We start from the raw sequence: 72089 nt of genomic DNA, 5'->3' as shown, positions 1-72089 counted from the left end.
ATTGTCGCAGCCGCTGCTGTAGCAGCAGCCAGAAAAATTTCTGTTTGTTTCGCCAGGCAGAAAGTGCCCTAAAACATTGCGGCTTGAACCCGAGTTGGTGGCGGATAAGTCACGCAAGTCATCCGGCATTCAGAGTTCATATACAGCAGCGTGTGGACCATTTTTAGCCCAAGGCAGCTCATCTGATCAGGCCTTGTTCAGTCAAATGTATCGCCCAGTGTCAGTCCCTTCGGGATCCATCCCTCATTCATCTTAAGAAAAGTGAGGTAATCCAGACTTTTTTGAACAAGGCGACTCCTCTTCTCAGTGACAATACCTCCTGCTGCACTGAAGGTCCTTTCTGACAGGACACGAAGCGGAACAGGCCAGAAGTTTGAGCGCAAATTGGGATAGCTCAGGCCACAGGTCAAGCCGGCACACCCAGTAGTCAAGGGGTTCATCGCTCCTCAGAGTGTCGATATCTGCGGTTAAGGCCAGGTAGTCTGCTACCTGTCGGTCAAGTCGTTCTCTGATGGTGGACCCCGAAGGGCTGTGGCGATGCGTAGGACTTAAAAAGTTCTGCATGTCCTCCATCAACAGCATGTCTGTACAGCATCCTATCCTTGCCGGCGTGTTCATGGGAGGAGGAGGAGGATTACTTTCACCTCTTCCCCTGTTAGATCCCTGTTGTGCTGTGACATGACCCTTATACGCTGTGTACAGCATACTTCTTAATTTATTTTGGACCTGCTGAATCCTTTCCGCCTTGCTGTAATGCAGTAACACGTCAGGCACTTTATGTTTATACCGGGGGTCTAGTAGCGTGGACACCCAGTACAGGTCGTTCTCCTTCATCCTTTTTATACAAGGGTCCCTCAACAGGCAGGACAGCATGAAAGACCCCATTTGCACAAGGACGGATGCCGAGCTACTCATGTCCCATTCCTCGTCCTCAGTGATGTCAGGGAAGGTATCATCTTCTTCCCCCCAGCCATGTACAACACCACGGGAACCAGATAGGTGACAAGGAGCACCCTGGGATGCCTGCTGTGGTTGGTCTTCCTCCTCCTCTTCAAAGTCACATTCCTCCTCTGACTCCTCTTCCTCACAATCCTCTTCCAGCATTGCCGCAGGTCCAGCAAGCGATGCTGATGAGGCTGTTTCTGGTGGTGATGGTGTCCACAACTCTTCCTCTTCATGCTCATCTACTGCCTGATCCAGCACTCTTCGCAGGGCACGCTCCAGGAAGAAAACAAACGGTATGATGTCACTGATGGTGCCTTCGGTGCGACTGACCAGGTTTGTCACCTCCTCAAAAGGATGCATGAGCCTACAGGCATTAAGCATGAGCCTCCAGTAACGTGGCAAAAAAAATTCTCAGCTCCGCAGATGATGTCCTAGCACCCCGGTCATACAAATATTCGTTGACGGCTTTTTCTTTTTGGAGCAGGCGGTCGAACATTAGAAGTGTTGAATTCCAACGTGTCGGGTTGTCGCAAATCAAGCACCTCACTGGCATGTTGTTTCGCCGCTGGATATCTGACAAGTGTGCCATGGCCGTGTAGGAATGCCTGAAATGACCACACACCTTCCTGGACTGCTTCAGGACATCCTGTAAACCTGGGTACTTGAGCACAAAGCGTTGTACAATCAGATTACACACGTGTCATGCACGACACATGTGTCAACTTGCCCAACCTCAATGCCGCCAACAAATTTGTTCCGTTGTCACAAACCACCTTGCCGATCTCCAGTTGGTGCGGAGTCAGCCACTGATCCACCTGTGCGTTCAGAGCCGACAGGAGCACTGGTGCGGTGTGACTCTCCGCTTTGAGGCAAGTCAACCCCAAGATGGCGTGACACTGCCGTATCCAGGATGTAAATGCAGAGGCGAAAGCTTCAGGGGTGCAGGAATACAGGCGCTGACCAAGAAGGGGACCAGTGAAACCAGGTAGATATCAAACAGCTTTAATCCAATGCGACGCGTTTCACCGCGCTTGCACGGTTTCATCAGGCATCTATGCCTGATCTATGCCTGATGAAACCGCGCAAGCGCGGTGAAATGCATCGCATTGGATTAAAGCTGTTTGATATCTACCTGGCTTCACTGGTCCCCTTCTTGGTCAGCGCCTGTATTCCTGCACCCCTGAAGCTTTCGCCTCTGCATTTCTGTCGATTCCAGGAAGGCTGCAGACCCAGTTCACTATACTACAAACGCAGATCCTTGTTGTGTGGGAATTTGCACAACCTGGCAGGGTGAGCATTCATTTTTACCCTCCCTTCTCACGCACCTGTGATCCCGTTGATTCTCCACAAGGGAGCGCCTGTTCTTCTTTTGTTTTACGTATCCAGGATGTGGAATAGCACCTGGGGAGCTTGGGAGGGGGGGGGGGGGGGGGGGTTGCCGGTGATGTGGAGCAAGACGCAGCAGTGGACTCGGCCGAGGATGTTATGGAAGAGGATGGAGTAGGAGGAGTCGTGGCGGTGTCACCAACTCCTCTGCAGAGCCACGCATTCCATGCTTGGCAGCCGTCACCAGGTTTACCCAGTGCGCAGTGTAGGTGATATACCTGCCCTGACCATGCTTTGCAGACCAGGTATCAGTGGTTAGATGGACCCTTGCCCCTACACTGTGTGCCAGACATGCCATAATTTCCTTGGGGATTGCCTTTGGTGCAAAAAAATTTCGTCCGGGTACCTTCCACTGCGGTGTCCCAATGGCTACAAATTTTTTAAAGGCCTCAGACTTCACCAGCTTGTATGGTAAAAGCTGGCGGGCTAGCAGTTCCGACAAGCCAGCTGTCAGACGCCGGGCTAGCGGGTGACTTTGAGACATTGTCTTCTTGCGCTCACACATCTCCTTGACAGACACCTGGCTGTGTGCAGATGAGCAGGAACTGCTTAAGGTGAGAGACGGAGAGGCGGTTGGTTGAGAGGGGGCAAGGAGGGCAGCAGTGCTTGACCTGGCTGAAGATGCTGGACCAGGAGGAGGATGGCGGCTTTGACTTTGTGCGCTGCTTGTACTGACGTGTTGATCCCATAGGCGTTTATGATGTGATATCATGTGCCTTCGCAAAGCAGTTGTGCCTAGGTGGGTGTTGGACTTCCCACGACTCAGTTTCTTCTGGCACAGGTTGCAAATGGCCTCGCTGTTGTCAGAGGCAGACACACAAAAAAAATGCCACACTGCTGAGCTCTGCGATGACTGCATTCTGGTGGTGGCAGCAGCATGCGTTGATTGGCGTCCCGTCTGGCTGACCCCAGGTGCCGATGCATGCTGTCTTACTGTGCCACTAGCTCCTTGCGATGACCTAACCCTGCTTCAAACTCATCTCCTCCTCCTCTCTGTCTCCCCATCTGAACTTTCCCCCTCTTCTTCTCTTCTAGCGGGCACCCACGTGGCATCCACGGACACATCGTCATCATCAACACCTTCACCGCTATCTGACACCTCAAGAAAGGAAGCAGCAGCGGGTACAACATCATCATCACACCGTAAGTCCATGTGTGTAATGCTGCCTGACTGAGACATATCCCTGTTAACTACATCCTCTGGCAATAATGGTTGCGCATCACTCATGTCTTCAAACTGATGTGTAAATATCTCCTCGTATCAAGTAAAGCTGCTGTGGTGCTAGTGTTGGTGGTGGCAGCAGGCGGGTAAGTGGTAGCATGAGAGGTGCCCGAAGCTAAGCTAGAGGAGGAGAAGGATGGTACGTCAAGGTTCCGAGCGGAAGCTGTAGTAGATTGGGTATCTTGTGATAGCCAGTCAACTAAGTCCTCAGAACTTTGGGGGTTCAGGGTACATGGCCTCTGAACCCTGGCCATTCTAGGGCCAAAGGGAATCCCAGCACCACGACGGCCCCTGCGGGGTAGCCTTCCTCTGCCTGTAATTTTTTGGGTTAAATTTGCACAAATGTCACAACACACGTGAACTGACAGTGACGACTGGTTTTATTTAACAGCCAAAATTTTTTTTTTTTATTTGCACAACTGTCACACCTAATGTGATTTGCACTAGGGTGACACAATTTGCCCTGCTGGCAAAAAAAACTGGCAACTGTGACGTGAACTGACAGTGACGACTGGTTTTATTTAACAGCCAAAAAAGGTATTTTTTTTTAATTTGCACAACTGGGATTTGCACTAGTGTGACAATGAGCAAAAAAGTTTGCCAGCGGAGTTCCCCTTTTAAGCAGTGGTCCCCAACCAGGGTGACTCCAGCTGTTGCAAAACACACGGACTGATATATTTCAGCCCTTTGAATACTGTAGTAGTTAGTTGCTTTAAAGAAAAAAAGCTTGCCAGCGGAGTTCCCCTTTTATGCAGTGGTCCCCAACCAGGGTGCCTCCAGCTGATGCAAAACACACGGACTGATATATTTTAGCCCTTTGAATACTGTAGTAGTTAGTTGCTTTAAAGAAAAAAAGCTTGCCAGCGGAGTTCCCCTTTTATGCAGTGGTCCCCAACCAGGGTGCCTCCAGCTGATGCAAAACACACGGACTGATATATTTTAGCCCTTTGAATACTGTAGTAGTTAGTTGCTTTAAAGAAAAAAAGCTTGCCAGTGGAGTTCCCCTTTTAAGCAGTGGTCCCCAACCAGGGTGCCTCCAGCTGTTGCAAAACACACGGACTGATATATTTCAGCCCTTTGAATACTGTAGTAGTTAGTTGCTTTAAAGAAAAAAAGCTTGCCAGCGGAGTTCCCCTTTTATGCAGTGGTCCCCAACCAGGGTGCCTCCAGCTGATGCAAAACACACGGACTGATATATTTCAGCCCTTTGAATACTGTAGTAGTTAGTTGCTTTAAAGAAAAAAAGCTTGCCAGCGGAGTTCCCCTTTTATGCAGTGGTCCCCAACCAGGGTGCCTCCAGCTGATGCAAAACACACGGACTGATATATTTCAGCCCTTTGAATACTGTAGTAGTTAGTTGCGTTAAAGAAAAAAAGCTTGCCAGCGGAGTTCCCCTTTTATGCAGTGGTCCCCAACCAGGGTGCCTCCAGCTGATGCAAAACACACGGACTGATATATTTCAGCCCTTTGAATACTGTAGTAGTTAGTTGCTTTAAAGAAAAAAAGCTTGCCAGCGGAGTTCCCCTTTTATGCAGTGGTCCCCAACCAGGGTGCCTCTAGCTGATGCAAAACACACGGACTGATATCTTTCAGCCCTTTGAATACTGTAGTAGTTAGTTGCTTGAAGGAACTTAAGTTTGATTCTGGAGTACCCCTTTTAACCAGCGGTTCCCTCCCAACCAGGGTGCCTCCAGCTGTTGCAAGACACATGGACTGATATATTTCAGCCCTTTGAATACTGTAGTAGTTAGTTGCTTTAAAGAAAAAAAGCTTGCCAGCGGAGTTCCCCTTTTATGCAGTGGTCCCCAACCAGGGTGCCTCCAGCTGATGCAAAACACACGGACTGATATATTTCAGCCCTTTGAATACTGTAGTAGTTAGTTGCTTTAAAGAAAAAAAGCTTGCCAGTGGAGTTCCCCTTTTAAGCAGTGGTCCCCAACCAGGGTGCCTCCAGCTGTTGCAAAACACACGGACTGATATCTTTCAGCCCTTTGAATACTGTAGTAGTTAGTTGCTTGAAGGAACTTAAGTTTGATTCTGGAGTACCCCTTTTAACCAGCGGTTCCCTCCCAACCAGGGTGCCTCCAGCTGTTGCAAGACACATGGACTGATATCTTTCAGCCCTAAAAAAGGGCTTTTTTTGGGTGCTGTCCTTAAAGCAGATGTTACATTAGTGCTTTAGAAGTAAACTGGACCCTGAATACACCACCTTGCAGCAACCTAGTTATCGCTTTCCCTATACAGCAGGAGCAGCTTCTCTGACCCTCCACTTCCTAAGCCTGCAGCATGCTGAATGAGGGTAAAATGGCGTCCGTGCAAGAGGAAGGAGGGTCTGGAAGGGAGGGACTGCTGCTGATTGGCTGTAATGTGTCTGCTGACTCTGACTCACAGGGTCAAAGTTTACTGCAATGTTAAAGTATAGGGGGCAGATCAATGCGAACGCGAACATACTAAATTCGCCGGTAACTGTTCGCCGGCGAACAATTCGCGACATCTCTAGTGAGGAGCTGAGAAGTTTGTCTGTGTGATCCTGAAGGAGGCCCAAGGCCTAGTCCAGCAGCCATGCATCTACTACCAGTTAACCCCTGCAGGTGAAAGTCAAAGCCTGGCAGTAAGCACAAATCCAGGGGCCAAGTCCAGTCAAGATAGTCAAGTCAGTCAAGTCTTTCAAGTTACCAAATAAAGCGTGGATTGCTTCAGTCAGTCCAAGTCCACTACAAGTCCCAGCAAGCCATTAAGCTTCTCTAAGTTCACTCTGCATCTCCTTGGGCCTAAACTGAGCTGTATAGACTTTAACACCTTGTCTGCCTCAGTAAAAAGCCATTAATCCATAACCTTGCTTCGGAGTGATTATTTGCCCCGTGCCTGGCCCAGGAATAATCGGCTACAACTCGGGTGTTGAATGGTTAACCATGCCCTGGCATCACGATCACTAAAGGGTTACTTACATCTGCCCTTATACACCCTCAACACACTACAACTCCCAGCATGCACTGTCAGACCGTGCATGCTGGGAGTTGTAGTTTGGCAACAGCAGAAGTCACACTGTTGGGGAAACACTGAATTAGTCTGTTACCTAACTTAGTGTTTCCCCAACAGTGTGCCTACAGCTGGGGCAATATTACAACTCCCAGCATGCAAGACCTGTCAGTGCATTCTGGGAGTTGCAGTTTTGCAACAGCTGGAGGTCTTCCCCCCCAAAGGTGAATGTATATGTTATGTACGTCTGTACAGGATATGTGAATGCATGGAGCCTACAACTGAAGGCATCCTGTTTGGGAAACACTGCCTTAGGGTGCGTTCACACGCGCAGATTTTTTAGCAGGTTTTCCGCTGTGTATTTGAAAGTGGGCGGGCTGTTCTCGGCTGTCCGCAGCAGATTTTCCGTGGCGGAATTTACGCTGCGGAAAATCCGCCGCAGTCCCTACTGACTTCAATGGGGCTTGCGGCGGATTTTCCGCAGTGTACATTCCGCCGCGGAAAATCTGCTGCGGACATCCGAGAAGAGCCCGCCCCCTTTCAAATACGCAGCGGAGAACCCGCTAAAAAATCTGCGCGTGTGAACGTACCCATAGGGTGTTTTTTGGTGGAGGCGGCAAGTGCAATGCTTGTATCCGAGTCCGCCCTTGTGCAAATCCCTAATTTAGGTCTCAAATGCACATGACCCTCTTTCATTTTGGAGCCCTGTCGTATTTCAAGGCAACAGTTTAGTTCCACACATGGGGTATTTCCTTACTCGGGAGAAATTGTGTTACAAATTGAGGGAGGGGGGCTTCTTCTCCTTTTTACACCTTATGAAAAGGGAAAGATGGGGTCTACACCAGTATGTTACTGTAGAAAAATTCTACAGTATTGTTTACACCAACATTGTAGTGTTTCCCCAACTTTTCATTTGTACAAGTGGTAAAAGGAGAAAAAGACCCCCAAATTTCTCCTGAGTACACAAATTCCCCCAAATGTGGATGTAAAGTGTTATGCAGGAACAAAACAGGGCTCAGGAGGAAAGGAGGAACTTTGGGATTTTGGAGAGAGGATTGAAGTCAGGGGCCATGTGGCTTTTACAAAGCCCCCCATGGTGCCAGAACAGTGGAAAGCCCCCACATGTGACACAATTTTAGAAACTACACCCCTCAAGGAACATAACATGGGATACAGTGAGTATTAACACCCCTAGGTGTTTGCCAATTTTTGTTACAGTGAGTCGTAAAAATGAAAATTGAGAATTTTTAAACTAAAATGCTGGTGTAACCCCATATGTGGCCCTAAGCTGTTGCTTTTAAATACCACAGGGCTCCTGAGTGAGAGAGCTCCATATGCATTTGAGGACTAAATGAGGGATTTGCATTATAGCAGACTTGGATGTAAAGTAAGGGTAAGAGAGGGACATGCCCCCTGCCTGTGAGAAGATTAAAATTCAGTGTGATCTGATATAAGCTGATTTGAAAAGAAATACAGAATCTAGACACATACAAGTTATATGTACATGATCAGGATGAGGTACTGAGTAACATAACTTTTTTTTTCTGTGATATGATAGGTACACTTTAACCAAGGTTCATTATTTTTCTTCTGTTCTTTCTTTTTTATGTGTCTTCTTTTCTTTTTCTTCCTCCCTGCCTTCTAAAATAACTTTTTAATTTTCCACCAACAGAGTCATGTAATGTTTTTTTTTGTTATATATATATATATATATATATATATATATATATATATATATATCTATATCACAACATTCTTTAATATTTTGCCTGGTAAAATGTTAGATATCACAATGAAAACCAGACAAGCCCCACTAAACACTATAAAATCATGCAGCGGCCTTACTGGCTTTCTTTGTTAATCCTCCTTTATGACATCACACATGTGACATCATCAAGTGTTTGGAGCTATCTCTACCAGCCACTAGTACAGTATCAGAGGGAGAGCACACAAAGAGCAGAAGATGAGGAAGGGGCCAAGATTACACAGGAGAGGTACAAAAATCCTAAATGTTGATCAGAATACATCCAGATGACTTGCAAATGATGACTAGATCTATTACATGATATGTCAAAATAATAATGTAAATTGTATTAAATCAAATGATTTAACCATACACTTTGCTGGTGTTCACAAATGACCAAGCATATACTGTATTTTCAATTCTATTACACAAAGAGGGAAATTTATCAAAACCAGTAGAGAGGAAATGTTGCCCAGTAGCCCATAGCAACCAATCAAATTGCTTCTTTCATTTTTAACAAGGCAACTGAAAAAATCTGATTGGTCGCAATGGCAACTGGTCAACTTTTCCTTCCTTTGCACACGTTTTGATAAATTTTGACAACCCCCCCCCTCAACTTAGTCAGGGTGGGTGGGGGATATAAGTACTGTATGGGTATATTAAAGGGGTACTCCCCTGGAAAACATAAATTTGTTTAAATCAACTGGTGCCAGAAAGTTAAACAGATTTGTAAATTACTTCTATTTAAAATCTTAACCCTTCCAGTACTTATCAGCTGCTGTCCATTTTAGGAACTGTCCAGAGTAGGAGCAAATCCCCATAGGAAACCTATCCTGCTCTGGACAGTTCCTAAAATGGACAGAGGTGTCAGCAGAAAGCACTGTGGTCAGACAGAAAGGAAATTCAAAAAGAAAAGAACTTCCTCTGGAAAATACAGCAGCTGATAAGTAAGGGAAGGGTTACGATTATTTTTAAATACCGTATATACTCGAGTATAAGCCGAGTTTTTCAGCACGATTTTTCATGCTGAAAACACCCCCCTCGGCTTATACTCGAGTGAACTCCCCCACCCGCAGTGGTCTTCAACCTGCGGACCTCCAGAGGTTTCAAAACTACAACTCCCAGCACCTCTGCGTCGTTGTCGTTGTAGTTTTGAAACCTCCGGAGGTCCGCAGGTTGAAGACCACTGCGGCCTTCAACATCATCCAGCCCCCTCTCACCCCCTTTAGTTCTGAGTACTCACCTCCGCTCGGCGCTGGTCCGGTCCTGCAGGACTGTCCGGTGAGGAGGTGGTCCGGTGGGATACTGGTTCCGGGCTGCTATCTTCACCGGGGAGGCCTCTTCTAAGCGCTTCGGGCCCGGCCTCAGAATAGTCACGTTGCCGTGACAACGACGCAGAGGTGCGTTCATTGCCAACGTACTCCTGCGTCATTGTCAAGGCAACGCCTCTATTCCGGGCCGGAAGCGCGGAGAAGAGGCGCCCCCGGTGAAGATAGCAGCCCGGACCACCTCCTCACCGGACCACCTCCTTACCGGACAGCCCTGCAGGACCGGACCAGCGCCGAGCGGAGGTGAGTACTCAGAACTAAAGGGGGTGAGAGGGGGGCTGGATGATGTTGAAGGCCGCAGTGGTCTTCAACCTGCGGACCTCCGGAGGTTTCAAAACTACAACTCCCAGCAAGCCCGGACAGCCGATGGCTGCCCGGGCTTGCTGGGAGTTGTAGTTTTGAAACCTCTGGAGGTCCGCAGGTTGAAGACCACTGAGGGCGAATGATGAGAAGAGGATGATGAAGGGGGGGTGTGGGGATGATGAAGGGGGGTGGGGATGATGAAGGGGGGGTGTGGGATGATAAGGGGATGATGAAGGGGGGATGTGCGGGATGATAAGGGGATGATGAAGGGGGGATGTGTGGGATGATAAGGGGATGATGAAGGGGGGATGTGTGGGATGATAAGGGGATGATGAAGGGGGGATGATAAGGGGATGATGAAGGGGGGATGTGTGGGATGATGACAAGGGGATGATGAAGGGGGGGATGTGTGGGATGATGACAAGGGGATGATGAAGGGGGGATGTGTGGGATGATAAGGGGATGATGAAGGGGGGATGTGTGGGATGATGACAAGGGGATGATTATGAGGATGTTAATGACGGGTCTGGATGATGACGGGGGGATGAGGTATTTCCCACCCTAGGCTTATACTCGAGTCAATAACTTTTCCTGGGATTTTGGGTTGAAATTAGGGGTCTCGGCTTATACTCGGGTCGGCTTATACTCGAGTATATACGGTAGAAGTAATTTACAAATCTGTTTGTCAAGTCTATAAGGGGAGATTTATCAACACCTATGCAGTGGAGAGTGGTGCAGTTGCCCATAGGGCAGATCGCTTTTTTAGTTTTTTAGATGCCATTTTTAAAATTAAAAAATAAATCTAGATGGTTGCTATAGGCAACTGGTCAAATTTTCCTCTCCACAGGTTTTGATAAATCTCCCCAATGTGTCAAAATATTAATCTAGATTGTATTAAAGATAATTATTTAACTATACACTTTGCTGATGTTCCCAAGTGACCAAGTATATACTTTCTATGCAATTCTATTACACAAAGAGTTAGAGGGGAGTTGTAAGGACTGTATGGGTATATTAAGTCTACGGGGGAGAATAATCAAAACCTGTTCAGAGGAAGAGTTGCTGAGTTGCCTTTTCAAAAATGAAAGAAGAGATCTGATTGGTTGCTATGGGCAACTCAGCAACTTCCCTCTGGACAGGATTTGATAAATCTTCTCCGCTAAGTCTACTGGGGAGAATAATCAAAACCTGTGTAGAGGAAGAGTGGAGCAGTTCATCATAAAAACCAATCAGATTGCTTCTTTCGGAGTTTGCAGAGGCCAATTTAAAAATGAAAGAGGCAATTTTATTGGTTACTATGGGCAACTGGTCAACTTTTCATCGGCACAGGTTTTAATTATTCTCCCCCTATATGTATAGTTTTCCATACATAGAAAAAAAACACCTATATGGTCAGTTGACAGGGAATTAATATAAGCGATCTCTAACTTTTAAAATGACCTTCTGTTATAACCTAAAACAAGAATTCAGGCTGAAATAAAGCATATTTAACTATAATAATGCTGGATTTCATGTATGACTATTAACCCCTTCCAGCAAATGGACGTTTATGAACGTTTATTTTTCCTTTAACTTAAAGGAGTAGTCCAGTGGTGACTCAGTGGTGAGCAACTTATCCCCTATCCTAAGGATAGGGGATAAGTTGCAGATCGCGGGGGGTCCGACCGCTGGGGCCCCCTGCGATCTCCTGTACGGAGCCCCGACAGCCCGCGGGAAGGGGGCGTGTCGACCTCCGCACGAGGCGGCGGCCGACACGCCCCCTCAATACAACTCTATGGCAGAGCCGAAGCGCTGCCTTCGGCAATCTCCGGCTCTGCCATAGAGATGTATTGAAGGGGCGTGTCGGCCACCGCTTCGTGCGGGGGTCGACACCCGCTATCTGGGCCGAGAGCCGGGGCCCCGTACAGAGAGATCGCAGGGGGCCCCAGCGGTCGGACCCCCCCCGATCTCAAACTTATCCCCTATCCTTAGGATAGGGGATAAGTTTCTCACCACTGGACTACCCCTTTAAGGCAAATGGATGTTCATAAACGTCCAATACATTTTCTATCACCATGTCCGTTGGCATGGTGATAGAAACGTCTTGTCAGCTGTTCTGAACAGCTGACCATTGACACTATGCAGCTGGGGACCAATCAGAATGGTCCCCTGCTGCTGATCGTTGTCATTAGATAGTCAGTTAGTGACTGACTAATGACAAGGACTTGCAGGGTTCCGGGCTGATCGGGTCTCTGGTGACCCGATAGCCCGGAAAATAAGGATGATCGGAGCTGTCAGAGACAGCTCTGATCATCCTGAGGGATAGGAGCAAGGTGGCAGCTGCCACCTCGCTCCTATCCCCTGCCATTGGTTGTCAGGACTAGCTGACCAATGGCAGGAGGGGGGTGGGAGGTTAAAGTTGAAATCCCCACTCTGCCTGCCCCTGGATGTCAGGGCAGAGCGGGGGGAAGATGGCGGCGGGTGCTGTGACCGACGATCTCGGCGGAACCGGCAGCGGGATCGGGACAGGCAGCGGCAAGATTGGCGGAGGCAGCAGTAAAGATCAGCTGTAAGTGATCTTTACTGCTGTCTTCCAGGAGTTGCCAAACTACAAATCCCAGCAAGCCCAGACAGCCAAAGCCTGTCTGGGCATGCTGGGAGTTGTAGTTTTGCAACATCTGGAGGGCCACAGTTTGGAGACCACTGTGCAGTGGCAAAACTACAACTCCCAGCATGTCCAGACAGTCCAGGCATGCGGGGAGTTGTAGTTCTGTAACATCTGGCCCTTCAGATGTTGCAGAACTACAACTCCCATCATGCCTGGACAGTCTGGGCATGCTTGGAGTTGAAGTTTTACCACATCTGGAGGGCTACAGTTCGGACACCACTGCACAATGGTCTCCAAACTGTGACCCTCCAGATGTTGCAAAACTACAACTCCCACCATGTCTTTCAGCTGTCTGGGCGTGCTGGGAGTTTAGTTTTGCAACAGCTGGAGGCACCCTTGTTGGGAAACACTGAGTTATGCACAGACAGCCAAAGGGCATGCTGGGAGTGTTAGTAGTATGCCTCCTGCTGTTGCATAACTACAAGTCCCAGCATGCCCTTCAGCTGTCACTGTTTGCTAAGAGTTGTAGTTTTTGCAATGGCTGAAGGCACACTGGTTGCGTTAGGTAGTTTGTTACCTAACTCAGTGTTTCGCAACCAGTGTGCCTCCAGCTGTGGCAAACTACAACTCCCAGCATGCACTGATAGACCGTACATGCAGGGAGTTGTAGTTTTGCAGCAGCTGGAGGCACACTGATTGCGAAACACTGAGATAAGTAACAAACTTTGTGTTTTGCAACCAGTGTGCCTCCAGCTGTTGTATAACTTCAACCCCCAGCATGCACGGACAGCCAAGGGGCAAAGGAGCATGCTGGTAATGGTAGTTTTGCAGCAGCTGGAGTTTTGCTTCCCCCCCCCCCCCAAAGTTAATGTACAGGGTACATTCACATGGGCGGGGTCTACAGCGAGTCTCTTGCTACAAGTTTGAGATGCAGCAAATTTTCCACCGCAGCTCAAACTCCCAGAGGGAAGCTCGCTGTAGACCCCCGCCCTGTCAGTTGTACCCTAAAAACACTACACTACACCTTTACAAAATAAAGGGTAAAACACTACATATACACATACCCCTACACAGACCCCCCCCCCCCCCAAATAAAAAATAAAAAATTCTCGTATGACACTGTTTCAATAACAGAGCCTCCAGCTGTTGCAAGACAAGTCCCAGTATTGCCGGACAGCGATTGACTTTCCAGGCATGCTGGAAGTTTTGCAACAGCTGGAGGCACCCTGTTTGGGAAACACTGTTATAGGGTATTTTTGGTATCGGAGGCAAGTGTAATTCTTGTATCCGGGTCCGTCCCATCCAAATCCCTTATTTAGTCCTCAAATGCACATGGCGCTCTCTCACTTCGGAGCCCTGTCGTATTTCAAGGCAACAGTTTAGGGCCACATATGGGGTATTTCCGTACTCAGGAGAAATTGTCTAACAAATTTTGGTGGGCTTTTTCTCCTTTTACCCCTTATGAAAAGGTAAAGTTGGGGTCTACTCCAGCATGTCATTGTAAAAGGAAAAAAAGACCCCCAAAAATGTGTAATGCAAATAGTACGGAAATAACCCGTATGGGGGCATAAAATGCTCTGCGGGCACCCAAAAAGGCTCAGGAGTGAGAGCGCACCATGTACATTTGAGGTGATTTGCACAGTGGTGGCTGATCGTTACAGCTGTTCTGACATAAACACACACAAAAAAAATGTGACCTCATTTTGGTAACTACACCCCTCACGGAATGTAACAAGGGGTATAGTGAGCCTTAATACCCCACAGATGTTTAACGAATTTTCGTTAAAGTTGGACGTGAAAATGAAAATTTTATATTTTTTCACTAAAATGCTGGTGTTATCACAAATTTTTCATTTTTACAAGGGGTAATAGAAAAAAAGACCCCCAAAATTTGTAACCCCATTTCTTCTGAGTATATAAATACCCCAAAAGCCAAAAGTGGCTCCTTCTCTTCTGAGCATTGTAGTGCGCCCGCAGTGCATTTGGCATCCACATATGAGGTATTTCCATACTCAGAAGAGATGGGGTTACAAATTTTGGGGGGCATTTTCTCCTATTGTAAAATTTGGGGGGAAACCAGCATTTTAGTGAAAAAAAAATTATTAACACATCCAACTTTAACGAAAAGTCGTCAAAAACCTGTGGGGTGTTAGGGCTCACTGTACCCCTTGTTACGTTCCTTGAGGGGTGTAGTTTCCAAAATAGTATTCCACATGTTTTTTTTTTTTTGCTGTTCTGGCACCACAGGGGCTTCCTAAATGTGACATGCCCCCCAAAAACCATTTCGTCAAAATTCACTCTCCAAAATCCCATTGTCGCTCCTTCCCTTCTGAGTCCTCTACTGCGCCCGCTGAACACTTTACTATCAAAAAACAGCTGCCACTGAAAACAAAGTGCACTGCACTGAGTTAACAACAATATCTTTATTAGTACAAAACAGCAGATCAAGTTACAAAAATATTTAAAACCATTTAAAAGGCTCCTAAAGAGCCACAACACAGCCTCAGAGAAGGGCCATGACCCCCTGCCCTGAGTAAATGACCCCGTCCTACTGAAAATATGATATTAATAAATGGTGTCGGCTCAATGTGGCTCCTCAAGATAATACAATGTAAGGGCACAGTGGGCACCCCAATATTATAGCATATAATATATAATCCTAGATAGGATACAATAATACAATAATATTAAACCTAGAATGCTGCCCTATTGCCAATATACAATACCACACGTGGGATGCACTCCACACAGGCCAACGACACAGATGTTGTAACAGAGGACGGGGTCATAGAACCCCACACGTTCCGTCGCGAAGCGACTTCCTCAGGGGTGTTGTAGTCACTGTGTGATAAGCCTCATTATATACTGTTGCGAAGGATGAAAAATCAATAAAATACCTGGCAGGTGCGCTCCATGTGTCCTGGTCTTGGCGTGGAGTTGGGCCACACACATTTTAGTGAAATTATTTTTTTTTTTTTTACATATTCAAAAGTCGTGAAACCCCTGTGGGGTTTTAAGGCTCGCTTTATTCCTTGTTACGTTCCTCAAGGGGTCTAGTTTCCAAAATGGTATGCCATGTGTTTTTTTTTTCTGTTCTGGCACCATAGGGGCTTCCTAAATGCGACATGCCCCCCGAGCAAAATTTGCTCTCAAAAAGCCAAATATGACTCCTTCTCTTCTGAGCATTGTAGTTCACCCGTAGTGCACTTCAGGTCAACTTATGGGATACCTCCATACTCTGAAGAGATGGGGGTTACAAATTTTGGGGGGTCTTTTTTTGCTATTAACCCTTGCAAAAATGTGAAATTTGGGGGGAAACACACATTTTAGTGAAAAAAAAATTTTTTTTTTTTACATATGCAAAAGTCGTGAAACACCTGTGGGGTATTAAGGCTCACTTAATTCCTTGTTACGTTCCTCAAGGGGTCTAGTTTCCAAAATGGTATGCCATGTGTTTTTTTTTGCTGTTCTGGCACCATAGGGGCTTCCTAAATGCAACATGCCCCCCAAAAACCATTTCAGAAAAACGTACTCTCCAAAATCCCCTTGTCGCTCCTTCGCTTCTGAGCCCTCTACTGCGCCCGCCGAACAATTTACATAGACATATGAGGTATGTGCTTACTCGAGAGAAATTGGGCTACAAATATAAGTATAAATTTTCTCCTTTTACCCCTTGTAAAAATTAAAAAATTGGGTCTACAAGAACATGCGAGTGTAAAAAATGAAGATTGTGAATTTTCTCCATCACTTTGCTGCTATTCTTGTGAAACACCTAAAGGGTTAAAACGCTGACTGAATGTCATTTTGAATACTTTGGGGGGTGCAGTTTTTATAATGGGGTCATTTGTGGGGTATTTCTAATATGAAGACCCTTCAAATCCACTTCAAACCTGAACTGGTCCCTGAAAAATAGTGAGTCTGAAAATTTTGTGAAAAATTTGAAAATTGCTGCTGAACTTTGAAGCCCTCTGGTGTCTTCCAAAAGTAAAAACTCATCAATTTTATAATGCAAACATAAAGTAGACATATTGTATATGTGAATCAAAAATGTTTTTATTTGTAATATCCATTTTCCTTACAAGCACAGAGCTTCAAAGTTAGAAAAATGCAAATTTTTCTAATTTTTCATAAAATTTTGGGATTTTTCACCAAGAAAAGATGCAAGTTACCATAAAATGTTACCACTATGTTAAAGTAGAATATGTCACAAAAAAACAATCTCGGAATCAGAATGATAACTAAAAGAATTCCAGAGTTATTAATGTTTAAAGTGATAGTGGTCAGATGTGCAAAAAACGCTCTGGTCCTGAGGTGTAAAATGGCCTGGTCCTTAAGGGGTTAATGTGACAGTGGTCAGATGTGCAAAAAACGCTCTGGTCTTTACAATACTTGCATCATTTCTGTTACGCCGAGCGCTCCGGGTCCCTGCTCCTCCCCGGAGCGCTCACAGCGTTCTCCTGTTCGCAGCGCCCCGGTCAGACCTGCTGACCGGATGCGCTGCGATAATGTCCCCAGCCGGGATGCGATTCGCGATGCGGGACGCGCCCGCTCGCGATGCGCATCCCGATCCGCTTACCAGACTCGCTCCCCGTCTGTGCTGTCCCGCGCGCCGGGTCTTTGCGATTTAAAGGACCGGTGCGCCACTGATTGGCGCATGGGTTTTAATCAGTATCTTCACCTGTGCACTTCCCTATAATACCTCACTTCCCCTGCACTTCCTTGCCGGATCTTGTTGCCATTGTGCCAGTGAAAGCGTTTCCTTGTGTGTTCCTAGCCTGTGTTCCAGACCTCTTGCCGTTGCCCCAGACTACGATCCTTGCTGCCTGCCCTGACCTTCTGCTACGTCCGACTCTGCTCTTGTTTACTCCTTTGTACCGCGCCTATCTCAGCAGTCAGAGAGGTTGAGCCGTTGCATACGACCTGGTTGCTACCACCGCTGCAAGTCCATCCCGCTTTGCGGCGGGCTCTGGAGAAAACCAGTAGCATCTTAGAACCGGTCCACCGACACGGTCCAAGCCAATCCCTCTCTGACACAGAGGATCCACCTCCAGCCTGCCGAATCCTGACAGTAGATCCGACCATGGATCCCGCTGAGGTCCCGCTGCCAGTTGTCGCTGACCTCACCACGGTGGTCGCCCAGCAGTCGCAACAGATAGCGCAACAAGGCCACCAGCTGTCTCAACTGACCGTGATGCTACAGCAGCTTCTACCTCAGCTTCAGCAACCATCTCCTCCGCCAGCTCCTGCACCTCCTCCGCAGCGAGTGGCCGCATCCAGCCTCCGTTTATCATTGCCGGACAAATTTGATGGGGACTCTAAATTTTGCCGTGGTTTTCTCTCACAATGTTCCCTGCATTTAAAGATGATGTCGGACCAATTTCCAACTGAAAGGTCAAAGGTGGCTTTTGTGGTCAGCCTTCTGTCTGGGAAAGCCCTGTCATGGGCCACACCGCTCTGGGACCGCAATGATCCTGTCACTGCCTCTGTACACTCTTTCTTCACGGAGATTCGAAGTGTCTTCGAGGAACCAGCCCGAGCCTCTTCTGCCGAGACTGCCCTGCTGAACCTGGTCCAGGGTAATTCTTCTGTTGGCGAGTACGCCATCCAATTCCGTACTCTCGCCTCCGAATTGTCCTGGAATAACGAGGCCCTCTGCGCGACCTTCAAAAAAGGCCTATCCAGTAACATCAAAGATTTGCTGGCCGCACGAGAAAACCCTGCTAACCTGCATGAACTTATTAATTTGGCCACCCGCATTGACATGCGTTTTTTCCGAAAGGCGTCAGGAGCTCCGCCAGGATATGGACTTTGTTCGCACGAGGCGGTTTCTCTCCCCGGCTCCTCTCTCCTCTGGTCCACTGCAATCCATTCCTGTGCCTTCCGCCGTGGAGGCTATGCAAGTAGACCGGTCTCACCTGACACCTCAGGAGAGGACACGCCACCGCATTGAGAACCTATGCCTGTACTGTGCCAGTACCGAACACTTCTTGAAGGATTGTCCTATCCGTCCTCCACGTCAGGAAAGACGCACTCCGACTCTGCACAAAGGTGAGACAGCTCTAGGTGTGAACTCTGCTTCTCCACGTCTTACTGTGCCTGTGCGGATTTCTTCTTCTACCTTCTCCTTCTCAGCTGTGGCCTTCTTGGATTCCGGATCTGCAGGAAATTTCATTTTGGCCTCTTTCGTTAACAGGTTCAACATCCCAGTGACCAGTCTCGCCAGACCCCTCTACATCGCCTCTGTTAATGATGAAAGATTGGATTGTACTGTGCGTTACCGCATGGAACCCCTCTTAATGTGCATTGGACCCCATCATGAAAAAATTGAATTTCTGGTCCTCTCTAACTGCACCTCTGAAATTCTTCTTGGACTACCTTGGCTTCAACGCCATTCCCCAACCCTCGATTGGACCACCGGGGAGATCAAGAACTGGGGTACTACTTGCCACAAAAACTGTCTTATGTCTGCTCCCAGTCCTGTCAGTCAAAACCCTATGGCTCCTCCGATACCAGGTCTCCCCAAGGCCTATCTGGACTATGCTGATGTGTTTTGCAAAAAACAAGCAGAGATTTTGCCTCCTCACAGGTCTTATGACTGTCCTATTGACCTCCTCCCTGGTACTACTCCACCCCGGGGCAGAATCTATCCTCTGTCCGCTCCGGAAACACAAGCCATGACGGAGTACATCCAAGAAAATTTAAAAAGGGGATTTATTCGCAAGTCTTCCTCCCCTGCCGGAGCTGGATTTTTCTTCGTCTCAAAAAAAGACGGCTCCTTACGACCTTGCATTGATTACCGCGGTCTTAACAAAATCACTATAAAAAAACGCTATCCCCTACCTCTTATCTCGGAACTCTTTGACCGCCTACGTGGCGCCAACATCTTTACCAAATTGGACTTAAGAGGTGCATATAATCTCATCCGCATCAGGGAAGGGGACGAGTGGAAGACTGCGTTTAACACCAGAGATGGACACTTTGAATATCTGGTTATGCCTTTTGGGCTTTGCAACGCCCCTGCCGTCTTCCAAGACTTTGTAAATGAAATTTTTCGGGATCTTTTATATACCTGTGTTGTGGTCTACTTGGACGATATTTTGATTTTTTCCTCTAACCTAGAAGAACACCGCCGGCATGTCCGCATGGTTCTTCAGAGACTTCGGGACAATCAGTTATATGCCAAAATGGAAAAATGTCTCTTTGAATTTCAATCTCTTCCCTTCCTAGGATACTTAGTCTCTGGCCAGGGACTCCAAATGGACCCGGATAAACTATCAGCCGTATTGGATTGGCCACGCCCCTCCGGACTCCGAGCTATCCAACGTTTCTTGGGGTTTGCCAATTATTACAGACAATTTATTCCACATTTTTCCACTATTGTGGCCCCAATTGTGGCTCTAACCAAGAAAAACGCCAACCCTAAGTCCTTGCCTCCTCAAGCGGAAGAGGCGTTCAACCATCTCAAAACTGCCTTTTCTTCTGCTCCCGTACTCTCCACACCTGATCCATCTAAACCCTTCTCATTGGAGGTAGATGCCTCCTCGGTGGGAGCTGGAGCGGTACTCCTACAGAAAAATTCTTCCGGACATGCTGTTACTTGTGGTTTCTTTTCTAGGACCTTCACTCCGGCTGAGAAAAACTACTCCATTGGTGATCGAGAACTACTGGCCATAAAACTGGCTCTCGAGGAATGGAGGCACCTGCTGGAGGGATCCAAATACCCAGTTATTATATATACTGATCACAAGAATCTCTATTATCTTGAGTCTGCTCAACGGCTGAACCCTCGCCAGGCTAGGTGGTCGTTGTTCTTTGCCCGTTTTAACTTTGAAATTCATTTTCGCACAGCTGACAAGAACATTAGGGCTGACGCTCTCTCTCGTTCATCGGATGCCTCTGAAATGGAAGCTTACCCGCAACACATTATTCCTCCGGACTGTCTGATCTCCGCTTCTCCAGCTTCCGTCAGACAAACTCCTCCAGGAAAGACCTTCGTCCCTCCACGCCAGCGCCTCAGGATTCTCAGGTGGGGACACTCCTCACACCTCGCAGGCCATGCTGGCATCAAAAAATCCGCCCAGCTCATCTCTCGTTTTTATTGGTGGCCTACCCTGGAAGCGGATGTTGCTGATTTTGTTTGGGCTTGTACAGTCTGTGCCCGAGACAAGACCCCTCGCCAGAAGCCTGCCGGTCTCCTCCATCCTCTGCCTGTTCCTGAGCGACCATGGTCTCAGATTGCTATGGACTTTATTACAGACTTACCTTTATCCCATGGCAACACAGTTATTTGGGTGATCGTTGATCGGTTCTCCAAGATGGCACATTTTATCCCTCTTCCAGGTCTTCCTTCTGCGCCTCAGTTGGCGAAACAATTTTTTGTGCACATTTTTCGCCTTCATGGGCTTCCTACGCATATCGTCTCGGATAGAGGCGTTCAATTTGTGTCAAAATTCTGGAGGGCCCTCTGTAATCAGCTTAAAATCAAATTAAACTTCTCGTCTTCTTATCATCCCCAATCCAATGGGCAAGTGGAAAGAGTTAATCAGGTTCTTGGTGACTATTTGCAACATTTTGTTTCCTTCCGCCAGGATGACTGGGCCGATCTCCTACCATGGGCCGAATTCTCGTATAATTTCAAAGTCTCTGAGTCTTCCGCTAAATCCCCATTTTTTGTGGTGTACGGCCGTCACCCTCTTCCCCCCCTCCCCACTCCCATGCCTTCTGGTTTGCCCGCTGTTGATGAGGTGACTCGGGACTTCTCCACCATCTGGAAAGAGACCCAAAAATCTCTCCTACAGGCCTCATCCCGGATGAAGAAACATGCCGACAAAAAAAGAAGAACTCCTCCTGTCTTTTCTCCTGTGGACAAAGTGTGGCTCTCTGCCAAGTATGTCCGCTTTCGTGTTCCCAGTTATAAACTGGGACCACGTTATCTTGGTCCTTTTAAAATCAAATGCCAAATCAACCCTGTCTCCTACAAACTCCATCTTCCTCCTTCTCTCCGTATTCCTAATGCTTTTCATGTCTCTCTCCTTAAACCACTCATCCTTAACCGCTTCTCTCCTAAGGTCGTTGCTCCTACTCCTACTGTTTCCAGGTCCTCTGACATCTTCTCGGTTAAAGAAATTCTGGCATCCAAGACGGTCAGAGGTGAAAAAAAAAATTCTTGTAGATTGGGAGAATTGCGGCCCAGAGGTGAGGTCATGGGAACCCGAGGACAACATCCTTGACAAGGACCTTATCCACAAATTCTCGGGTTCCAAAAGGACGGGGAGACCCAAGGGGGGGTACTGTTACGCCGAGCGCTTCGGGTCCCCGCTCCTCCCCGGAGCGCTCACAGCGTTCTCCTGTTCGCAGCGCCCCGGTCAGACCTGCTGACCGGGTGCACTGCGATAATGTCCCCAGCCGGGATGCGATTCGCGATGCGGGACGTGCCCGCTCGCGATGCGCATCCCGACCCGCTTACCAAACTCGCTCCCCGTCTGTGCTGTCCCGGCGCGCGCGCGCCGGGTCTTTGCGATTTAAAGGACCGGTGCGCCACTGATTGGCAAATGGGTTTTAATCAGTATTTTCACCTGTGCACTTCCCTATAATACCTCACTTCCCCTGCACTTCCTTGCCGGATCTTGTTGCCATTGTGCCAGTGAAAGCGTTTCCTTGTGTGTTCCTAGCCTGTGTTCCAGACCTCTTGCCGTTGCCCCTGACTACGATCCTTGCTGCCTGCCCTGACCTTCTGCTACGTCCGACTCTGCTCTTGTCTACTCCTTTGTACCGCGCCTATCTCAGCAGTAAGAGAGGTTTAGCCGTTGCCGGTGGATACGACCTGGTTGCTACAAGTCGCTGCAAGTCCATCCCGCTTTGCGGCGGGCTCTGGTGAAAACCAGTAGCATCTTAGAACCGGTCCACCGACAATCCCTCTCTGACACAGAGGATCCACCTCCAGCCTGCCGAATCCTGACAATTTCTTGGTGAAAAATTCTACATTTTCATAAAAAATTTGATAATTTTGCATTTTTCTAACTTTGAAGCACTCTGCTTGTAAGGAAAATAGACATACCAAATAAATTATATATTGATTCCCATATACAATTTGTCTACTTTATGCTTGCATCATAAAGTTGACATGTTTTTAGTTTTGGAAGACATCAGAGGGCTTCAAAGTTCAGCAGCAATTTTCCAATTTTCTCAAAATTTTCAAAATCAGAATTTTTCAGGGACCAGTTCTGTTTTGAAGGGGATTTCATATTAGAAATACCCCACACATGTCCATAAATGTCCCCATTATAAAAACTGCACCCCTCAAAGTATTCAAAATGACATTCAGAAAGTTTGTTAACCCTTTAGGTGTTTCACAGGGATAGCAGCAAAGTAAAGGAGGAAATTCAAAATCTCAATTTTTTACACTAACATGTTCTTGTAGACCCAGTTTTTGAATTTTTACAAGGGGTAAAAGCCAAAAAAGCCCCTCAAAATGTGTAACCCAATTTCTCTCGAGTAACGAAATACCTGATATGTGAACGTAAAGTGCTCTGTGGGTGCACTAGAGGGCTCAGAGGCAAAGGAGCGACAATGGGATTTTGGAATGTGAATTTTGCTGAAATGGTTTTTGGGGGGCATGTCACATTTAGGAAGCCCCTATGGTGCCACGACAGCAAAAAAAAAAAAAAAACACATGGCATACTATTTTGGAAACTACATCCCTCATGGCACGCAACAAGGGGTACAGTGAGCCTTTTTTTTTTTTTTTTTACTAAAAGACAGTTTGTTTACCAAATTACAAGAGGTAATAGGAGAAAATACCCCCCCCAAAAGTTGTAACCCCATTTCTGGACGTCAGGTGCACTGTGGGCACACTACAATGCTCAGAAAAGAAGAAGCCACATTTTATTTTTGGAAAGCAAATTTTGCTGAAATGGTTTTTGGGGGGCATGTCGCATTTAGGAAGCCGCTATGGTGCCAGAACAGACAAAAAAAAGCCCCACATGGTACACTATTTGGGAAACAACACCTCAAAGCATGCAACAAGGGGTACAGTGAGCCTTTACACCCCACAGGTGTTTGACAAATTTCTGCTAAAGTTGAACGTGAAAATCAAAACTTTGATTTTTTTCATTAAAATGCTGGCGTTACCCCAAATTTTTCATTTTGGCAGGGGGTAATAGGAGAAAAAGCCTCCCAAAATTTTAACCCCGTTTCTTCTGAGTATAGAATGTAAATGTGATGTGATTTGTCCAGGACGCAATTAATTTTATTACACCGACAGTTGCAGGCTAGGAACAGGCATGCGTGTCTGCTCAGGGAACTTCTGCTCCCAACAGCCTCGGCAGCTGCCCGATCTAATGGGACTTGGGGTCCGGTGTAAGCCACTGCTGTCTTAAACAGCGGTGGTAATATTTATAAAAAAAAATGTAAGAAAAAAAAATAAAAACTTCGGTCTGAGACCTTGGGCTATAGCCCTGTTAGCCCCCCCCCCCCCCCCTAGCAACACCCCTGTTGGTTGTACATAAAAAATTATAATCTAAAATATAAAAATGTAAAATAAAAAAAAAAGAATATATAACCATATAAAATGGTATCCTGACACCACAAATTAGTCAATATATATCCATACAGTAATCATAGAGTATTTTTGCGCTGGAACCTATTTGGGTACCACTATTTGGGTACCACTTACAAAGTATCGCATTGGCTCTCCGCAAGCACTTACACCCTCTCTGCTGCCTGATCTCCGCTCCCAACATTGGGCCGGACGCAGAACCATGCCATTCAGCTGGCATCTCAGTGCAACTAAGCCACGAGCGGAGAAACGTCCCTTATCGTCCTGAGGGCCCATCCAGAGGACTTCTTGTGACTGCAGGTAATATTCATCATTGTGGCCGGGTACATCCCGTGCCAACCTACACACAAGCATTGTCTGACATTCACACAGATGGGTTTTCACCATAAGGACACAGACAGACTTTAGGAGACCTTGTTGGTTTCTGTTTTCGGCCCTCACTAAATACTCTGATTTAAATGATTACTGTATGGACATATATTGACTAATTTATGGTGTCAGGATATCATTTCATATGGTGATTATATATGCATTTTTTTATTTTTATTTTATATTTTTATATAGCATACTTATTTTTATAGTTCACTCCCTGTATGTTAGTCTGTTCAGACTTTAGTGTAATATATCTTTTTAATAATTAGCATACAATAAAATTATTTATTTTATGTACAACCAATGATATCTCTAGTCTTCAATCAATTCTATACCTTGAGGTCTGTTTCTATATATATATATATATATATATATATATATATATATATATACATATCTATACATACAGTGGTCCCTCAATATATGATGGTAATTGGTTCCGGGAGGACCATTGTATGTTGAAACCATCATATGTTGAGTACATATGTCTATGGAAAACTGATAATTGTTCCGGATCCCCCAGACCATCATATGTTGAGTACATATCTCTATGGAAAACTGGTAATTGGTTCCTGAGTCAATAAAATTTCAACCCAAAGTAAGTAAAAATAACCACACCAAGTACCGATAAACCAGAAAAAAAGAGGGTTTTGTACAGGGTGAATCCAGTTGTTGCAAAACTACAGCTCTCAGCATGCCCAGATAGTCTCTATTTTTACAACACAAGGATGCACCCTGGTAGGTAAACAGTGAGGTATGCCAGGGACTTAGGTAGCCAGGGATGCACAGTTTTTGTGCCACCAATTCTACCTTGTAACGACATCAGTCATTTTACACAAAAATCAACGGGGAAACGGAAAAAAAAAATCATTGGGAGACAAAATTGAAGAAAAAAAAACACAATTTTGTCACTTTTGGGGGCTTCCGTTTCTACGCAGTGCATTTTTCAGTAAAAATGACACCTTATCTTTATTCTGTAGGTCCCTACGATTAAAATGATACCCTACTTATGTAGGTTTGATTTTGTCATACTTCTGGAAAAATTCATAACTACAAGCAGGAAAATTTATACGTTTAATATTGTCCTCTTCTGACCCCTATAACTTTTTTTTATTTCTCCATGTATGGGCCGGTATGAGGGATTTTTTTTGCGCCATGATCTGAAGTTTTTAGCGTTACCATTTTTGCTTTGATTGGACTTTTTATCGCTTTTTATACATTTTTTTATGATATAAAAAGTGATCAAAAATTTTTGGACTTTGGAATTTTTTTGCATGAATGCCATTGACCATGCAGTTAAATTAATGATATATTTTTATAGGTCGGACATTTACACACGCGGTGATACCATAAATGTTTATTTTTATTATGTTTATGTATAATTTTTATATGGAATTTGGTGAAAAGGGGGGTGATTTAAACCTTTAATAAGGAAGGGGTTAATGTGTGTGTTTTTAGACTTTTTATTTTTTTTTTAACACTTTTAGTCCTTTTTTTTTACACTTTTAGGAGGAATCATTAGATTCCACATACAGATCATTATGGTTGGATAGAACCATATTGATCAGTGTGATCTGTGCTCTATTGATAAAGCCTGGCCCTGTCAGGCTTTATCATTCAGAGTACAGCAGCCAGCATGGAAGCAAAGGTAAGCCCTCCGGCTACCTCCACAGTGGATCGCCCCCCCCCCCCACAATCGTGCTGCGGGGGGGGGGGGGGGGGGAGGGAGCAATCCACCCCACTGGACCACCAGGGAGTGTTAAAAGTTTCCTTTAGACGCCGCTTTGACAGCGGCGATCTAAATGGTTAGTAGCAGGCCATGGCGATCGCCGCATGTCGGCTGTTAACTCCGGCCCCCAGCTACATGAATCACCTGAGGGCCGGCTGTGTGTATACACGTCCATGTTCATTAACAGGTTAAGGGATTAATGTACATTGGGGTTAATGTGCCGTAGATAAGCTTTATGACTCACCACTCTGTTTTACTGTACTGTATAACACCTGGCCTGCAGCAGCCACTGAGTGAATCTCGCGGCAATGTTATGTGACGATTTAACGTCACAATGACTTCCCCGTGAGATTTGAAGCTCCGCTCCTCCGCGATTTCAGTGTTGAAACAGCCCGGCGCTGCAGCCCGGCGGCAGCTTTAGCAACCAGCGCCGCCGAAGAACCGTTTATTTTCACGATGGCCCGACAAAAATCGTATATCAATACTGCTTTCAAGATACAATGGCTTCTGAGAGGTCATCGTATGTTGAAAATAACGTATGTATCGTATCTCGAGGGGTTACTGTATAAATATCCTTTTTGGGGTATATATTTTATCTGTTTGGTTTTCCTTGGCACTACAGGAATAGTAAATCACAGTACCTCGGTATAGATAATTACCGTATTTATCGGCGTATAACACGCACTGGCGTATAACACGCACCCCCATTTTAACAGGGAAATTTAAGCAAATAAAAATAAAATGTAAAATAAATGACTTGGATTAAATGCCACATCATCCCCCCAACTTCGTTTTCTTCTGCACCACAGTTTGGTCCTGTCCCCTCCAGTGCCCCATCGTTCCTTCCTTTTTATCAGTCCCTGTGCCACATTTACCCCTCTCATCACCACCACCCATGTCTCATCATCCCCCCATGTCTCATCATTTCCCCCTGTCATAGATCACACCTAGCCATACAGACATTAAGCATTTAGTGCCTCCCCCCACCATCATTTCCCCATGTCTCATCATGTCCCCCATCATTCCCACTTCATCATTTTCCCGTCTCCGCACCCCCACCCTGTCTCATCATTTCCCCCCTCATTCCCCCCTCATCATCCCTCCACCCTGTCTCATCATCCCCCCAACCTGTCTCATCATTCCCCCCATCATTTCCCCCTCATCATCCCCCCACCCTGTCTCATCATGCCCCCATCATTCCCCCCTCATCATTTCCCCCTGTCTCTTCACCCCCCAACCTGTCTCATCATCCCCCCATAATTTGCCCCTCCTTCATCATTTCCCCCTGTCTCATCATCCCCCCAACCTGTCTCATCATCTCCCCATCATTTCCCCCTCCCTCATCATTTCCCCCTGTCTCATCATCCCCCCACCCTGTCTCATCAACCAGCCATCATGTTCCTCCTATGCTGTTCTTCCCCTCCCTCATCATTCCCCCTTTTCCCTTTTTTTCATATTTTTTTAAATTTTCCTTACCTGGCTGCGCTTTGGCTGTCTTGCGGGCTGCGGTCAGTGAAGCAGATGAATGATGTCCTCTCCCGTCTCCTCTGCGCGGCATCAGTGACGTCACTTTTCATTTCCTGAAAATGCCGCTAGTCAGAGTTCGGAGTGTGGCGACTACAGGAAAGAAAAGTGATGTCTCTGATGCCGCGCAGAGAAGCCGGCAGAGGAAGTCATTCATCTGCTTCACTGACCGCAGCCCACAAGACCCCCCACCTGACCTGGCCTACCGAAGCGCAGCCAGGTAAGGAAAATAAAAAAAAACTATAAAAAGCAGGGAAAAGGGGGAATGATGAGGGAGGGGGAGGTATGAAAAATTAAAAGTAAAACTGTCACTTTGTTTTCTCCTGCACTATCCACAGGTACTGGTGGATAGTGCGGGAGACGTTGATTAAAATGAGCCCTACCTTGTCCGGATCTGTGCCGCCGTTCTCCCACAATTGTAGTTTTATTATGTGTTGAAATCTTCTGTAACTGGCATGGGCGGGGCTTCGGCGCTTAACTGGCACTGACGTCAGCGCCGCTAATGAATATTCATCCCCCCTCCCCCCAGTTAGAGAGGGAAAACTGGAGGGAGGGGGGATGAATATTCATAAGCGGCACTGACGTCAGTGCCAGTTAAGCGCCGAAGCCCCGCCCATGCCAGTTGCAGGAGGATTCCAACACATAATAAAACTACATTTGCAGGAGAACGGCGGCACAGAGACGGACAAGGTAGGGCTCATTTTAATCAGCATCTCCCGCACTATCCACCAGTACCTGTCAATAGTGCGGGAGAAAACAAGTGACAGTTTTCCAGGTAATACGGGTATAAAATAAAAGTTTCATAAAATGTTTTTATGACCCCTCCCCCACAAAAAAGATACAGAAAGGCAGAATTGTTATGGATAGAAAAAAAATAATAATAATAATTTAGCTTCAAATATAAAATTATAAAAAAAAATGGGAAAGAATAACCAAAAAATAAAACAAAACTAAAAAATATAAAACTGACTAAAGCCATGACAATTCATAGCCTGTAATCATAATGCTGAAAAGCATAATACACTGCACTTTAATTCCAGTGCAGTGTAATATATGAGCGATCAGAAGATCACTCTTAATTGTTCTCTTTAAAAAAATGTAAGGGCTATGTTCACACTCAGGAATTTTAATCCGGAATAATTATGGATGAAAATTCCACTGGATCATTGCCATCCTCATAGATGGCAATGTATTCTGTACAGATTACATCTAAACAAAGTTAAAAATAAAGAACAATTCATAAAACAATCAGCCCCTACACCCGCAAAATATATATATATATATATATAGAAAACAAAACCAAAAGATATTAAACACCTTCAGTATAATGTTTAGAGGCATAAAACATTTACAAAAATTATTGAAATGTTTTGTTCCTTTTTCGGATGCAGTTTCATAATTCCTGAGATAAGTAGTTCTGTCCCTAGAGTGTTATATATATAAGCGTCTGTAGCATGTATCAGGAACATGTTATCATACCTGTGTCTTTTTATAGGTGACTGATGCCCGGGGAGAAGTTGAACGTGACACATACCCCCGTCAGCTGCAAGAAAGGAACCGCGAGACAGGTAATTAATATTTATATTAATTACTGATAACAATCAGGCTAGATGTAACATCTAGACCTGCAGAGATATGATAGTCTCTACCTCATACATGAAGATATATGTGTTGTTTATAATTATATCGTCTATAGACAGCTTCTTTTATAACACAACCATATCTCAGGTACAGAGATCAGGATCATTTATGATCCCCAAACTCTGTTTTTCATTTGTAGGAATCCCCTTTTCCAATATTTAATAGAATAGAATCGACTGACCGAAGAGTTTACAAGTTTACTTTAGGGCGTACTACATTGCACTTTAATAGCAGTGCAGTGTATTATAAGAGATCTGAACATCACTGTTAAAAATCTTCTTTATAGAAAATAAAAGGCTAGGTTCACACTGAGGAATATCCAGCCGGAATATATACTGCAGGTGGTTCTACGGGTATATTGCCGTCCTCATAGATGGCAATGTATTCTGCACGGATCCTGTCTAAAGAAAGTTAAAAATAAACAATTTATAAAATAACCCCAACCCGAGCCCTACAAAAATATATATGTTTATATGTTGACCACCGCACAAAGTGGCGGCTGACACGCTCCTTCAATACAACTCTATGGCAGAGCCGGAGCTCTGCCTTCGTCAATCTCCGGCTCTGCCATAGCGATGTATTGAGGGGGCGTGTCGGCCGCCACTTCGTGCGGTGGTCAACACGCCCCCTTCCTGTGGGCTGTCAGGGTCCCGTACAGGAGATTGCGGGGGGCTTCCAGCGGTCGGACCCCCCACGATCTCTTGTACGGGGCCCCAACAGCCCGCAGGAAGGGGGCGTGTTGACCACCGCACAACGTGGCGGCTGACACGCTCCCTCAATACAACTCTATGGCAGAGCCCGAGCTCTGCCTTCGGCAATCTCCGCTTCGTGCGGTGGTCAACACCCACTATCTGGCCAGCGAGCCTGGCCCCCATACAGAGAGATTGCGGGGGGCCCCAGCAGTCAGACCCCCGCGATCTTAAACTTATCCCCTATCCTTAGGATAAGGGATATGTTTTTCACCACTGGACTACCCCTTTAACCATGCCATACTCTTTACTCCTTAATATAACCCTGCCAAAAACTGTGCCCTCTGCCACACACTGTACCCATAATAATAATACTGCCACACATTGTTTTTTTTTTTAAATTTCGGTTGAATCCCACCTCTGCACTGTCCTACACCTCCAGACCGCTCTGTCCCTGCCCCCTTGCCCAGACCCCTTATTCTGCCTCCTCCTCTAGACCCCTCTGTTCTACTCCTCCAGACCTCTTTGTTCTCCTCCTGCAGATTCCTCTGCCCCACCTCCTCCTGACCCCTCTGTCCGCCACCTCCAGACTCCTCTGTCTGCTTCATCCAACCCCCTTAGTCTTTCCCCCGGCTCCTCTTTCCTCCTCCAGATTCCTCTTTCCTCCTCCTCCAGATGATGCATGATAGATGTGTTTATGGCTGGTGTATGTATGACAGACCGTCATACACAAATACATACACACACCTATAATACATACATATATCATTGCGTACACACATCATACATACATCTATCCTACATTCATACTTGCATACATCTATCATACAAACTTGCATACATCTTACATGCATAAATACATCTATCATGCATGCACACATCTACCATACATGCATGAATACATCTATCATACATACACACATCTATCATACATAATTACATGCATCTATTATACATACAAACAAATATCATACAAACATCTATCATACATATTAGGGGTGTGAATCGCCAAGAATTTGGCGATTCGATTCGAATCGCGATACCAGTGTGGCGATTCGATATATCCCGATATATCGCGATACCGTCTAGGTGACGATACATCGCGATATATCCCGATATATCGCCCACCTGGGAGCATTCATAGATCCCAATAGACGCCGCTGTCAGCTTTGACAGCAGCGATCTAGTACTCCGGTGCTCACTTTTCTCATGTTATCCCGTCCGGGCTGCAAAATAAAATAAAACGCACTTTATCTTACCTGCCAACGAGCCCGCGGAGCTCCAGTACAGTCCGGTACAGGTGTTCGGTTCCCGGGCTGTATTCTTCTTACTTCCTGTTAGTCCGGCACGTCACATGGAGCTTCAGCCTATCACCAGCGGAGGCGGGACATCACTGCGGCTGGTGATAGGCTGAAGCTCCATGTGACGTGCCGGACTAACAGGAAGTAAGAAGAATACAGCCCGGGGACCGAACACCTGTACCGGAGCTCCGGGGGCTCGTTGGCAGGTAAGATAAAGTGCGTTTTATTTTGCAGCCTGGATAGGATAAAATGAGAAAAGTGCACACCGGATACTCCTTTAATAGCCAGCCGCGGCGATTGCCGCATGCTGGCTATTAGCGGCGGCCCCCGGCTACTGAAATCAGCCAGGGGTCGCATAGTACGGAGTGGGCACGAGTCGGAGCCCGCTCCATAGCCGTGTCAGATCCGGCCTGCCCGGCTCCACAAATGTGGAACTTTTATCTCCTGATGCCCGGGACATGACATGCTGTTCCGGGCGTCCGCAGATAAAAATTCCACATCCCTAAAAAATCGCGATTATCGCGAGAATCGATTTTTTCTTACATCCCTAATACATATATACATGCATGCATACATCTATTATACATACACACATCTATCATACATGCATACATACATCTGTCATGCATACATCTATAATACATACTCACATGACACCTCTATCATGCCATCACCTGGAGATCACCACCACTCATCAGGGTCTGGGGATCAGGTCGGAGACAGCGCTGAATACGCTGGCCATCACTCCTTGCCCTCACTTGGCGCTGGTGTGATTTGTCCAGGACGCAATAAATTTTATTACACTGACAGTTGCAGGCTAGGAGCAGGCATGCGTGCCTGCTCAGGGAACGTCTGCTCCCAACAGCCTCGGCAGCTGCCCGATATTGTGGGACTTGGGGTCCGATGTAAGCCACTGCTGTCTTAAAGCAGCGGCATTAATAATTAAAAAAAAAATTAAGAAAAAAAAAAAGAAAAACTCCGACCTGAGACCTGGGGCTGTAGCCCGTTAACCCCCCCTACCTCCCCCCCCCCCCAGCAACACCCCTGTTGGTTTTACATAAACTAATAATATAAAATATACAAATGTAAAATGAAAAAATGAATATATAATCACCATATAAAATGGTATCCTGACACCATAAATTAGTCAATATATGTCCATACAGCAATCATAGAGTATTTTTGCGCTGGAGCCCCCATATTTGGGTACCACTGTGTGAGGAAGAGCGAGCTTATAATACTATCTCCAGCACGAGGACCCTGATACAAAGTATCGCATTGGCTCTCCGCAAGCACTTACACCCTCTCTGCCGCCTGATCTCAGCTCCCAATATTGGGCCGGACGCAGATCCGTGCCAGTCAGCCGGCATCTCAGTGCAACTAAGCCACGAGCGGAGAAATGTCCCTTACCATCCTGAGGGCCCATCCAGAGGACTTGTGACTGCAGGTAATATTCATCATTGTGGCCGGGTTCATCCCGTGCCAACCTACACAGAAGCATTGTCTGACATTCACGCAGACGGGTTTTTACCATAAGGACACAGACGGACTTTGGTGTCAGGATACCAATTCATATGGTGATTATATATGCATTTTTTATTTATTTTTTATATTTTTATATATCATACTTATTTTTATAGTTCACTCCCTGTATGTTATAAGTCTGCGACAAGGGCCCTGTTCAGACTTTAGTGTAATATATCTTTTTAATAATTAGCATACAATAAAATTATTTATTTTATGTACAACCAATGATATCTCTAGTCTTCAATCAATTCTATACCTTGAGGTCTGTTTCTATATATATATATATATATATATATATATATATATATATATTTATATATATATATATATATATATATATACATTTATATATATATATATATATATATATATATAAATACCATATTAATCGGCGTATAACATGCACTGGCGTATAACACGCACCCCCATTTTAACAGGGAAATTTAAGTAAAAAAATAAAATGTAAAATAAATGACTTGGACTAAATGCCACATCATCCTCCCAACTTCGTTTTCTTCCACACATCAGTTTGGTCCCGTCCCCTCCAGTGCCACATCATTCCTTCCCTTTTATCAGTCCCTGTGCCACATTTACCCCTCTCATCGCCATCCCCCATGTCTCATCATCCCTCCCATGTCTCATCATTTCCCCCTGTCATAGACCACCACTAGCCATACAGACATTAAGCATTTAGTGCCTCCCCCCACTATCATTTCCCCCTGTCTCAACATCCCCCACCCTGTCTCATCATGTCCCCCATCATTCCCCCCCTCATCATTCCCCCCCCTCATCATTTCCCCCTGTCTCATCATGTCCACACCCTGTCTCATCATGTCCCCCCAACATTCCCCTGTCATCATCCCCCCACCCTGTCTGATCATCCCCCCAACCTGTCTCATCATGCCCCCATCATTCCCCCCCTCATCATTTCCCCCTGTCTCATCATCCCCCCAACCTGTCTCATCATCCCCCATCATTTCCCCCTGTCTCATCATCCCCCCAACCTGTCTCATCATCCCCCCATCATTTCCCCCTCCCTCACCATTTCCCCCTGTCTCATCATCCCCCCACCATGTTCCTCCTATGCCAGTGGTCTTCAACCCGTGGACCTCCAGATGTTGCAAAACTACATCTCCCAGCATGCCTGGACAGCCAACGGCTCCTATGCTTCCCCTCCCTCATCATTCGCCCTTTTCCCTGCTTTTCATAGTTTTTTTAAATTTTCCTTACCTGGCTGCGCTTCGGCTGTCTTGCGGGCTGCGGTCAGTGAAACAGATGAGGGACGTCCTCTCCCGGCTCCTCTGCGCGGCATCAGTGCAGTCACTTTTCATTTCCTGTAACCGCCGCGAGTCAGAGTTTGGAGTGCGGCGACTACAGGAAATGAAAAGTGACGTCACTGATGCCGCGCAGAGAACCCGGGAGAGGACGTCACTTATCTGTTTCACTGACCACAGACCGCAAGACCCGCCGCCTGACCTGGCCTGCCGAAGCGCAGCCAGGAAAGGAAAAAAAAACTATAAAAAGCAGGTAAAAGGGGGAATGGTGAGGGATGGGGGGAGGTAAGAAAACTTAAAAGTAAAACTGTCACTTGTTTTCTCCCGCACTATCCACAGGTACTGGTGGATAGTGCGGGAGACGCTGATTAAAATGAGCCCTACCCTGTCCGGATCTGCCCTGCCGTTCTCCCGCAATTGTAGTTTTATTATGTGTTAAAATCTTCTGTAACTGGCACGGGCGGGGCTTCGGCGCTTAACTGGCACTGACGTCAGCGCCGCTTATGAATATTCATCCCCCCTCCTCCCAGTTAGGAGCGGCAAAGAGAGGGAGAACTGGAGGGAGGGGGGATGAATATTCATAAGCGCCGCTGACGTCAGTGCCAGTTGAGCGCCGAAGCCCCGCCCATGCCAGTTACAGGAAGATTCCAACACATAATAAAACTACAATTGGGGGAGAACGGCGGCGCAGATACTGACAAGGTAGGGCTCATTTTAATCAGCGTCTCCCGCACTATCCACCAGTACCTGTCAATAGTGCGGGAGAAAACAAGTGAAAGTTTTCCAGGTAATACGGGTATAAAATAAAAGTTATATAAAATGTTTTTATGACCCCTCCCCCACAAAAAAGATACAGAAAGGCAGAATTGTTATGGATAGAAAAAAATAAATAAATAAAAATAATAATAATTTTGCTTCAAATATAAAATTATAAAAAAAATAAAATAAATGGGAAAAGATACCCAAAAATAAAACAAAACAAAAAAAATATAAAACTGACTAAAGCCATGACAATTCATAGCCTGTAAACATAATGCTGAAAAGCATAATACACTGCACTTTAATTCCAGTGCAGTGTAATATATGAGCGATCAAAAGATCACTCTTAATTGCTCTCTTTAAAAAAAATTAAGGGCTATGTTCCCACTCAGGAATTTTAATCCGGAATAATTATGGATGAAAATTCCACTGGATCATTGCCATCCTCATAGATGGCAATGTATTCTGCACAGATTACATCTAAACAAAGTTAAAAATAAAAAACGAACAATTCATAAAACCATCAACCCCTACACCCGCAAAATATATATATTTATAGAAAACAAAACCAAAAGATATTTAACACCTTCAGTATAATGTTTAGAGGCATAAAACATTTACAAAAATTATTGAAATGTTTTGTTCCTTTTTCGGATGCAGTTTCATAATTCCTGAGATAAGTAGTTCTGTCCCTAGAGTGTTATATATATAAGCGTCTGTAGCATGTATCAGGAACATGTTATCATACCTGTGTCTTTTTATAGGTGACTGATGCCCGGTGAGAAGTTGAACGTGACACATACCCCCGTCAGCTGCAAGAAAGGAACCGCGAGACAGGTAATTAATATTTATATTAATTACTGATAACAATCAGGCTAGATGTAACATCTAGACCTGCATAGATGTGATAGTCTCTACCTTATACATGAAGATATATGTGTTGTTTATAAGTATATCATCTATAGACAGCTTCTTTTATAACACAACCATATCTCAGGTACAGAGATTAGGATCATTTATGATCCCCAAACTCTGTTTTTCATTTGTAGGAATCCCCTTTTCCAATATTTAATAGAATAGAATCGACTGACCGAAGAGTTTACAAGTTTACTTTAGGGCGTAATACATTGCACTTTAATAGCAGTGCAGCGTATTATAAGAGCGATCTGAAAATCACTGTTAAAAATCTTCTTTATAGAAAATAAAAGGCTAGGTTCACACTGAGGAATATCCAGCCGGAATATATACTGCAGGAGGTTCTACGGGTATATTGCCGTCCTCATAGATGGCAATGTATTCTGCATGGATCCTGTCTAAAGAAAGTTAAAAATAAACAATTTATAAAATAACCCCAACCCGAGCCCTACAAAAATACATATGTTTATATGTTGACCACCGCACAAAGTGGCGGCTGACACGCTCCCTCAATACAACTCTATGGCAGAGCCGGAGCTCTGCCTTCGGCAATCTCCGGCTCTGCCATAGCGATGTATTGAGGGGGCGTGTCGGCCGCCACTTCGTGCGGTGGTCAACACGCCCCCTTCCTGTGGGCTGTCAGGGTCCCGTACAGGAGATTGCGGGGGGCTTCCAGCGGTCGGACCCCCCACGATCTCTTGTACGGGGCCCCGACAGCCCGCAGGAAGGGGGCGTGTTGACCACCGCACAACGTGGCGGCTGACACGCTCCCTCAATACAACTCTATGGCAGAGCCCGAGCTCTGCCTTCGGCAATCTCCGGCTCTGCCATAGCGATGTATTGAGGGGGCGTGTCGGCCGCCACTTCGTGCGGTGGTCAACACGCCCCCTTCCTGTGGGCTGTCAGGGTCCCGTACAGGAGATTGCGGGGGGCTTCCAGCGGTCGGACCCCCCACGATCTCTTGTACGGGGCCCCGACAGCCCGCAGGAAGGGGGCGTGTTGACCACCGCACAACGTGGCGGCTGACACGCTCCCTCAATACAACTCTATGGCAGAGCCCGAGCTCTGCCTTCGGCAATCTCCGCTTCGTGCGGTGGTCAACACCCACTATCTGGCCAGCGAGCCTGGCCCCCATACAGAGAGATCGTGGGGGGGCCCCAGCAGTCGGACCCCGCGATCTTAAACTTATCCCCTATCCTTAGGATAAGGGATATGTTTTTCACCACTGGACTACCCCTTTAACCATGCCATACTCTTTACTCCTTAATATAACCCTTCCAGAAACTGTGCCCTCTGCCACACACTGTACCCATAATAATAATACTGCCACACATTGTTTTTTTTTTTAAATTTCGGTTCAATCCCACCCCTGCACTGTCCTACACCTCCAGACCGCTCTGTCCCTGCCCCCTTGCCCAGACCCCTTTGTCTGCCTCCTCCTCTAGACCCCTCTGTTCTACTCCTCCAGACCTCTTTGTTCTCCTCCTGCAGATTCCTCTGCCCCACCTCCTCCTGACCCCTCTGTCCGCCACCTCCAGACTCCTCTGTCTGCTTCATCCAACCCCCTTAGTCTTTCCCCCGGCTCCTCTTTCCTCCTCCAGATTCCTCTTTCCTCCTCCTCCAGATGATGCATGATAGATGTGTTTATGGCTGGTGTATGTATGACAGACAGTCATACACAAATACATACACACACCTATCATACATACATATATCATTGCGTACACACATCATACATACATCTATCCTACATTCATACTTACATACATCTATCATACAAACTTGCATACATCTTACATGCATAAATACATCTATCATGCATGCACACATCTACCATACATGCATGAATACATCTATCATACATACACACATCTATCATACATAATTACATGCATCTATTATACATGCAAACAAATATCATACAAACATCTATCATACATATATATATGCATGCATACATCTATTATACATACACACATCTATCATACATGCATACATACATCTGTCATGCATACATCTATAATACACACCCACATGACACCTCTATCATGCCATCACCTGGAGATCACCATCACTCATCAGGGTCTGGGGATCAGGTCGGAGACAGCGCTGAATACGCTGGCCATCACTCCTTGCCCTCACTTGGCGCTGGTGTGATTTGTCCAGGACGCAATAAATTTTATTACACTGACAGTTGCAGGCTAGGAGCAGGCATGCGTGCCTGCTCAGGGAACTTCTGCTCCCAACAGCCTCGACAGCTGCCTGATATTGTGGGACTTGGGGTCCGATGTAAGCCACTGCTGTCTTAAAGCAGCGGCATTAATAATTAAAAAAAAAAAATTAAGAAAAAAAAAGAAAAACTCCGACCTGAGACCTGGGGCTGTAGCCCGTTAACCCCCCCTACCCCCCCCCCCAGCAACACCCCTGTTGGTTGTACATAAAATAAATAATATAAAATATACAAATGTAAAATGAAAAAATGAATATATAATCACCATATAAAATGGTATCCTGACACCATAAATTAGTCAATATATGTCCATACAGCAATCATAGAGTATTTTTGCGCTGGAACCCCCATATTTGGGTACCACTGTGTGAGGAAGAGCGAGCTTATAATACTATCTCCAGCACGAGGACCCTGATACAAAGTATCGCATTGGCTCTCCGCAAGCACTTACACCCTCTCTGCCGCCTGATCTCAGCTCCCAATATTGGGCCGGACGCAGATCCGTGCCAGTCAGCCGGCATATCAGTGCAACTAAGCCACGAGCGGAGAAATGTCCCTTACCGTCCTGAGGGCCCATCCAGAGGACTTGTGACTGCAGGTAATATTCATCATTGTGGCCGGGTACATCCCGTGCCAACCTACACAGAAGCATTGTCTGACATTCACGCAGACGGGTTTTTACCATAAGGACACAGACGGACTTTGGTGTCAGGATACCAATTCATATGGTGATTATATATGCATTTTTTATTTATTTTTTATATTTTTATATATCATACTTATTTTTATAGTTCACTCCCTATATGTTATAAGTCTGCGACAAGGGCCCTGTTCAGACTTTAGTGTAATATATCTTTTTAATAATTAGCATACAATAAAATTATTTATTTTCTGTACAGCCAATGATATCTCTAGTCTTCAATCAATTCTATACCTTGAGGTCTGTTTCTATATATATATATATATATATATATATATATATATATATATATATATATATTTTATACATATATATATATATATATATCTATATATATATAGATATACATTTATATTTATATATATATATATATATATATATATATATATATATATATATATAAATACCATATTAATCGGCGTTTAACATGCACTGGAGTATAACACGCACCCCCATTTTAACAGGGAAATTTAAGTAAAAAAATAAAATGTAAAATAAATGACTTGGACTAAATGCCACATCATCCACCCAACTTCGTTTTCTTCCACACATCAGTTTGGTCCCGTCCCCTCCAGTGCCACATCATTCCTTCCCTTTTATCAGTTCCTGTGTCACATTTACCCCTCTCATCGCCACCCCCCATGTCTCATCATTTCCCCCTGTCATAGACCACCACTAGCCATACAGACATTAAGCATTTAGTGCCTCCCCCCACTATCATTTCCCCTGTCTCAACATCCCCCACCCTGTCTCATCATGTCCCCCATCATTCCCCCCCCCTCATCATTTCCCCCTGTCTCATCATGTCCCCACCCTGTCTCATCATGTCCCTCCAACATTCCCCTGTCATCATCCCCCCACCCTGTCTGATCATCCCCCCCAACCTGTCTCATCATGCCCCCATCATTCCCCCCTCATCATTTCCCCTTGTCTCATCATCCCCCCAACCTGTCTCATCATCCCCCCATCATTTCCCTCTCCCTCACCATTTCCCCCTGTCTCATCATCCCCCCACCATGTTCCTCCTATGCCAGTGGTCTTCAACCCGTGGACCTCCAGATGTTGCAAAACTACATCTCCCAGCATGCCTGGACAGCCAACGGCTCCTATGCTTCCCCTCCCTCATCATTCGCCCTTTTCCCTGCTTTTCATAGTTTTTTTTAATTTTCCTTACCTGGCTGCGCTTCGGCTGTCTTGCGGGCTGCGGTCAGTGAAACAGATGAGGGACGTCCTCTCCCGGCTCCTCTGCGCGGCATCAGTGCAGTCACTTTTCATTTCCTGTAACCGCCGCGAGTCAGAGTTCGCAGAGAACCCGCGAGAGGACGTCACTTATCTGTTTCACTGACCACAGACCGCAAGACCCGCCGCCTGACCTGGCCTGCCGAAGCGCAGCCAGGAAAGGAAAAAAAAACTATAAAAAGCAGGTAAAAGGGGGAATGGTGAGGGAGGGGGGAGGTAAGAAAACTTAAAAGTAAAACTGTCACTTGTTTTCTCCCGCACTATCCACAGGTACTGGTGGATAGTGCGGGAGACACTGATTAAAATGAGCCCTACCTTGTCCGGATCTGCGCCGCCATTCTCCCGCAATTGTAGTTTTATTATGTGTTAAAATCTTCTGTAACTAGCACGGGCGGGGCTTCGGCGCTTAACTGGCACTGACGTCAGCGCCGCTTATGAATATTCATCCCCCCTCCTCCCAGTTAGGAGCGGCAAAGAGAGGGAGAACTGGAGGGAGGGGGGATGAATATTCATAAGCGCCGCTGACGTCATTGCCAGTTGAGCGCCGAAGCCCCACCCATGCCAGTTACAGGAAGATTCCAACACATAATAAAACTACAATTGGGGGAGAACGGCGGCGCAGATACTGACAAGGTAGGGCTCATTTTAATCAGCGTCTCCCGCACTATCCACCAGTACCTGTCAATAGTGCGGGAGAAAACAAGTGAAAGTTTTCCAGGTAATACGGGTATAAAATAAAAGTTACATAAAATGTTTTTATGACCCCTCCCCCACAAAAAAGATACAGAAAGGCAGAATTGTTATGGATAGAAAAAAATAAATAAATAAAAATAATAATAATTTTGCTTCAAATATAAAATTATAAAAAAAAATAAATAAATGGGAAAAGATACCCAAAAAATAAAACAAAACAAAAAAATATAAAACTGACTAAAGCCATGACAATTCATAGCCTGTAAACATAATGCTGAAAAGCATAATACACTGCACTTTAATTCCAGTGCAGTGTAATATATGAGCGATCAAAAGATCACTCTTAATTGCTCTCTTTAAAAAAAATTAAGGGCTATGTTCCCACTCAGGCATTTTAATCCGGAATAATTATGGATGAAAATTCCACTGGATCATTGCCATCCTCATAGATGGCAATGTATTCTGCACAGATTACATCTAAACAAAGTTAAAAATAAAAAACGAACAATTCATAAAACCATCAACCCCTACACCCGCAAAATATATATATTTATAGAAAACAAAACCAAAAGATATTTAACACCTTCAGTATAATGTTTAGAGGCATAAAACATTTACAAAAATTATTGAAATGTTTTGTTCCTTTTTCGGATGCAGTTTCATAATTCCTGAGATAAGTAGTTCTGTCCCTAGAGTGTTATATATATAAGCGTCTGTAGCATGTATCAGGAACATGTTATCATACCTGTGTCTTTTTATAGGTGACTGATGCCCGGTGAGAAGTTGAACGTGACACATACCCCCGTCAGCTGCAAGAAAGGAACCGCGAGACAGGTAATTAATATTTATATTAATTACTGATAACAATCAGGCTAGATGTAACATCTAGACCTGCAGAGATGTGATAGTCTCTACCTTATACATGAAGATATATGTGTTGTTTATAAGTATATCATCTATAGACAGCTTCTTTTATAACACAACCATATCTCAGGTACAGAGATTAGGATCATTTATGATCCCCAAACTCTGTTTTTCATTTGTAGGAATCCCCTTTTCCAATATTTAATAGAATAGAATCGACTGACCGAAGAGTTTACAAGTTTACTTTAGGGCGTAATACATTGCACTTTAATAGCAGTGCAGCGTATTATAAGAGCGATCTGAAAATCACTGTTAAAAATCTTCTTTATAGAAAATAAAAGGCTAGGTTCACACTGAGGAATATCCAGCCGGAATATATACTGCAGGAGGTTCTACGGGTATATTGCCGTCCTCATAGATGGCAATGTATTCTGCATGGATCCTGTCTAAAGAAAGTTAAAAATAAACAATTTATAAAATAACCCCAACCCGAGCCCTACAAAAATACATATGTTTATATGTTGACCACCGCACAAAGTGGCGGCTGACACGCTCCCTCAATACAACTCTATGGCAGAGCCGGAGCTCTGCCTTCGGCAATCTCCGGCTCTGCCATAGCGATGTATTGAGGGGGCGTGTCGGCCGCCACTTCGTGCGGTGGTCAACACGCCCCCTTCCTGTGGGCTGTCAGGGTTCCGTACAGAAGATTGCGGGGGGCTTCCAGCGGTCGGACCCCCCACGATCTCTTGTACGGGGCCCCGACAGCCCGCAGGAAGGGGGCGTGTTGACCACCGCACAACGTGGCGGCTGACACGCTCCCTCAATACAACTCTATGGCAGAGCCGGAGCTCTGCCTTCGGCAATCTCCGGCTCTGCCATAGCGATGTATTGAGGGGGCGTGTCGGCCGCCACTTCGTGCGGTGGTCAACACGCCCCCTTCCTGTGGGCTGTCAGGGTTCCGTACAGGAGATTGCGGGGGGCTTCCAGCGGTCGGACCCCCCACGATCTCTTGTACGGGGCCCCGACAGCCCGCAGGAAGGGGGCGTGTTGACCACCGCACAACGTGGCGGCTGACACGCTCCCTCAATACAACTCTATGGCAGAGCCCGAGCTCTGCCTTTGGCAATCTCCGCTTCGTGCGGTGGTCAACACCCACTATCTGGCCAGCGAGCCTGGCCCCCATACAGAGAGATCGTGGGGGGGCCCCAGCAGTCGGACCCCGCGATCTTAAACTTATCCCCTATCCTTAGGATAAGGGATATGTTTTTCACCACTGGACTACCCCTTTAACCATGCCATACTCTTTACTCCTTAATATAACCCTTCCAGAAACTGTGCCCTCTGCCACACACTGTACCCATAATAATAATACTGCCACACATTGTTTTTTTTTTAAATTTCGGTTCAATCCCACCCCTGCACTGTCCTACACCTCCAGACCGCTCTGTCCCTGCCCCCTTGCCCAGACCCCTTTGTCTGCCTCCTCCTCTAGACCCCTCTGTTCTACTCCTCCAGACCTCTTTGTTCTCCTCCTGCAGATTCCTCTGCCCCACCTCCTCCTGACCCCTCTGTCCGCCACCTACAGACTCCTCTGTCTGCTTCATCCAACCCCCTTAGTCTTTCCCCCGGCTCCTCTTTCCTCCTCCAGATTCCTCTTTCCTCCTCCTCCAGATGATGCATGATAGATGTGTTTATGGCTGGTGTATGTATGACAGACAGTCATACACAAATACATACACACACCTATCATACATACATATATCATTGCGTACACACATCATACATACATCTATCCTACATTCATACTTACATACATCTATCATACAAACTTGCATACATCTTACATGCATAAATACATCTATCATGCATGCACACATCTACCATACATGCATGAATACATCTATCATACATACACACATCTATCATACATAATTACATGCATCTATTATACATGCAAACAAATATCATACAAACATCTATCATACATATATACATGCATGCATACATCTATTATACATACACACATCTATCATACATGCATACATACATCTGTCATGCATACATCTATAATACATACCCACATGACACCTCTATCATGCCATCACCTGGAGATCACCACCACTCATCAGGGTCTGGGGATCAGGTCGGAGACAGCGCTGAATACGCTGGCCATCACTCCTTGCCCTCACTTGGCGCTGGTGTGATTTGTCCAGGACGCAATAAATTTTATTACACTGACAGTTGCAGGCTAGGAGCAGGCATGCGTGCCTGCTCAGGGAACTTCTGCTCCCAACAGCCTCGACAGCTGCCCGATATTGTGGGACTTGGGGTCCGATGTAAGCCACTGCTGTCTTAAAGCAGCGGCATTAATAATTAAAAAAAAAAAATTAAGAAAAAAAAAGAAAAACTCCGACCTGAGACCTGGAGCTGTAGCCCGTTAACCCCCCCTACCCCCCCCCCCCAGCAACACCCCTGTTGGTTGTACATAAAATAAATAATATAAAATATACAAATGTAAAATGAAAAAATGAATATATAATCACCATATAAAATGGTATCCTGACACCATAAATTAGTCAATATATGTCCATACAGCAATCATAGAGTATTTTTGCGCTGGAACCCCCATATTTGGGTACCACTGTGTGAGGAAGAGCGAGCTTATAATACTATCTCCAGCACGAGGACCCTGATACAAAGTATCGCATTGGCTCTCCGCAAGCACTTACACCCTCTCTGCCGCCTGATCTCAGCTCCCAATATTGGGCCGGACGCAGATCCGTGCCAGTCAGCCGGCATATCAGTGCAACTAAGCCACGAGCGGAGAAATGTCCCTTACCGTCCTGAGGGCCCATCCAGAGGACTTGTGACTGCAGGTAATATTCATCATTGTGGCCGGGTACATCCCGTGCCAACCTACACAGAAGCATTGTCTGACATTCACGCAGACGGGTTTTTACCATAAGGACACAGACGGACTTTGGTGTCAGGATACCAATTCATATGGTGATTATATATGCATTTTTTATTTATTTTTTATATTTTTATATATCATACTTATTTTTATAGTTCACTCCCTGTATGTTATAAGTCTGCGACAAGGGCCCTGTTCAGACTTTAGTGTAATATATCTTTTTAATAATTAGCATACAATAAAATTATTTATTTTCTGTACAGCCAATGATATCTCTAGTCTTCAATCAATTCTATACCTTGAGGTCTGTTTCTATATATATATATATATATATATATATATATATATATTTTATATATATATATATATATATATATATATATATATATATATATATATATACATTTATATTTATATATATATATATATATATATATATATATATATATATAAATACCATATTAATTGGCGTTTAACATGCACTGGAGTATAACACGCACCCCCATTTTAACAGGGAAATTTAAGTAAAAAAATAAAATGTAAAATAAATGACTTGGACTTAATGCCACATCATCCACCCAACTTCGTTTTCTTCCACACATCAGTTTGGTCCCGTCCCCTCCAGTGCCACATCATTCCTTCCCTTTTATCAGTTCCTGTGTCACATTTACCCCTCTCATCGCCACCCCCCATGTCTCATCATCCCTCCCATGTCTCATCATTTCCCCCTGTCATAGACCACCACTAGCCATACAGACATTAAGCATTTAGTGCCTCCCCCCACTATCATTTCCCCCTGTCTCAACATCCCCCACCCTGTCTCATCATGTCCCCCATCATTCCCCCCCCTCATCATTTCCCCCTGTCTCATCATGTCCCCACCCTGTCTCATCATGTCCCCCCAACATTCCCCTGTCATCATCCCCCCACCCTGTCTGATCTTCCCCCCCAACCTGTCTCATCATGCCCCCATCATTCCCCCCCTCATCATTTCCCCCTGTCTCATCATCCCCCCAACCTGTCTCATCATCCCCCATCATTTCCCCCTGTCTCATCATCCCCTCAACCTGTCTCATCATCCCCCCATCATTTCCCCCTCCCTCACCATTTCCCCCTGTCTCATCATCCCCCCACCATGTTCCTCCTATGCCAGTGGTCTTCAACCCGTGGACCTCCAGATGTTGCAAAACTACATCTCCCAGCATGCCTGGACAGCGAACGGCTCCTATGCTTCCCCTCATCATTCGCCCTTTTCCCTGCTTTTCATAATTTTTTTTAATTTTCCTTACCTGGCTGCGCTTCGGCTGTCTTGCGGGCTGCGGTCAGTGAAACAGATGAGGGACGTCCTCTCCCGGCTCCTCTGCGCGGCATCAGTGCAGTCACTTTTCATTTCCTGTAACCGCCGCGAGTCAGAGTTTGGAGTGCGGTGACTACAGGAAATGAAAAGTGACGTCACTGATGCCGCGCAGAGAACCCGGGAGAGGACGTCACTTATCTGTTTCACTGACCACAGACCGCAAGACCCGCCGCCTGACCTGGCCTGCCGAAGCGCAGCCAGGAAAGGAAAAAAAAACTATAAAAAGCAGGTAAAAGGGGGAATGGTGAGGGAGGGGGGAGGTAAGAAAACTTAAAAGTAAAACTGTCACTTGTTTTCTCCCACACTATCCACAGGTACTGGTGGATAGTGCGGGAGACGCTGATTAAAATGAGCCCTACCTTGTCCGGATCTGCGCCGCCGTTCTCCCGCAATTGTAGTTTTATTATGTGTTAAAATCTTCTGTAACTGGCACGGGTGGGGCTTCGGCGCTTAACTGGCACTGACGTCAGCGCCGCTTATGAATATTCATCCCCCCTCCTCCCAGTTAGGAGCGTCAAAGAGAGGGAGAACTGGAGGGAGGGGGGATGAATATTCATAAGCGCCGCTGACGTCAGTGCCAGTTGAGCGCCGAAGCCCCACCCATGCCAGTTACAGGAAGATTCCAACACATAATAAAACTACAATTGGGGGTGAACGGCGGCGCAGATACTGACAAGGTAGGGCTCATTTTAATCAGCGTCTCCCGCACTATGCACCAGTACCTGTCAATAGTGCGGGAGAAAACAAGTGAAAGTTTTCCAGGTAATACGGGTATAAAATAAAAGTTACATAAAATGTTTTTATGACCCCTCCCCCACAAAAAAGATACAGAAAGGCAGAATTGTTATGGATAGAAAAAAATAAATAAATAAAAATAATAATAATTTTGCTTCAAATATAAAATTATAAAAAAAAAATAAAAATAAATGGGAAAAGATACCCAAAAAATAAAACAAAACAAAAAAATATAAAACTGACTAAAGCCATGACAATTCATAGCCTGTAAACATAATGCTGAAAAGCATAATACACTGCACTTTAATTCCAGTGCAGTGTAATATATGAGCGATCAAAAGATCACTCTTAATTGCTCTCTTTAAAAAAAATTAAGGGCTATGTTCCCACTCAGGAATTTTAATCCGGAATAATTATGGATGAAAATTCCACTGGATCATTGCCATCCTCATAGATGGCAATGTATTCTGCACAGATTACATCTAAACAAAGTTAAAAATAAAAAACGAACAATTCATAAAACCATCAACCCCTACACCCGCAAAATATATATATTTATAGAGAACAAAACCAAAAGATATTTAACACCTTCAGTATAATGTTTAGAGGCATAAAACATTTACAAAAATTATTGAAATGTTTTGTTCCTTTTTCGGATGCAGTTTCATAATTCCTGAGATAAGTAGTTCTGTCCCTAGAGTGTTATATATATAAGCGTCTGTAGCATGTATCAGGAACATGTTATCATACCTGTGTCTTTTTATAGGTGACTGATGCCCGGTGAGAAGTTGAACGTGAGACATACCCCCGTCAGCTGCAAGAAAGGAACCCCGAGACAGGTAATTAATATTTATATTAATTACTGATAACAATCAGGCTAGATGTAACATCTAGACCTGCAGAGATGTGATAGTCTCTACCTTATACATGAAGATATATGTGTTGTTTATAAGTATATCATCTATAGACAGCTTCTTTTATAACACAACCATATCTCAGGTACAGAGATTAGGATCATTTATGATCCCCATACTCTGTTTTTCATTTGTAGGAATCCCCTTTTCCAATATTTAATAGAATAGAATCGACTGACCGAAGAGTTTACAAGTTTACTTTAGGGCGTAATACATTGCACTTTAATAGCAGTGCAGTGTATTATAAGAGCGATCTGAAAATCACTGTTAAAAATCTTCTTTATAGAAAATAAAAGGCTAGGTTCACACTGAGGAATATCCAGCCGGAATATATACTGCAGGAGGTTCTACGGGTATATTGCCGTCCTCATAGATGGCAATGTATTCTGCATGGATCCTGTCTAAAGAAAGTTAAAAATAAACAATTTATAAAATAACCCCAACCCGAGCCCTACAAAAATACATATGTTGACCACCGCACAAAGTGGCGGCTGACACGCTCCCTCAATACAACTCTATGGCAGAGCCGGAGCTCTGCCTTCGGCAATCTCCGGCTCTGCCATAGCGATGTATTGAGGGGGCGTGTCGGTCGCCACTTCGTGCGGTGGTCAACACGCCCCCTTCCTGTGGGCTGTCAGGGTCCCGTACAGGAGATTGCCGGGGGCTTCCAGCGGTCGGACCCCCCACGATCTCTTGTACGGGGCCCAGACAGCCCGCAGGAAGGGGGCATGTTGACCACCGCACAACGTGGCGGCTGACACGCTCCCTCAATACAACTCTATGGCAGAGCCCGAGCTCTGCCTTCGGCAATCTCCGCTTCCTGCGGTGGTCAACACCCACTATCTGGCCAGCGAGCCTGGCCCCCATACAGAGAGATCGCGGGGGGGCCCCAGCAGTCGGACCCCCGCGATCTTAAACTTATCCCCTATCCTTAGGATAAGGGATATGTTTTTCACCACTGGACTACCCCTTTAACCATGCCATACTCTTTACTCCTTAATATAACCCTTCCAGAAACTGTGCCCTCTGCCACACACTGTACCCATAATAATAATACTGCCACGCATTGTTTTTTTTTTTTTAATTTCGGTTGAATCCCACCCCTGCACTGTCCTACACCTCCAGACCGCTCTGTCCCTGCCCCCTTGCCCAGACCCCTTTGTCTGCCTCCTCCTCTAGACCCCTCTGTTCTACTCTTCCAGACCTCTTTGTTCTCCTCCTGCAGATTCCTCTGCCCCACCTCCTCCTGACCCCTCTGTCCGCCACCTCCAGACTCCTCTGTCTGCTTCATCCAAACCCCTTAGTCTTTCCCCAGGCTCCTCTTTCCTCCTCCAGATTCCTCTTTCCTCCTCCTCCAGATGATGCATGATAGATGTGTTTATGGCTGGTGTATGTATGACAGACAGTCATACACAAATACATACACACACCTATCATACATACATATATCATTGCGTACACACATCATACATACATCTATCCTACATTCATACTTGCATACATCTATCATACAAACTTGCATACATCTTACATGCATAAATACATCTATCATGCATGCACACATCTACCATACATGCATGAATACATCTATCATACATACACACATCTATCATACATGCATACATACATCTGTCATGCATACATCTAAAATACATACCCACATGACACCTCTATCATGCCATCATCTGGAGATCACCACCACTCATCAGGGTCTGGGGATCAGGTCGGAGACAGCGCTGAATACGCTGGCCATCACTCCTTGCCCTCACTTGGCGCTGGTGTGATTTTTCCAGGACGCAATAAATTTTATTACACTGACAGTTGCAGGCTAGGAGCAGGCATGCGTGCCTGCTCAGGGAACTTCTGCTCCCAACAGCCTCGGCAGCTGCCCGATATTGTGGGACTTGGGGTCCGATGTAAGCCACTGCTGTCTTAAAGCAGCGGCATTAATAATTAAAAAAAAAAATTAAGAAAAAAAAAAAGAAAAACTCCGACCTGAGACCTGGGGCTGTAGCCCGTTAACCCCCCCTACCCCCCCCCCCCCCCCAGCAACACCCCTGTTGGTTGTACATAAAATAAATAATATAAAATATACAAATGTAAAATGAAAAAATGAATATATAATCACCATATAAAATGGTATCCTGACACCATAAATTAGTCAATATATGTCCATACAGCAATCATAGAGTATTTTTGCGCTGGAACCCCCATATTTGGGTACCACTGTGTGAGGAAGAGCGAGCTTATAATACTATCTACAGCACGAGGACCCTGATACAAAGTATCGCATTGGCTCTCCGCAAGCACTTACACCCTCTCTGCCGCCTGATCTCAGCTCCCAATATTGGGCCGGACGCAGATCTGTGCCAGTCAGCCGGCATCTTAGTGCAACTAAGCCACAAGCGGAGAAATGTCCCTTACCGTCCTGAGGGCCCATCCAGAGGACTTGTGACTGCAGGTAATATTCATCATTGTGGCCGGGTACATCCCGTGCCAACCTACACAGAAGCATTGTCTGACATTCACGCAGACGGGTTTTTACCATAAGGACACAGACGGAGTTTGGTGTCAGGATACCAATTCATATGGTGATTATATATGCATTTTTATTTTTTATTTTATATCTTTATATATCATACTTATTTTTATAGTTCACGCCCTGTATGTTATAAGTCTGCGACAAGGGCCCTGTTCAGACTTTAGTGTAATATATCGTTTTAATAATTAGCATACAATAAAATTATTTATTTTATGTACAACCAATGATATCTCTAGTCTTCAATCAATTCTATACCTTGAGGTCTGTTTCTATATATATATATATATATATATATATATATATATATATATAGATATATATATATATATATATATTTTATATATATATATATATATATATACATTTATATTTATATATATATATATATATAAACAGCATATTAATCGGCGTTTAACATGCACTGGAGTATAACACGCACCCCCATTTTAACAGGGAAATTTAAGTAAAAAAATAAAATGTAAAATAAATGACTTGGACTAAATGCCACATCATCCACCCAACTTTGTTTTCTTCCACACATCAGTTTGGTCCCGTCCCCTCCAGTGCCACATCATTCCTTCGCTTTTATCAGTCCCTGTGCCACATTTACCCCTCTCATCGCCACCCCCCATGTCTCATCATCCCTCCCATGTCTCATCAATTCCCCCTGTCATAGACCACCACTAGCCATACAGACATTAAGCATTTAGTGCCTCCCCCCACTATCATTTCCCCCTGTATCAACATCCCCCCACCCTGTCTCATCATGTCCCCCATCATTCCCCCCCCTCATCATTTCCCCGTGTCTCATCATGTCCCCACCCTGTCTCATCATGTCCCCCCAACATTCCCCTGTCATCATCCCCCCACCCTGTCTGATCATCCCCCCCAACCTGTCTCATCATGCCCCCATCATTCCCCCCCTCATCATTTCCCCCTGTCTCATCATCCCCCCAACCTGTCTCATCATCCCCCATCATTTCCCCCTGTCTCATCATCCCCCCAACCTGTCTCATCATCCCCCCATCATTTCCCCCTCCCTCACCATTTCCCCCTGTCTCATCATCCCCCCACCATGTTCCTCCTATGCCAGTGGTCTTCAACCCGTGGACCTCCAGATGTTGCAAAACTACATCTCCCAGCATGCCTGGACAGCCAACGGCTCCTATGCTTCCCCTCCCTCATCATTCGCCCTTTTCCCTGCTTTTCATAGTTTTTTTTAAATTTTCCTTACCTGGCTGCGCTTCGGCTGTCTTGCGGGCTGCGGTCAGTGAAACAGATGAGGGACGTCCTCTCCCGGCTCCTCTGCGCGACATCAGTGCAGTCACTTTTCATTTCCTGTAACCGCCGCGAGTCAGAGTTTGGAGTGCGGCGACTACAGGAAATGAAAAGTGACGTCACTGATGCCGCGCAGAGAACCCGGGAGAGGACGTCACTTATCTGTTTCACTGACCACAGACCGCAAGACCCGCCGCCTGACCTGGCCTGCCGAAGCGCAGCCAGGAAAGGAAAAAAAACTATAAAAAGCAGGTAAAAGGGGGAATGGTGAGGGAGGGGGAGGTAAGAAAACTTAAAAGTAAAACTGTCACTTGTTTTCTCCCGCACTATCCACAGGTACTGGTGGGTAGTGCGGGAGACGCTGATTAAAATGAGCCCTACCCTGTCCGGATCTGCCCTGCCGTTCTCCCGCAATTGTAGTTTTATTATGTGTTAAAATCTTCTGTAACTGGCACGGGCGGGGCTTCGGCGCTTAACTGGCACTGACGTCAGCGCCGCTTATGAATATTCATCCCCCCTCCTCCCAGTTAGGAGCGGCAAAGAGAGGGAGAACTGGAGGGAGGGGGGATGAATATTCATAAGCGCCGCTGACGTCAGTGCCAGTTGAGCGCCGAAGCCCCGCCCATGCCAGTTACAGGAAGATTCCAACACATAATAAAACTACAATTGGGGGAGAACGGCGGCGCAGATACTGACAAGGTAGGGCTCATTTTAATCAGCGTCTCCCGCACTATCCACCAGTACCTGTCAATAGTGCGGGAGAAAACAAGTGAAAGTTTTCCAGGTAATACGGGTATAAAATAAAAGTTATATAAAATGTTTTTATGACCCCTCCCCCACAAAAAAGATACAGAAAGGCAGAATTGTTCTGGATAGAAAAAAATAAATAAATAAAAATAATAATAATTTTGCTTCAAATATAAAATTATAAAAAAAATAAAATAAATGGGAAAAGATACCCAAAAATAAAACAAAACAAAAAAAATATAAAACTGACTAAAGCATGACAATTCATAGCCTGTAAACATAATGCTGAAAAGCATAATACACTGCACTTTAATTCCAGTGCAGTGTAATATATGAGCGATCAAAAGATCACTCTTAATTGCTCTATTTAAAAAAACATTAAGGGCTATGTTCCCACTCAGGAATTTTAATCCGGAATAATTATGGATGAAAATTCCACTGGATCATTGCCATCCTCATAGATGGCAATGTATTCTGCACAGATTACATCTAAACAAAGTTAAAAATAAAAAACAAACAATTCATAAAACCATCAACCCCTACACCCGCAAAATATATATATTTATAGAAAACAAAACCAAAAGATATTTAACACCTTCAGTATAATGTTTAGAGGCATAAAACATTTACAAAAATTATTGAAATGTTTTGTTCCTTTTTCGGATGCAGTTTCATAATTCCTGAGATAAGTAGTTCTGTCCCTAGAGTGTTATATATATAAGCGTCTGTAGCATGTATCAGGAACATGTTATCATACCTGTGTCTTTTTATGGGTGACTGATGCCCGGTGAGAAGTTGAACGTGACACATACCCCCGTCAGCTGCAAGAAAGGAACCGCGAGACAGGTAATTAATATTTATATTAATTACTGATAACAATCAGGCTAGATGTAACATCTAGACCTGCAGAGATGTGATAGTCTCTACCTTATACATGAAGATATATGTGTTGTTTATAAGTATATCATCTATAGACAGCTTCTTTTATAACACAACCATATCTCAGGTACAGAGATTAGGATCATTTATGATCCCCAAACTCTGTTTTTCATTTGTAGGAATCCCCTTTTCCAATATTTAATAGAATAGAATCGACTGACCGAAGAGTTTACAAGTTTACTTTAGGGCGTAATACATTGCACTTTAATAGCAGTGCAGCGTATTATAAGAGCGATCTGAAAATCACTGTTAAAAATCTTCTTTATAGAAAATAAAAGGCTAGGTTCACACTGAGGAATATCCAGCCAAAATATATACTGCAGGAGGTTCTACGGGTATATTGCCGTCCTCATAGATGGCAATGTATTCTGCATGGATCCTGTCTAAAGAAAGTTAAAAATAAACAATTTATAAAATAACCCCAACCCGAGCCCTACAAAAATACATATGTTTATATGTTGACCACCGCACAAAGTGGCGGCTGACACGCTCCCTCAATACAACTCTATGGCAGAGCCGGAGCTCTGCCTTCGGCAATCTCCGGCTCTGCCATAGCGATGTATTGAGGGGGCGTGTCGGCCGCCACTTGTCGGCCGCCACTTCGTGCGGTGGTCAACACGCCCCCTTCCTGTGGGCTGTCAGGGTCCCGTACAGGAGATTGCGGGGGGCTTCCAGCGGTCGGACCCCCCACGATCTCTTGTACGGGGCCCCGACAGCCCGCAGTAAGGGGGCGTGTTGACCACCGCACAACGTGGCGGCTGACACGCTCCCTCAATACAACTCTATGGCAGAGCCCGAGCTCTGCCTTCGGCAATCTCCGCTTCGTGCGGTGGTCAACACCCACTATCTGGCCAGCGAGCCTGGCCCCCATACAGAGAGATCGCGGGGGGGCCCCAGCAGTCGGACCCCGCGATCTTAAACTTATCCCCTATCCTTAGGATAAGGGATATGTTTTTCACCACTGGACTACCCCTTTAACCATGCCATACTCTTTACTCCTTAATATAACCCTTCCAGAAACTGTGCCCTCTGCCACACACTGTACCCATAATAATAATACTGCCACACATTGTTTTTTTTAAAATTTCGGTTGAATCCCACCCCTGCACTGTCCTACACCTCCAGACCGCTGTGTCCCTGCCCCCTTGCCCAGACCCCTTTGTCTGCCTCCTCCTCTAGACCCCTCTGTTCTACTCCTCCAGACCTCTTTGTTCTCCTCCTGCAGATTCCTCTGCCCCACCTCCTCCTGACCCCTCTGTCCGCCACCTCCAGACTCCTCTGTCTGCTTCATCCAACCCCCTTAGTCTTTCCCCCGGCTCCTCTTTCCTCCTCCAGATTCCTCTTTCCTCCTCCTCCAGATGATGCATGATAGATGTGTTTATGGCTGGTGTATGTATGACAGACAGTCATACACAAATACATACACACACCTATCATACATACATATATCATTGCGTACACACATCATACATACATCTATCCTACATTCATACTTACATACATCTATCATACAAACTTGCATACATCTTACATGCATAAATACATCTATCATGCATGCACACATCTACCATACATGCATGAATACATCTATCATACATACACACATCTATCATACATAATTACATGCATATATTATACATACAAACAAATATCATACAAACATCTATCATACATATATACATGCATGCATACATCTATTATACATACACACATCTATTATACATGCATGCATACATCTGTCATGCATACATCTATAATACATACCCACATGACACCTCTATCATGCCATCACCTGGAGATCACCACCACTCATCAGGGTCTGGGGATCAGGTCGGAGACAGCGCTGAATACGCTGGCCATCACTCCTTGCCCTCACTTGGCGCTGGTGTGATTTGTCCAGGATGCAATAAATTTTATTACACTGACAGTTGCAGGCTAGGAGCAGGCATGCGTGCCTGCTCAGGGAACTTCTGCTCCCAACAGCCTCGACAGCTGCCCGATATTGTGGGACTTGGGGTCCGATGTAAGCCACTGCTGTCTTAAAGCAGCGGCATTAATAATTAAAAAAAAAAAATTAAGAAAAACTCCGACCTGAGTCCTGGGGCTGTAGCCCGTTAAACCCCCTACCCCCCCCCCCCCCAGCAACACCCCTGTTGGTTGTACATAAAATAAATAATATAAAATATACAAATGTAAAATGAAAAAATGAATATATAATCACCATATAAAATGGTATCCTGACACCATAAATTAGTCAATATATGTCCATACAGCAATCATAGAGTATTTTTGCGCTGGAACCCCCATATTTGGGTACCACTGTGTGAGGAAGAGCGAGCTTATAATACTATCTCCAGCACGAGGACCCTGATACAAAGTATCGCATTGGCTCTCCGCAAGCACTTACACCCTCTCTGCCGCCTGATCTCAGCTCCCAATATTGGGCCGGACGCAGATCCGTGCCAGTCAGCCGGCATCTCAGTGCAACTAAGCCACGAGCGGAGAAATGTCCCTTACCGTCCTCAGGGCCCATCCAGAGGACTTGTGACTGCAGGTAATATTCATCATTGTGGCCGGGTACATCCCGTGCCAACCTACACAGAAGCATTGTCTGACATTCACGCAGACGGGTTTTTACCATAAGGACACAGACGGACTTTGGTGTCAGGATACCAATTCATATGGTGATTATATATGCATTTTTTATTTATTTTTTATATTTTTATATATCATACTTATTTTTATAGTTCACTCCCTGTATGTTATAAGTCTGCGACAAGGGCCCTGTTCAGACTTTAGTGTAATATATCTTTTTAATAATTAGCATACAATAAAATTATTTATTTTCTGTACAGCCAATGATATCTCTAGTCTTCAATCAATTCTATACCTTGAGGTCTGTTTCTATATATATATATATATATATATATATATATATATTTTATACATATATATATATATATATATATATAGATATACATTTATATTTATATATATATATCTATATATATATATATAAATACCATATTAATCGGCGTTTAACATGCACTGGAGTATAACACGCACCCCCATTTTAACAGGGAAATTTAAGTAAAAAAATAAAATGTAAAATAAATGACTTGGACTAAATGCCACATCATCCACCCAACTTCGTTTTCTTCCACACATCAGTTTGGTCCCGTCCCCTCCAGTGCCACATCATTCCTTCCCTTTTATCAGTTCCTGTGTCACATTTACCCCTCTCATCGCCACCCCCCATGTCTCATCATCCCTCCCATGTCTCATCATTTCCCCCTGTCATAGACCACCACTAGCCATACAGACATTAAGCATTTAGTGCCTCCCCCCACTATCATTTCCCCCTGTCTCAACATCCCCCACCCTGTCTCATCATGTCCCCCATCATTCCCCCCCCTCATCATTTCCCCCTGTCTCATCATGTCCCCACCCTGTCTCATCATGTCCCTCCAACATTCCCCTGTCATCATCCCCCCACCCTGTCTGATCATCCCCCCCAACCTGTCTCATCATGCCCCCATCATTCCCCCCTCATCATTTCCCCCTGTCTCATCATCCACCCAACCTGTCTCATCATCCCCCATCATTTCCCCCTGTCTCATCATCCCCCAACCTGTCTCATCATCCCCCCATCATTTCCCTCTCCCTCACCATTTCCCCCTGTCTCATCATCCCCCCACCATGTTCCTCCTATGCCAGTGGTCTTCAACCCGTGGACCTCCAGATGTTGCAAAACTACATCTCCCAGCATGCCTGGACAGCCAACGGCTCCTATGCTTCCCCTCCCTCATCATTCGCCCTTTTCCCTGCTTTTCATAGTTTTTTTTAATTTTCCTTACCTGGCTGCGCTTCGGCTGTCTTGCGGGCTGCGGTCAGTGAAACAGATGAGGGACGTCCTCTCCCGGCTCCTCTGCGCGGCATCAGTGCAGTCACTTTTCATTTCCTGTAACCGCCGCGAGTCAGAGTTTGGAGTGCGGCGACTACAGGAAATGAAAAGTGATGTCACTGATGCCGCGCAGAGAACCCGGGAGAGGACGTCACTTATCTGTTTCACTGACCACAGACCGCAAGACCCGCCGCCTGACCTGGCCTGCCGAAGCGCAGCCAGGAAAGGAAAAAAAAACTATAAAAAGCAGGTAAAAGGGGGAATGGTGAGGGAGGGGGGAGGTAAGAAAACTTAAAAGTAAAACTGTCACTTATTTTCTCCCGCACTATCCACAGGTACTGGTGGATAGTGCGGGAGACGCTGATTAAAATGAGCCCTACCTTGTCCGGATCTGCGCCGCCGTTCTCCCGCAATTGTAGTTTTATTATGTGTTAAAATCTTCTGTAACTAGCACGGACGGGGCTTCGGCGCTTAACTGGCACTGACGTCAGCGCCGCTTATGAATATTCATCCCCCCTCCTCCCAGTTAGGAGCGGCAAAGAGAGGGAGAACTGGAGGGAGGGGGGATGAATATTGATAAGCGCCGCTGACGTCATTGCCCGTTGAGCGCCGAAGCCCCACCCATGCCAGTTACAGGAAGATTCCAACACATAATAAAACTACAATTGGGGGAGAACGGCGGCGCAGATACTGACAAGGTAGGGCTCATTTTAATCAGCGTCTCCCGCACTATCCACCAGTACCTGTCAATAGTGCGGGAGAAAACAAGTGAAAGTTTTCCAGGTAATACGGGTATAAAATAAAAGTTACATAAAATGTTTTTATGACCCCTCCCCCACAAAAAAGATACAGAAAGGCAGAATTGTTATGGATAGAAAAAAAAAAAAAAAATAATAATAATTTTGCTTCAAATATAAAATTATAATAAAAAATAAATAAATGGGAAAAGATACCCAAAAAATAAAACAAAACAAAAAAATATAAAACTGACTAAAGCCATGACAATTCATAGCCTGTAAACATAATGCTGAAAAGCATAATACACTGCACTTTAATTCCAGTGCAGTGTAATATATGAGCGATCAAAAGATCACTCTTAATTGCTCTCTTTAAAAAAAATTAAGGGCTATGTTCCCACTCAGGAATTTTAATCCGGAATAATTATGGATGAAAATTCCACTGGATCATTGCCATCCTCATAGATGGCAATGTATTCTGCACAGATTACATCTAAACAAAGTTAAAAATAAAAAACGAACAATTCATAAAACCATCAACCCCTACACCCGCAAAATATATATATTTATAGAAAACAAAACCAAAAGATATTTAACACCTTCAGTATAATGTTTAGAGGCATAAAACATTTACAAAAATTATTGAAATGTTTTGTTCCTTTTTCGGATGCAGTTTCATAATTCCTGAGATAAGTAGTTCTGTCCCTAGAGTGTTATATATATAAGCGTCTGTAGCATGTATCAGGAACATGTTATCATACCTGTGTCTTTTTATAGGTGACTGATGCCCGGTGAGAAGTTGAACGTGACACATACCCCCGTCAGCTGCAAGAAAGGAACCGCGAGACAGGTAATTAATATTTATATTAATTACTGATAACAATCAGGCTAGATGTAACATCTAGACCTGCAGAGATGTGATAGTCTCTACCTTATACATGAAGATATATGTGTTGTTTATAAGTATATCATCTATAGACAGCTTCTTTTATAACACAACCATATCTCAGGTACAGAGATTAGGATCATTTATGATCCCCAAACTCTGTTTTTCATTTGTAGGAATCCCCTTTTCCAATATTTAATAGAATAGAATCGACTGACCGAAGAGTTTACAAGTTTACTTTAGGGCGTAATACATTGCACTTTAATAGCAGTGCAGCGTATTATAAGAGCGATCTGAAAATCACTGTTAAAAATCTTCTTTATAGAAAATAAAAGGCTAGGTTCACACTGAGGAATATCCAGCCGGAATATATACTGCAGGAGGTTCTACGGGTATATTGCCGTCCTCATAGATGGCAATGTATTCTGCATGGATCCTGTCTAAAGAAAGTTAAAAATAAACAATTTATAAAATAACCCCAACCCGAGCCCTACAAAAATACATATGTTTATATGTTGACCACCGCACAAAGTGGCGGCTGACACGCTCCCTCAATACAACTCTATGGCAGAGCCGGAGCTCTGCCTTCGGCAATCTCCGGCTCTGCCATAGCGATGTATTGAGGGGGCGTGTCGGCCGCCACTTCGTGCGGTGGTCAACACGCCCCCTTCCTGTGGGCTGTCAGGGTCCCGTACAGAAGATTGCGGGGGGCTTCCAGCGGTCGGACCCCCCACGATCTCTTGTACGGGGCCCCGACAGCCCGCAGGAAGGGGGCGTGTTGACCACCGCACAACGTGGCGGCTGACACGCTCCCTCAATACAACTCTATGGCAGAGCCGGAGCTCTGCCTTCGGCAATCTCCGGCTCTGCCATAGCGATGTATTGAGGGGGGGTGTCGGCCGCCACTTCGTGCGGTGGTCAACACGCCCCCTTCCTGTGGGCTGTCAGGGTCCCGTACAGGAGATTGCGGGGGGCTTCCAGCGGTCGGACCCCCCACGATCTCTTGTACGGGGCCCCGACAGCCCGCAGGAAGGGGGCGTGTTGACCACCGCACAATGTGGCGGCTGACACGCTCCCTCAATACAACTCTATGGCAGAGCCCGAGCTCTGCCTTCGGCAATCTCCGCTTCGTGCGGTGGTCAACACCCACTATCTGGCCAGCGAGCCTGGCCCCCATACAGAGAGATCGTGGGGGGGCCCCAGCAGTCGGACCCCGCGATCTTAAACTTATCCCCTATCCTTAGGATAAGGGATATGTTTTTCACCACTGGACTACCCCTTTAACCATGCCATACTCTTTACTCCTTAATATAACCCTTCCAGAAACTGTGCCCTCTGCCACACACTGTACCCATAATAATAATACTGCCACACATTGTTTTTTTTTTTAATTTCGGTTCAATCCCACCCCTGCACTGTCCTACACCTCCAGACCGCTCTGTCCCTGCCCCCTTGCCCAGACCCCTTTGTCTGCCTCCTCCTCTAGACCCCTCTGTTCTACTCCTCCAGACCTCTTTGTTCTCCTCCTGCAGATTCCTCTGCCCCACCTCCTCCTGACCCCTCTGTCCGCCACCTCCAGACTCCTCTGTCTGCTTCATCCAACCCCCTTAGTCTTTCCCCCGGCTCCTCTTTCCTCCTCCAGATTCCTCTTTCCTCCTCCTCCAGATGATGCATGATAGATGTGTTTATGGCTGGTGTATGTATGACAGACAGTCATACACAAATACATACACACACCTATCATACATACATATATCATTGCGTACACACATCATACATACATCTATCCTACATTCATACTTACATACATCTATCATACAAACTTGCATACATCTTACATGCATAAATACATCTATCATGCATGCACACATCTACCATACATGCATGAATACATCTATCATACATACACACATCTATCATACATAATTAAATGCATCTATTATACATACAAACAAATATCATACAAACATCTATCATACATATATACATGCATGCATACATCTATTATACATACACGCATCTATCATACATGCATACATACATCTGTCATGCATACATCTATAATACATACCCACATGACACCTCTATCATGCCATCACCTGGAGATCACCACCACTCATCAGGGTCTGGGGATCAGGTCGGAGACAGCGCTGAATACGCTGGCCATCACTCCTTGCCCTCACTTGGCGCTGGTGTGATTTGTCCAGGACGCAATAAATTTTATTACACTGACAGTTGCAGGCTAGGAGCAGGCATGCGTGCCTGCTCAGGGAACTTCTGCTCCCAACAGCCTCGACAGCTGCCCGATATTGTGGGACTTGGGGTCCGATGTAAGCCACTGCTGTCTTAAAGCAGCGGCATTAATAATTAAAAAAAAAAAATTAAGAAAAAAAAAGAAAAACTCCGACCTGAGACCTGGGGCTGTAGCCCGTTAACCCCCCTACCCCCCCACCCCCCCCCCCAGCAACACCCCTGTTGGTTGTACATAAAATAAATAATATAAAATATACAAATGTAAAATGAAAAAATGAATATATAATCACCATATAAAATGGTATCCTGACACCATAAATTAGTCAATATATGTCCATACAGCAATCATAGAGTATTTTTGCGCTGGAACCCCCATATTTGGGTACCACTGTGTGAGGAAGAGCGAGCTTATAATACTATCTCCAGCACGAGGACCCTGATACAAAGTATCGCATTGGCTCTCCGCAAGCACTTACACCCTCTCTGCCGCCTGATCTCAGCTCCCAATATTGGGCCGGACGCAGATCCGTGCCAGTCAGCCGGCATCTCAGTGCAACTAAGCCACGAGCGGAGAAATGTCCCTTACCGTCCTGAGGGCCCATCCAGAGGACTTGTGACTGCAGGTAATATTCATCATTGTGGCCGGGTACATCCCGTGCCAACCTACACAGAAGCATTGTCTGACATTCACGCAGACGGGTTTTTACCATAAGGACACAGACGGACTTTGGTGTCAGGATACCAATTCATATGGTGATTATATATGCATTTTTTATTTATTTTTTATATTTTTATATATCATACTTATTTTTATAGTTCACTCCCTGTATGTTATAAGTCTGCGACAAGGGCCCTGTTCAGACTTTAGTGTAATATATCTTTTTAATAATTAGCATACAATAAAATTATTTATTTTCTGTACAGCCAATGATATCTCTAGTCTTCAATCAATTCTATACCTTGAGGTCTGTTTCTATATATATATATATATATATATATATATATATATTTTATATATATATATATATATATATACATTTATATTTATATATATATATATATATATAAATACCATATTAATTGGCGTTTAACATGCACTGGAGTATAACACGCACCCCCATTTTAACAGGGAAATTTAAGTAAAAAAATAAAATGTAAAATAAATGACTTGGACTTAATGCCACATCATCCACCCAACTTCGTTTTCTTCCACACATCAGTTTGGTCCCGTCCCCTCCAGTGCCACATCATTCCTTCCCTTTTATCAGTTCCTGTGTCACATTTACCCCTCTCATCGCCACCCCCCATGTCTCATCATCCCTCCCATGTCTCATCATTTCCCCCTGTCATAGACCACCACTAGCCATACAGACATTAAGCATTTAGTGCCTCCCCCCACTATCATTTCCCCCTGTCTCAACATCCCCCACCCTGTCTCATCATGTCCCCCATCATTCCCCCCCCTCATCATTTCCCCCTGTCTCATCATGTCCCCACCCTGTCTCATCATGTCCCCCCAACATTCCCCTGTCATCATCCCCCCACCCTGTCTGATCATCCCCCCCAACCTGTCTCATCATGCCCCCATCATTCCCCCCCTCATCATTTCCCCCTGTCTCATCATCCCCCCAACCTGTCTCATCATCCCCCATCATTTCCCCCTGTCTCATCATCCCCCCAACCTGTCTCATCATCCCCCCATCATTTCCCCCTCCCTCACCATTTCCCCCTGTCTCATCATCCCCCCACCATGTTCCTCCTATGCCAGTGGTCTTCAACCCGTGGACCTCCAGATGTTGCAAAACTACATCTCCCAGCATGCCTGGACAGCCAACGGCTCCTATGCTTCCCCTCCCTCATCATTTGCCCTTTTCCCTGCTTTTCATAGTTTTTTTAAATTTTCCTTACCTGGCTGCGCTTCGGCTGTCTTGCGGGCTGCGGTCAGTGAAACAGATGAGGGATGTCCTCTCCCGGCTCCTCTGCGCGGCATCAGTGCAGTCACTTTTCATTTCCTGTAACCGCCGCGAGTCAGAGTTTGGAGTGCGGCGACTACAGGAAATGAAAAGTGACGTCACTGATGCCGCGCAGAGAACCCGGGAGAGGACGTCACTTATCTGTTTCACTGACCACAGACCGCAAGACCCGCCGCCTGACCTGGCCTGCCGAAGCGCAGCCAGGAAAGGAAAAAAAAACTATAAAAAGCAGGTAAAAGGGGGAATGGTGAGGGAGGGGGGAGGTAAGAAAACTTAAAAGTAAAACTGTCACTTGTTTTCTCCCACACTATCCACAGGTACTGGTGGATAGTGCGGGAGACGCTGATTAAAATGAGCCCTACCTTGTCCGGATCTGCGCCGCCGTTCTCCCGCAATTGTAGTTTTATTATGTGTTAAAATCTTCTGTAACTGGCACGGGTGGGGCTTCGGCGCTTAACTGGCACTGACGTCAGCGCCGCTTATGAATATTCATCCCCCCTCCTCCCAGTTAGGAGCGTCAAAGAGAGGGAGAACTGGAGGGAGGGGGGATGAATATTCATAAGCGCCGCTGACGTCAGTGCCAGTTGAGCGCCGAAGCCCCGCCCATGCCAGTTACAGGAAGATTCCAACACATAATAAAACTACAATTGGGGGAGAACGGCGGCGCAGATACTGACAAGGTAGGGCTCATTTTAATCAGCGTCTCCCGCACTATGCACCAGTACCAGTCAATAGTGCGGGAGAAAACAAGTGAAAGTTTTCCAGGTAATACGGGTATAAAATAAAAGTTACATAAAATGTTTTTATGACCCCTCCCCCACAAAAAAGATACAGAAAGGCAGAATTGTTATGGATAGAAAAAAATAAATAAATAAAAATAATAATAATTTTGCTTCAAATATAAAATTATAATAAAAAATAAATAAATGGGAAAAGATACCCAAAAAATAAAACAAAACAAAAAAATATAAAACTGACTAAAGCCATGACAATTCATAGCCTGTAAACATAATGCTGAAAAGCATAATACACTGCACTTTAATTCCAGTGCAGTGTAATATATGAGCGATCAAAAGATCACTCTTAATTGCTCTCTTTAAAAAAAATTAAGGGCTATGTTCCCACTCAGGAATTTTAATCCGGAATAATTATGGATGAAAATTCCACTGGATCATTGCCATCCTCATAGATGGCAATGTATTCTGCACAGATTACATCTAAACAAAGTTAAAAATAAAAAACGAACAATTCATAAAACCATCAACCCCTACACCCGCAAAATATATATATTTATAGAAAACAAAACCAAAAGATATTTAACACCTTCAGTATAATGTTTAGAGGCATAAAACATTTACAAAAATTATTGAAATGTTTTGTTCCTTTTTCGGATGCAGTTTCATAATTCCTGAGATAAGTAGTTCTGTCCCTAGAGTGTTATATATATAAGCGTCTGTAGCATGTATCAGGAACATGTTATCATACCTGTGTCTTTTTATAGGTGACTGATGCCCGGTGAGAAGTTGAACGTGACACATACCCCCGTCAGCTGCAAGAAAGGAACCGCGAGACAGGTAATTAATATTTATATTAATTACTGATAACAATCAGGCTAGATGTAACATCTAGACCTGCAGAGATGTGATAGTCTCTACCTTATACATGAAGATATATGTGTTGTTTATAAGTATATCATCTATAGACAGCTTCTTTTATAACACAACCATATCTCAGGTACAGAGATTAGGATCATTTATGATCCCCAAACTCTGTTTTTCATTTGTAGGAATCCCCTTTTCCAATATTTAATAGAATAGAATCGACTGACCGAAGAGTTTACAAGTTTACTTTAGGGCGTAATACATTGCACTTTAATAGCAGTGCAGCGTATTATAAGAGCGATCTGAAAATCACTGTTAAAAATCTTCTTTATAGAAAATAAAAGGCTAGGTTCACACTGAGGAATATCCAGCCGGAATATATACTGCAGGAGGTTCTACGGGTATATTGCCGTCCTCATAGATGGCAATGTATTCTGCATGGATCCTGTCTAAAGAAAGTTAAAAATAAACAATTTATAAAATAACCCCAACCCGAGCCCTACAAAAATACATATGTTTATATGTTGACCACCGCACAAAGTGGCGGCTGACACGCTCCCTCAATACAACTCTATGGCAGAGCCGGAGCTCTGCCTTCGGCAATCTCCGGCTCTGCCATAGCGATGTATTGAGGGGGCGTGTCGGCCGCCACTTCGTGCGGTGGTCAACACGCCCCCTTCCTGTGGGCTGTCAGGGTCCCGTACAGGAGATTGCGGGGGGCTTCCAGCGGTCGGACCCCCCACGATCTCTTGTACGGGGCCCCGACAGCCCGCAGGAAGGGGGCGTGTTGACCACCGCACAACGTGGCGGCTGACACGCTCCCTCAATACAACTCTATGGCAGAGCCCGAGCTCTGCCTTCGGCAATCTCCGCTTTGTGCGGTGGTCAACACCTACTATCTGGCCAGCGAGCCTGGCCCCCATACAGAGAGATCGTGGGGGGGCCCCAGCAGTCGGACCCCGCGATCTTAAACTTATCCCCTATCCTTAGGATAAGGGATATGTTTTTCACCACTGGACTACCCCTTTAACCATGCCATACTCTTTACTCCTTAATATAACCCTTCCAGAAACTGTGCCCTCTGCCACACACTGTACCCATAATAATAATACTGCCACACATTGTTTTTTTTTTTTAAATTTCGGTTCAATCCCACCCCTGCACTGTCCTACACCTCCAGACCGCTGTGTCCCTGCCCCCTTGCCCAGACCCCTTTGTCTGCCTCCTCCTCTAGACCCCTCTGTTCTACTCCTCCAGACCTCTTTGTTCTCCTCCTGCAGATTCCTCTGCCCCACCTCCTCCTGACCCCTCTGTCCGCCACCTCCAGACTCCTCTGTCTGCTTCATCCAACCCCCTTAGTCTTTCCCCCGGCTCCTCTTTCCTCCTCCAGATTCCTCTTTCCTCCTCCTCCAGATGATGCATGATAGATGTGTTTATGGCTGGTGTATGACAGTCATACACAAATACATACACACACCTATCATACATACATATATCATTGTGTACACACATCATACATACATCTATCCTACATTCATACTTACATACATCTATCATACAAACTTGCATACATCTTACATGCATAAATACATCTATCATGCATGCACACATCTACCATACATGCATGAATACATCTATCATACATACACACATCTATCATACATAATTACATGCATCTATTATACATGCAAACAAATATCATACAAACATCTATCATACATATATACATGCATGCATACATCTATTATACATACACACATCTATCATACATACATACATACATCTGTCATGCATACATCTATAATACATACCCACATGACACCTCTATCATGCCATCACCTGGAGATCACCACCACTCATCAGGGTCTGGGGATCAGGTCGGAGACAGCGCTGAATACGCTGGCCATCACTCCTTGCCCTCACTTGGCGCTGGTGTGATTTGTCCAGGACGCAATAAATTTTATTACACTGACAGTTGCAGGCTAGGAGCAGGCATGCGTGCCTGCTCAGGGAACTTCTGCTCCCAACAGCCTCGACAGCTGGCCGATATTGTGGGACTTGGGGTCCGATGTAAGCCACTGCTGTCTTAAAGCAGCGGCATTAATAATTAAAAAAAAAAAATTAAGAAAAAAAAAAGAAAAACTCCGACCTGAGACCTGGGGCTGTAGCCCGTTAATCCCCCCTTATCCCCCCCCCCCCCAGCAACACCCCTGTTGGTTGTACATAAAATAAATAATATAAAATATACAAATGTAAAATGAAAAAATGAATATATAATCACCATATAAAATGGTATCCTGACACCATAAATTAGTCAATATATGTCCATACAGCAATCATAGAGTATTTTTGCGCTGGAACCCCCATATTTGGGTACCACTGTGTGAGGAAGAGCGAGCTTATAATACTATCTCCAGCACGAGGACCCTGATACAAAGTATCGCATTGGCTCTCCGCAAGCACTTACACCCTCTCTGCCGCCTGATCTCAGCTCCCAATATTGGGCCGGACGCAGATCTGTGCCAGTCAGCCGGCATCTCAGTGCAACTAAGCCACGAGCGGAGAAATGTCCCTTGCCGTCCTGAGGGCCCATCCAGAGGACTTGTGACTGCAGGTAATATTCATCATTGTGGCCGGGTACATCCCGTGCCAACCTACACAGAAGCATTGTCTGACATTCACGCAGACGGGTTTTTACCATAAGGACACAGACGGACTTTGGTGTCAGGATACCAATTCATATGGTGATTATATATGCATTTTTTATTTATTTTTTATATTTTTATATATCATACTTATTTTTATAGTTCACTCCCTGTATGTTATAAGTCTGCGACAAGGGCCCTGTTCAGACTTTAGTGTAATATATCTTTTTAATAATTAGCATATAATAAAATTATTTATTTTCTGTACAGCCAATGATATCTCTAGTCTTCAATTCTATACCTTGAGGTCTGTTTCTATATATATATATATATATATATATATATATATATATATATATTTTATATATATATATATATATATAGATATACATTTATATTTATATATATATATATAAATACCATATTAATTGGCGTTTAACATGCACTGGAGTATAACACGCACCCCCATTTTAACAGCGAAATTTAAGTAAAAAAATAAAATGTAAAATAAATGACTTGGACTTAATGCCACATCATCCACCCAACTTCGTTTTCTTCCACACATCAGTTTGGTCCCGTCCCCTCCAGTGCCACATCATTCCTTCCCTTTTATCAGTTCCTGTGTCACATTTACCCCTCTCATCGCCACCCCCCATGTCTCATCATCCCTCCCATGTCTCATCATTTCCCCCTGTCATAGACCACCACTAGCCATACAGACATTAAGCATTTAGTGCCTCCCCCCACTATCATTTCCCCCTGTCTCAACATCCCCCACCCTGTCTCATCATGTCCCCCATCATTCCCCCCCCTCATCATTTCCCCCTGTCTCATCATGTCCCCACCCTGTCTCATCATGTCCCCCCAACATTCCCCTGTCATCATCCCCCCACCCTGTCTGATCATCCTCCCCAACCTGTCTCATCATGCCCCCATCATTCCCCCCCTCATCATTTCCCCCTGTCTCATCATCCCCCCAACCTGTCTCATCATCCCCCATCATTTCCCCCTGTCTCATCATCCCCCCAACCTGTCTCATCATCCCCCATCATTTCCCCCTCCCTATTTCCCCCTGTCTCATCATCCCCCCACCATGTTCCTCCTATGCCAGTGGTCTTCAACCCGTGGACCTCCAGATGTTGCAAAACTACATCTCCCAGCATGCCTGGACAGCGAACGGCTCCTATGCTTTCCCTCCCTCATCATTCGCCCTTTTCCCTGCTTTTCATAGTTTTTTTTAAATTTTCCTTACCTGGCTGCGCTTCGGCTGTCTTGCGGGCTGCGGTCAGTGAAACAGATGAGGGACGTCCTCTCCCAGCTCCTCTGCGCGGCATCAGTGCAGTCACTTTTCATTTCCTGTAACCGCCGCGAGTCAGAGTTTGGAGTGCGGCGACTACAGGAAATGAAAAGTGACGTCACTGATGCCGCGCAGAGAACCCGGGAGAGGACGTCACTTATCTGTTTCACTGACCACAGACCGCAAGACCCGCCGCCTGACCTGGCCTGCCGAAGCGCAGCCAGGAAAAGAAAAAAAAACTATAAAAAGCAGGTAAAAGGGGGAATGGTGAGGGAGGGGGGAGGTAAGAAAACTTAAAAGTAAAACTGTCACTTGTTTTCTCCCGCACTATCCACAGGTACTGGTGGATAGTGCGGGAGACGCTGATTAAAATGAGCCCTACCTTGTCCGGATCTGCGCCGCCGTTCTCCCGCAATTGTAGTTTTATTATGTGTTAAAATCTTCTGTAACTGGCACGGGTGGGGCTTCGGCGCTTAACTGGCACTGACGTCAGCGCCGCTTATGAATATTCATCCCCCCTCCTTCCAGTTAGGAGCGTCAAAGAGAGGGAGAACTGGAGGGAGGGGGGATGAATATTCATAAGCGCCGCTGACGTCAGTGCCAGTTGAGCGCCGAAGCCCCGCCCATGCCAGTTACAGGAAGATTCCAACACATAATAAAACTACAATTGGGGGAGAACGGCGGCGCAGATACTGACAAGGTAGGGCTCATTTTAATCAGCATCTCCCGCACTATCCACCAGTACCTGTCAATAGTGCGGGAGAAAACAAGTGAAAGTTTTCCAGGTAATACGGGTATAAAATAAAAGTTACATAAAATGTTTTTATGACCCCTCCCCCACAAAAAAGATACAGAAAGGCAGAATTGTTATGGATAGAAAAAAATAAATAAATAAAAATAATAATAATTTTGCTTCAAATATAAAATTATAAAAAAAAAAAAAAAAAAAAATGGGAAAAGATACCCAAAAAATAAAACAAAACAAAAAGATATAAAACTGACTAAAGCCATGACAATTCATAGCCTGTAAACATAATGCTGAAAAGCATAATACACTGCACTTTAATTCCAGTGCAGTGTAATATATGAGCGATCAAAAGATCACTCTTAATTGCTCTCTTTAAAAAAAATTAAGGGCTATGTTCCCACTCAGGAATTTTAATCCGGAATAATTATGGATGAAAATTCCACTGGATCATTGCCATCCTCATAGATGGCAATGTATTCTGCACAGATTACATCTAAACAAAGTTAAAAATAAAAAACGAACAATTCATAAAACCATCAACCCCTACACCCGCAAAATATATATATTTATAGAAAACAAAACCAAAAGATATTTAACACCTTCAGTATAATGTTTAGAGGCAGAAAACATTTACAAAAATTATTGAAATGTTTTGTTCCTTTTTCGGATGCAGTTTCATAATTCCTGAAATAAGTAGTTCTGTCCCTAGAGTGTTATATATATAAGCGTCTGTAGCATGTATCAGGAACATGTTATCATACCTGTGTCTTTTTATAGGTGACTGATGCCCGGTGAGAAGTTGAACGTGACACATACCCCCGTCAGCTGCAAGAAAGGAACCGCGAAACAGGTAATTAATATTTATATTAATTACTGATAACAATCAGGCTAGATGTAACATCTAGACCTGCAGAGATGTGATAGTCTCTACCTTATACATGAAGATATATGTGTTGTTTATAAGTATATCATCTATAGACAGCTTCTTTTATAACACAACCATATCTCAGGTACAGAGATTAGGATCATTTATGATCCCCAAACTCTGTTTTTCATTTGTAGGAATCCCCTTTTCCAATATTTAATAGAATAGAATCGACTGACCGAAGAGTTTACAAGTTTACTTTAGGGCGTAATACATTGCACTTTAATAGCAGTGCAGCGTATTATAAGAGCGATCTGAAAATCACTGTTAAAAATCTTCTTTATAGAAAATAAAAGGCTAGGTTCACACTGAGGAATATCCAGCCGGAATATATACTGCAGGAGGTTCTACGGGTATATTGCCGTCCTCATAGATGGCAATGTATTCTGCATGGATCCTGTCTAAAGAAAGTTAAAAATAAACAATTTATAAAATAACCCCAACCCGAGCCCTACAAAAATACATATGTTTATATGTTGACCACCGCACAAAGTGGCGGCTGACACGCTCCCTCAATACAACTCTATGGCAGAGCCGGAGCTCTGCCTTCGGCAATCTCCGGCTCTGCCATAGCGATGTATTGAGGGGGCGTGTCGGCCGCCACTTCGTGCGGTGGTCAACACGCCCCCTTCCTGTGGGCTGTCAGGGTCCCGTACAGGAGATTGCGGGGGGCTTCCAGCGGTCGGACCCCCCACGATCTCTTGTACGGGGCCCCGACAGCCCGCAGGAAGGGGGCGTGTTGACCACCGCACAACGTGGCGGCTGACACGCTCCCTCAATACAACTCTATGGCAGAGCCCGAGCTCTGCCTTCGGCAATCTCCGCTTCGTGCGGTGGTCAACACCCACTATCTGGCCAGCGAGCCTGGCCCCCATACAGAGAGATCGCGGGGGGGCCCCAGCAGTCGGACCCCCGCGATCTTAAACTTATCCCCTATCCTTAGGATAAGGGATATGTTTTTCACCACTGGACTACCCCTTTAACCATGCCATACTCTTTACTCCTTAATATAACCCTTCCAGAAACTGTGCCCTCTGCCACACACTGTACCCATAATAATAATACTGCCGCACATTGGTTTTTTTTTTAAATTTCGGTTGAATCCCACCCCTGCACTGTCCTACACCTCCAGACCGCTCTGTCCCTGCCCCCTTGCCCAGACCCCTTTGTCTGCCTCCTCCTCTAGACCCCTCTGTTCTACTCCTCCAGACCTCTTTGTTCTCCTCCTGCAGATTCCTCTGCCCCACCTCCTCCTGACCCCTCTGTCCGCCACCTCCAGACTCCTCTGTCTGCTTCATCCAACCCCCTTAGTCTTTCCCCCGGCTCCTCTTTCCTCCTCCAGATTCCTCTTTCCTCCTCCTCCAGATGATGCATGATAGATGTGTTTATGGCTGGTGTATGACAGTCATACACAAATACATACACACACCTATCATACATACATATATCATTGCGTACACACATCATACATACATCTATCCTACATTCATACTTGCATACATCTATCATACAAACTTGCATACATCTTACATGCATAAATACATCTATCATGCATGCACACATCTACCATACATGCATGAATAGATCTATCATACATACACACATCTATCATACATAATTACATGCATCTATTATACATACAAACAAATATCATACAAACATCTATCATACATATATACATGCATGCATACATCTATTATACATACACGCATCTATCATACATGCATACATACATCTGTCATGCATACATCTATAATACATACCCACATGACACCTCTATCATGCCATCACCTGGAGATCACCACCACTCATCAGGGTCTGGGGATCAGGTCGGAGACAGCGCTGAATACGCTGGCCATCACTCCTTGCCCTCACTTGGCGCTGGTGTGATTTGTCCAGGACGCAATAAATTTTATTACACTGACAGTTGCAGGCTAGGAGCAGGCATGCGTGCCTGCTCAGGGAACTTCTGCTCCCAACAGCCTCGGCAGCTGCCCGATATTGTGGGACTTGGGGTCCGATGTAAGCCACTGCTGTCTTAAAGCAGCGGCATTAATAATAAAAAAAAAAATTAAGAAAAAAAAAGAAAAACTCTGACCTGAGACCTGGGGCTGTAGCCCATTAACCCCATCCCCCCCCCCCCCCCCCCCCAGCAACACCCCTGTTGGTTGTACATAAAATAAATA

The 72089-nt window shown here is 45.1% G+C and overlaps 1 long non-coding RNA gene across 3 annotated transcripts; it reads left to right on the top strand.

Annotated features, from left to right (window-relative positions):
* The first annotated feature begins 29187 nt into the window (after positions 1–29187).
* Positions 29188–69828, top strand: LOC130275690 (uncharacterized). Of its 3 annotated transcripts, XR_008844869.1 has the most exons (5): positions 34888–35704; positions 41406–41478; positions 58353–58425; positions 64189–64261; positions 69756–69828. It is a non-coding gene; the product is annotated as an uncharacterized LOC130275690 (long non-coding RNA). The 3 variants fall into 3 exon arrangements; XR_008844871.1 differs by lacking the exon at positions 58353–58425; XR_008844870.1 differs by lacking the exons at positions 34888–35704; positions 58353–58425; positions 64189–64261; positions 69756–69828 and adding exons at positions 29188–29244; positions 47281–47874.
* The last annotated feature ends 2261 nt before the right edge of the window (positions 69829–72089 follow it).

Source organism: Hyla sarda, chromosome 6, assembly GCF_029499605.1.
Source record: "Hyla sarda isolate aHylSar1 chromosome 6, aHylSar1.hap1, whole genome shotgun sequence".
Taxonomy (NCBI): domain Eukaryota; kingdom Metazoa; phylum Chordata; class Amphibia; order Anura; family Hylidae; genus Hyla; species Hyla sarda.
Note: the sequence above shows the minus strand (reverse complement) of the source record. Positions and strands in the feature narration are given on the sequence as shown.